General features: G+C 46.4%; 2 protein-coding genes across 3 annotated transcripts; one reads left to right on the top strand and one right to left on the bottom strand.

The window, feature by feature from the left end:
• Nucleotides 1-36961: 36961 nt before the first annotated feature.
• On the top strand, nt 36962-59772 carry MMEL1 (membrane metalloendopeptidase like 1). Of its 2 annotated transcripts, none has more exons than XM_082295924.1 (23): nt 36962-37456; nt 37634-37797; nt 44158-44217; nt 44824-44985; nt 45392-45472; nt 45950-46045; nt 46293-46411; nt 47063-47128; nt 49317-49451; nt 50039-50128; nt 50377-50513; nt 50969-51062; nt 51326-51454; nt 51729-51827; nt 52204-52287; nt 52546-52649; nt 53261-53319; nt 55270-55389; nt 56383-56516; nt 56947-57012; nt 57996-58091; nt 58377-58453; nt 58817-59772. In XM_082295924.1, the coding sequence occupies exons 1-23, from the start codon at nt 37452-37454 to the stop codon at nt 58914-58916; spliced, it is 2277 nt and encodes a 758-aa protein (XP_082152050.1). In that variant the 5' UTR covers nt 36962-37451; the 3' UTR covers nt 58917-59772. The 2 variants fall into 2 exon arrangements, with proteins under 2 accessions (XP_082152050.1, XP_082152049.1); XM_082295923.1 differs by having other exon boundaries at nt 36962-37494.
• A 6442-nt stretch (nt 59773-66214) lies between these two features.
• Nucleotides 66215-66979, bottom strand: LOC309581352 (transcription factor HES-5-like; the record flags this gene model as incomplete). The annotated part of the gene is made up of 3 exons (XM_082295917.1): nt 66215-66456; nt 66585-66765; nt 66917-66979. The coding sequence occupies 3 exons, from the start codon at nt 66977-66979 to the stop codon at nt 66215-66217; spliced, it is 486 nt and encodes a 161-aa protein (XP_082152043.1).
• Between the last annotated feature and the right edge of the window lie 3993 nt (nt 66980-70972).

Below are 70972 nucleotides of genomic sequence, written 5' to 3'. Positions count from 1 at the left end.
TTTACCTAGTGACTCTGTTCAAACACGCTGGATAAAAAAGCTCTGACTCTCACCGTTTTTAGCCCCTCGGAACGCACTCACATAAAGCCACTCCTGCAAAAAGACACCCACAGAACCAAACCTGCACGGAAATATTTGTTTCCTGTGTTCTTTCCTCTAAGTGGATCTGAGGTTTTATGGCTTTTCTGCCACACAGATTTTTGTCCTGAGTTTCAGCACTTTGCATCAAGCCAGAGCTTTTGCCTGGCTGTGCTTACACATTAATTGAGTTTTCCTTTACAGCACATTGTGGACCACAGGATGAACATTAGAAATACAAACCTCCGAAACCCCAAATGTTAAAACAATCTTTCAACAGTAATCTTGTGGGTTGAAGCCAATCTCATCATCTGGGGGCTGATTCCCTTTTTAAGGTTCCGTGGTGAGGCTGGGCCATCTCCAGGAAGAGCGAAGCACAAGATCTTGAGAATCTCCTCTCTGGAGAAGCACAGGGAGAAAGGACACAAGGAGAAAGGTGGGAAAGTGCTTTCCCACACTTCAGAGTCCTGCATGGAGCCCCCACACTCCCCCAGGGGCTGTGGGGACAGGTAACAGCCTCGCTGCTGTGTGAGACAAAAATGTTTCCCTTTCTATTCCTCAGTTGTCTCGTTTTAGGGATGTCCAAACTTCTCCATCCTCTGCCCTGCCATGATTGAACACAGACACCTCAGTGAAAGCCTCCACAACAGCCTCTCCCTCTTGCTGTCTAAATTCCCTACACAAATGTGCTCAGAGGGAACATTTTCCAGAACAGAAATAGGAAGAGGAGACATTCCCTGCTTGCCACCTGCCAACACAATTCCCAGCACTCAAGTTTGCCTTGTATGGCAGAAACAAAAGCACCTTTGCTACCCCCAAGGGTCTGGGAAGAGTTAAATCCTCTCTTGTTCAAGCTCCCAGGGCTTTTGGAGTGATATGTCCAGAATAATATCCAGGTTGCCATTAAGTATGTTATATTAATACTGTGTATTAAATTTTAATATAGTGATTACAGAGGAGAAAAATGGTCCTTCAGATTAGGAAGGTATTAAAGAGGTTGGGGAGAAAAAATTCTTTCTTTTGAAAGAAGAATTTATCAGGCAGTTCCCAGGACATTGGTTATTCCTCAGAGCACTTCAGTGGGATGTTCAGAGCCAGGGGCAGCCTCTACTTTAATAAAAATGGGAGATTCAGCAGCATCTCTTCATTTTAGTCCACCTGACATGGACTGCAAGTGTGTTCCCAAACCTAGAAAAGCTCCTAATTCAGAGGGGCTGGTGATGGTTCCTCCCAGTTGTAATTATCAGTGAAGCACAGTGGGTTCATTGACTGGGCATTTTCTTTTCCTGACCCCATCCTTTCAGATACTGATGCAAAAGAAACAAACAAACAAAAAAACCCAACAGCCCACTTTTGGCAAGGTTGCAAATCAAACTCAAGCCAGAGCTCAGCTGGATCCCAAAATCCCAGCTCCTTGGCCTCTGTGGGGATTTTTATGGTGTCCAGTTCTCCTCCAGACTACCTGGAAGGCTTCATATTTTCCAAAGGGAGGAAAATGCTTGTGCTGGGACAGCACTGGAACCATTGATCCCAGAGGCCCAGATCCTCCAGCAGCAGAAGGAAACAAAGGAGGCAGTGTTTTCTGGGCATGAGATGGAAGAAAAATAATTTTGGCTGAACCAGCACTTAGTAATGAAAACCCTTTTTGTCAGAAAATTCCCAGCTAAATCTAATGGTGGGAAAAATATCAATATCTTGTCCCATTGCTCTGAATCATCCTGATCCAAGACACAGCTGATCAGGGAGTATCACAGGGAAGTTCCTTCCCTGGAGTGCCCCATGGCAGCAGCAGCGGAACAGTTTGTATGGAAAAGCTCTTCTCAATTGCAAACACCATTCCTTAGGAATATATGAGGAGAAGAAGAAGAGCAGATTCCAATTTTCTTTTGAAATTACTTCTTGAGTTTTGTGTTGGCAGCATGAAGATGAAACCGGAATGAAACAGATCTTTCATCCTCATGGGGTCACAGGAAGATACAGGAGGCATCTGGATACTGAGTTTAGTTTCATGGAAATCTTTCACTACATTTTCTTTATCCTATTTTCAGACAGAAAAGACTGAGCATTTCCCAAAGTGACAACTCCAAGCCCTTCTTTGGCTTTCTTATATGCACAGGCATTGATAAAAGGCACAAAATAATGTTCAGTGCTAATTGCCAAGAGTTCCCTTAACTTCTTGTTTCCTTCAGGTGCACCTCGAAGACACATCAAACACAGCCAGAGCCAGCAGAGAGCCTGAATGAGTTCAGTGTCTCTGCACTTTCATTAGCAGAAAAGCCACAGTTCATTTCCTAAAGAAAAAAAAAAAGGAAATTGAAGGGTTGGTTTTAATCTTGTCCCGGCCTGAGTGAATCCAAGAGCTGGAGCAAATGGGATCCCCGTAAATCTAACGGCAGCCCCGGTGAAACCTTATCCCAGGCCTTTTTTAGGAAGTACTTAGTGTAAGAAGTAGCAGAACTGGTTAGTGGAAACAGACCCTCTCCTCCTGCTGCAGCCGGGCCCTGCTGCTGTGACCCTGCCAGATGTGGCACCAGGGCCAGGGAGGGACCCTCGCCATGGAATTAATCAGTTCCCATTTTTTTAACCCCTCCCGTGCCCGTGCTGGGGGACTCTGCAGGGCCTGGAGGTTTCTGGGGCCATTCAAGGCTGCGAAAGGCATGGGCAAACCTTTCCTGCCCCCCAAAGAGAACAGAAATCCAAGCAACCCATGAGATTTTGGGAAATCCCTGGTGCCCTTGGAGCCTGGTCCAACGGTGCTCCCAGGAGCCCAAGGCTGGTTCTTGGAGCTGAGGGAATTTGTGACAACAAGGAAAGGAAATTCTGGGCTGTGCCTTCACCTGGGCAGTGCTTGCAGAGTTCCCAGCCCCAGGTCCCTGCTCTGACATGACTTCACACCCTGGAACTCGTCCTTGCACAGACCCACCTCCCACTCTGCCCCTGGAATAACTCCTGGAGCAGCTCTAATTCCACCTCCAAGCTGAGTTCCCTATCTGGCTTCTCCCTGACTCACACACGGTGATTTCAGGGCTTGGGCAGCACAGTCCTGCCCTGCCCTGGGCCGTTCCCCACATCCCACCCCCTGCTCACATCCCACCCCTGCCTGCTGATTCCAGTGATCCCAGTGCCTGAACTGGCCAGGAATCTTTGGGATACAGGCAAAGACTGCTGCCATCCATGGGGGGAGAGGGGAAATCTAACCCTGCAAAAGGGCTGAGCTTACACGGTCAGTGTGGTGGAGGGAAAACTGGAAAACAAAGGGATGTCCTGGAAGGGGAAAGGGGAAGCTGGAAGGAAAGCTTAGGGAGCAAAAATGCACTTTTTGGGTGTAAGAGGAAGCTCTGGTATCTGCACTAATAACGAGCAGGAAAACTGCTGTGCTCCCTCTTCCCACCTGTGCCTGAGCAGCATTATTTCAAGCTTGCTCATGTTGTGTTTTTTATTTAATTTTCCAGCGAACGCACTCTTTTATCATCCAGAACCGTGAAAGTAAATTAAGAAGAAATGGTTTTCTTTCAATTAGACTCACAGTTGCTTTGAGTAACTGCCTATAATTCTATTTAATGAAAAAATAAAATCATTATTCCAGCTCTCCCTGTGCCCTGACAAGCACACAGACGGGCCCCATTAGCAAGCACTGTAGATTTACTTAATTAGAAAAATATTTTGTTTTCTTCAATTTTTAAAAAAGGAGAGAGAGAAGGGAAAAAAAAAAAGAAACAAAAAAGAAACCTCCAGGCACAATATTAATCTAACCTGTTACCTGGTGCTTAATAACTTATAAACTAAAGGCATCTATCAATCCATAATTTAGTTTTCCCTTTGATCTACTCCAGCCCTTGGCTCCCAGTCTGGCAGCTGCTGCTGTCTTATCCTTCCTGCTTCGCTTCCAAGCATGAGGTCCAACACCCTGCCTGGGCTTTAATGGGATTTTTGGACACAGGACTCTGAGGTTGCAGGATGTAGAAGAGCAGAACTTACACCTTGAGCTTAAGGAAATAACAGAACAGGAGGAAGCCCGGTGCCCAGCCTGGAAAAACCACCCACCCTCCATCCCTTCCTCCAGGGTGATGCTCCCATCCCGCTCTTGGCTGAGGCTGGGAGACTTTCAGGATGTGATCTGCAGCTGTCAGTGACTGCCTGGACTGGTTTCAACAGTTTGAGAACAAATATTCTGCTCTCCAATTGTTTTGCTGAGCATTTCCACAGCAGAAAAGCCAAATGTCAGCAGGACAATGAAAAGACACGACCACGACACGGGCCTGGCTGTCCCCAGCTCTGGTGCTCCCCATGCAGTGGCAGTGCAAATGAGGACATTCCCCTGGGAAAAAAAGACCAAACCCCACATTTCTGACAACAAATCTCATGGAGCTATGGAGCTTCTACTGCAGTGCTGGTAAAATCCAACAGAAATTCCAGTGGGGATCCTTGAGCACGGCCATGGCACCGGGTGCCAGAGTTCCCCTGGCACATATGGCTTCCTGGGAACAATGCCCTCTCATTTTATCTGCATCTCCTTCTCTTTCCTGATGATTATTATTCCTCTGCAGAGGAATGAATGCCTCCAAGAAGGGGAAGTTTCAATTAGGACGCCGAAACCTTAAGCTGTAGTTTTATGGCTTTAAATTAACATATAGAGATTCGCTCCAGGTACCGTAACAAAATCAACATCCAGCCACACTCTCTGATTACAGAGCTGATAAAGAATTTATGGAACATAGCACAGGAAGCTCTCTCTTTGCTGGCTGCCATTCCAGGGGCAGTGCCCCTCGCTAGGAAATGATGGGGGCAGTGGCAAAGCAGATAAAACAAACGGGGCTGACCCTCAGCTGCTGTAAATCACCCACTTCACCCCCTTCCCGAGCCATGCAGGGCTCTGGAGCTCACTGGAGCACTCCACCCTTGTCTCATGCAACAATTCCTTCCCCTTTCAGCATTCACTGTCTTTTCTTTGCCAAAATTACACATTAACCCCCAAGAACTGCAGTTTTTCACTGTAGCCTTTATAGCCACTCAGCCTGTCTGGGCTGGGAACTTCCAGATTTTCACCCATCCTTACAAACTCTTGAATTTATAAGGGCCAGTGATGTGGCAGCAGATAAATTCAAATGTCAAAACCAAAAATCTGTCTGTCCGTGAGGCAAAAAAGGCAAGAAGAGAAGATACTTAAGACATTCTAGCATCCCAAATTAACTCCTTCATCCTGGATAGAAAAGTCATGATTTTGCAAGCAGCCTTTTGGGGCAGGTTCTGTGCGCTGAACCCACAAGGCAGCGGCAGCTTCCTGCTTCTGTGCTCATCACGCCAGATGAAAATAAATAATAATTTCGGGGAATATTCCCAAACGGGCCCATTCCTGCCCTTTCCTGCGGTGCGCTGGCCCCCCCTGCTGGCGAGGGCCCGGCATGGCAGGGGTGGCGCTGCGGGGTGACAATCGAGGCTGCGCCGCCTTCTCGGCCGAATTTGGGAACGAACTCCTATTTCTTTACGCATCGTAACCACGGGAATCGTCATCTTGATGGAGAGAATCCCTGGGTTCCTGTGGAATGGGGAATTCAGCCCTGGTTTTGGGCCAAAGCTGCGGTGGAAGGAGTTTTGTGCGATCCCGCATCTCCCAAGGGAGCACCAGGGATGTTCTGCAGCCGCATCCCAGGAAGTGCCTGGTTCCAGGCTTTAGGTGGGCCCCGCTGTCCTGAATCAGCATCAACAATACCCAAACCCTCTCTTACAGATGTTTATCTGAGCCATTCCCAAAATCCCTGGTGACAGATTCCACAACCTCCTCAGCCAGTGTGTTCCCATCTTCTGACAAAATTCCTGCTGCTTTCCATCAAATGATTGACTCCCGTTCCAATGAGGAGCTCTCTCGGCAGGCTAATGTGGAATAATTCCCAGAATGACATTTTATCCATGGGATAAGAACCGGGTGAGCCTCATTTGGAGATTTTACCCATCCAGGATCTTGGAAAAATCTCCTAAGTCCAAATCCACCCAGGCCACTGCACCTGCCAGCAGGCAGAGTGGGCAGCACCACCTACAAACCACAGCTTGCATTTCTCCTTCTTATTTGGATTTGCCTTCCTTTAATTATTATGTCCTTTACACCCAGTTCCAGCTCTCCATTTAACTTCTGAGTGTTATTAAAAAAACCTTTAAAAAATTCTTCAAAATGCATGGGAGCTGGCCATTATTTATATTATAATATAAATAATTTAATTATTATTTATAGTGTGGTTGGGAATGGAAGTATAACCACCTGAAAAAAAAAAAAAAACAAAAAAAAAACCAAGAAAGTACAGCCAAATATTCAATTTATATCTAAATAATCAAACTATATTTAAATTTTCCATTGAATTAACAGAAAAATTCTGCCAAAAAGGAAACAAAATGGGGGAAAAAATGAAGTAAATTAGTTTTTATTAAGAAATTCAGAATTTCTTAAGTAGATACCTATCAGGAAGGCTGAGACAGCCTTGTGCGAGGGTGCCCAGAGCCTGTGTGTGCACAGGGGTGTGCAAGGGCACATCTGGGGGCCCCCAATTGCCCAAAACAAACCCAAAACAAGCCCAGCACTGCAGCAGGACCAGCACAGGGAGAACTCCCTCGTCTGACTTCATTAATCCAACTCTTGCTCGTGTATCAAAGTGCAGCACGTTTTCTTGTAAAAATGATTAAGCTGCTAATTAAGCTGTTTATAACTTGTTTCCCTGGTTGCTAATGATAATTAACATGCAAATTAGCTGAGGGAAGAGAGGCACAGGGGTCCTCAGTTCATTACCAAGTTAATTACTGTTTGCATACTTAAACATAACAGTTATAAATGGTGGCATTTAATGTAATGGCCGAGATGATAATTATACCAACGACATTTTGAAAAGTCATTTCACTCTGTGCTATTTTTCTGGGTGATTGATGTTGCCACGGCTGGTTGATAAACTCGCTGCAGACCCAGGTGACTTGGAAACAGCAGAACCAAACAAGTTATCCCCTAACAACCTCCCCTTATCCCTGTTTGTTCGGAAAGCAGGGAAGGAATGAGGGGAAATAAGAGCAGAAAGCTTCAATATTAGCAGAGGAGGGATAAAGTGGGCTGGTTAAGAGTGTTTCATTTGAGCTGGCGATATTACCGGCTTCCCTTTTTTATCCCTCATGGTCTGTTATTCCAACTTTCAGCAGTGCTGGGAGTCCCTTCTGAGGCTCAGCCCATCGAACTCATCACTATCCTCAGCCTCAAATGCTTGTATCTTAAATAAACATGGCAAATAACACATCACACCACAGAAACGTCATGACCTTGTCACTTAGTGCTGGCAAGAACAGAAGCAGAGGGCACGGCTATTTTATTGGAATGCCACTTGCTTGGCATATTGAGGAATTTGTTCAAGCAAACCTGTTCCAGTGTCCCTCACTGGACACAGAGGTGCTGAGCCAGATGGAAAATCAGCCTCATTATGAGGGTGGGAAGTCTGGGGTGTTGGAGTGTTTGGATATCCAGAGGTTGGTCTTGGACCCCAATCACACACGGCCCAACTGCTCCTGATTTCAGCACTTTCCATCTCGAAAATCTTGCAGGGCCAGGCTGGGAAATGCCAGTAGAATAACTCAGAGCAGGAAAGGACAAGATTACAGGGATGAATTTTGTAATACTCAGCCAGATCCTGACTGACTGGGTCAGATGCTAAAATGACCAGGCTAAAACTTCTCTGGCCTGGGCCACCTTCCACCCACACATTTGAGAAATCTCCTAAACCCCAGTTTAATACTGGACGTGGCACTCAGAGCTCTGGTCTGGATGACAAGGTGGTGATCGGTCCCAGGCTGGATTTGATGATCTTGGAAGCCTTTTCCAACCTCATAATTTTGTGCTTTCAGCTGGAAATTTCTACCTTTGATCCTTTGTATCAGAGGATGCAGTATCAGAGGGGTGGGCAGGTGTGTGAACATCCTAAGGGAACATCATAGGGGAACCTCCTTCATTCACCCCACAGATTTTTATTCCAAGTCAGGCACACCCATCTGCCTGTGGAATAGGCAGATCCACTTCCCTGCCTCACTGGGAGCCACTGCAGGACTCCCAGCACAAGGAGAACTGATTAAATTCTGCAACTGTGCAGCTGAACCCCAGAGCCACAGCCCAGACAGCCACGGAGACAGCAAAGTCTGCGTGTGGTGACCTCCAGGTGCTTTCTGCTGTCACTGCTTTCATCTCCAGAACATAAACAAAGGGATTATTCCTTTTGCTAATGGAACAACCATGCTTTTCTTGTAGCCTCACTCAAGTGCATCCTAATCCTGCTCCTTATCGAGGATCCCTGCGATCCTTTGCGTTGTCATTCTTACTGGGTGAGCACAGATGAAAATAGTCCAGTACATGGAGAGACCATCTTGGCTTTCTGTGCCCTTCTTGTGCCCAGGGAGTACCAGGAGGTTGTGATTATCTGGTGAGCAGAAAAGTTTGACCCCAGAACTGTCTAACATATTCTATAATAGGATTTTAAGTCCTGGAGAAAAGGAGACTTAGAGGGGGACCTTCTTTCTCCACAACTCCCTGATAGGAGGGTGCAACTGGGGGCAGGGGTTGGGCTCTGCTCCCAGGGAAGAGGGACTGGATGAGGATAGACAGCCTCAAGCTGTGCCAGGGGAGGGTCAGGTTGGACAGCAGCAGGAATTTCTCCATGGAAAGGGTGGTCAGGCTTTGGAAAGGGCTGCCCAGGGAGTTTTGGAGTCCCCATCTCTGGAGGTGCCCAGGGAAGGGCTGGAGGTGGCACTCAGGGCTCTGAGCTGGTGATAAGGTGGGAATTGGGCACAGGTTGGACTCTGATCCTGGAGATCTTTTCCAGCCTCAATGATTCTGTGATAAAAACAGCACATAAAAGACTGAGAACACCCTGAAAATGGGTATTTCCTACCAGACTGCATTAGGAAGCAGATCTGTCACCAACAACCCTTAGAGGTCTCCATTTGAACTCTGCTTGGACCCAAAGGAACAGCAGCAGCTGTGGGGACATGGGGACATGGGGACACAGTGCTAGGGCTGCAAATTCCCTCCACGGGAGAAGGAGATCCTGCCTCAGGCTGACAACAGAGCTCCCAGCAGCCCAGCTCTCCCAACAGACCGAGGGTGGGGAACGAAAGGTGCCCTGGGATGAAATTTCATCGTGTGGCTTCACACACCAGCAGCGCTCCTCAGCTTCAGCGGGGAGGGCACTCGGTCACCCAGCCTGCATCATTTAGGATCTTCATTCCCCAGCCTGAATGTTTACACTGGCCTAAAGAGAGTGGAATTTGGTATTATTTACACCAGCCTAAAGAGAGCAGAACTCAGTGTCTGCTCTCCAGCCCAGGTATGGCTCAGAGTGAAAAACAGTCGTCAAATAAATCAAAGATTTTTTTACATTATTAATACCCCACTCCAGTGCACTTCTTTCTGTTGAAGAAACATCATCCTCCTCTTCTTTTAAGCCAAATTTTTGACCCCAAATTGCTTGTTTCTCAGCTCCAGCTACACGTGGCATTTAAAAGCCATAAGGGAAGGGACTTGCTACTCTGCAGGCACTGAGTGCCTTTAAAAGAAACAAATGCAAGATTTCTCAGCCCTGTCTCTGTCATGCTGTTGCAGGCAAGTGTTTGTGCACCTCCTGTTCTGCAAAGCAGGAAAAAACAAAGTTTGCAAACTTGGGCTGTGTTTACTCCCTCCCCACCTACCTCCCTTAAAAAATTTATCAGTAATCAGAGCCATCCCGAGGAGCTGTAGTAGTAGAGTTACTACTTAATGAGTGTGTAGCAGACTTAATATTTAATGTTTAGATAAACATCTCCCCACTTCCTCCCCCCGTGTTTTTATGATCCTTTTAGGAAAGGAGCTGCTTTTCTCTACCCCACAGGACACAGAGCAAATTGTCTTAAGAACCTTAAGTGACACTGCTGGTTCCACCTCTTACCACAACGGGTTTAAACACTGGGATCTACTCACACACTCAGGGATCGCACCAGGGCACAGAGAAATATTCTCTTTTTCCACTGAGCTCCTTAGATGTTGCTCCTCTTATTCCTTCAAGGTCCAAAGTTAGGAACCTAAGCTGATGTAAGTTTGATACACAATGTAAAATTGGTTGTGTTTTTATCAACCGAAGACAACAAAATGATGTTCCATGAGGCTGCTGCCTTTCTGGCCAAGCACAGCATCCCCTAAACCACCCAAGTACAGCAGGGAGCACACGGGATCCTTATCCAAACCGGACCTTTCCAGCTGGAAATGATGGATGGAGGACACTGCCATCCTCACGTTCTCGGCATCTACGGGGCAAGATGTGGCTGGAAGCAACTTCCAGCCCACTCAGTCATGCAGCAAAGTCAGATGATGGGTAATGATTTTTGCAGCCTGGCCCAGGCTCCGGCGGAGGCTCCGGTCCCGGTTTTATTCCCACAAGCTCTGCCTGAGCCTCCGAGGAGGGGCAGAGGCGTTTGATCAACCCAGCTCCCCTTAATGTGATTTCTATTTCAGAACTGCTTCCTTCGTGCCCTTGAGTCTTTCCTGGCAATATCACCTGTGGCCTGATGTGACAGCCATGCTAAATTATATCTTGATGGCTAATTAGGGTAATTAAAGTGAAAGTAATCAAATCAACGTAATGGGCAAACTCTTAATAAAATGTCAAAAAATCTCCATCCATCATAGAGGGGTTTTTTTACTCTTTTGAATGTCAAAGAATGTGGAGAAAGAAAGAGTTGGACTTCAGAGTGGCCCTGGCTTAAAGGGACATCATCAGGCTAAACACTTCTAAAACCAGAGTTGATCTACTGCTAAAAACACTTTCATCGTTAAAAAATAAGGGTTATGATTTAAAAATAAGGGTTATTATTTAAAAATAAGGGTTATGATTTAAAAGATAAGGGTCATTATTTAAAAATAAAGGTTATTATTTAGGAAGTAAGAGTTGTTATCCAAAAATAAGGGTTACTATTTAAAATAACATTTTATAATTTAAAAATAAGGCTTATTTATAAATAAATAAGGCTAAAAGTGTAGACTGCACCACAGAGTTTGCTGGTTTGTGTAAGTAATTCTCTGTATCTTGTCCTGCTGAGGGTCATGGCCTGGGTTCGTTTCCTGAAGGTGATAGGGATCCTTTCCCTGAGGTGAGGGGGATTCTCTCCCCAGGGTGAGGGGGATCCTTTCCCCAGGGTGAGGGGGATCCTTTCCCCGAGGTGAGGGGGATCCTTTCCCCGAGGTGAGGGGGATCCTTTCCCCGAGGTGAGGGGGATCCTCTCCCCGAGGTAAGGGGGATTCTCTCCCCGAGGTGAGGGGGCTCCTTTCCCCTGGGTGAGGGATCATTTCTCTCAGATGAGGGGGATCCTTTCCCCAAGGTGAGGGGGATCCTTTCCCCAGGTTGAGGGATCATTTCTCTCAGATGAGGGGGATCCTTTCCCCAGGTTGAGGGATCATTTCTCTCAGATGAGGGGGATCCTTTCCCCAAGGTGAGGGGGATCCTTTCCCTGGCCGTGCCCTGCGCATCCCGCCCGCTCCCTCGGGATAAGGAGGGAGAAGCGCAGGCACGGTCCCCGCCCCGCAGGACACCCGGGCCGGGCAGTGTTTGCGGTCTCCAGGCAACACAGCGCCCGCTCCTGCCCTCCCTCCTTCCCTCCTTCCCTTCCCCCCTCCATCCCCCCCGTCCCGTCCCCCCCAGCCCCGCCGCAGCCCCGGGCTCGTCCCCTCTCAGGTATCCGCGCTCCCCTCTCACCGGCAGGGCCGGGCCCAGGTGTGCGGGATGAGGGGCAGGAGCCTCGTCCTTCCCGCTGGGTGGAAAAGAGCGGATTTTCTCCTCCTTCCTCCAGGCCAAGGGAAAAGGTAAGGGGCGGGCGAGGCATCAAGGTGTGGCTCTGTCTCCTCCGTGTCCCCCACCAGCGGCGACATTGGTGATTAAAGATTTATCAAATGCATGTCTGAGCCTCGTTCCATGGGCAGGGAATGCTGACCGGGGGGGGTGGGTGCTTTCCTACCTGCCTGGGGACTGAGAACCTCTGTGATGTTTCCCCTCATGGCTTTACTCCCCAGGAAACCTGGCAGTGACCAAACCTTGGCTTTTCACAGCACCTGGGCTTGCTGACATCTGGCATCTGTAAAGCTTCCCCCCCTCCCCCTCCAAGCAGAAAAATTTGTGTTCCAGAGCCACTCATTGCTGATTTTCTGTAAAACCTGTGCTCTGCAGCCCCTCATGGCTGATCTTCTGTTAAACCCTGCTCCACAGTCCCTCATTGTCGATTTTCTCTCAAACCTGTACTCCAAAGCCCCTCACTGCTGATTTTCTGTTAAACTCAGCTCCACAGCCCCTCACTGATGGTTTTCTGCTAAATCCCTGCTCCACAGCCCTTCATTGATGATTTGCTGTTGAAACTCTTCTCCGCAGCCCCTCACTGACTATTTTATATTATACCTGTACTCCACAGCCCCTCACGGCTGATTTTCTCTCAAACCTGTGCTCCACAGCCCCTCACTGCCAATTTTCTGCTGAAACTCTTCTCCACAGCCCCTCATTGCTGATTTTCTGCTAAAACTCCTCTCCACAGCCGCTCATTTCTGTTTTACAGCCCCCAGCCACGTTCTACCCGTGATGCCGCTTGGTGAAGGCCCAAGCACAGAAAATGTCCCCCGAGGACCTCGCCGCCCTGCTCTGTGGGGAAGGGGACGAGCACCTCTCCCAGCAGGAATTTCCAGTAGCCACTGCTTTTTATCTGGCTGCCTTCAGCTGCTGTGCCCCCACAGCAGTGCAGAGAGTGAAATCCTTGGGCCACGGGCTCTGGGAGCGAGTGGTGGCCACCCTGGAGGCCTGGTGCAGAGGCAAGGGTCAGATCCCCAAGATCCAGAGCAGGAACTTGGCCGTGGTGTCCCTCAGTGTGGGAATAGCTGCGATTTTCCTCTCCACCCTGATTCCCGAGAACGTGGTGGCCTCGGTGTACAAGCTGGAGGCCCTGCTCCGGCGAGGGTGCTCGGAGGAGGTGGTGAGCAAATGCAATCTCCTGCTCGAGGCTAACCCGAGGGATTCCATGGAGCTGCTGCTGCTGAGGGCGCTGGCCCGGGTGCTCTCGGGGACACAGGCTGGGAAGGGAGTCGTGGATTACGTCCAGGCCTTTGTGCTGCATCAAACTGAGGCAGTGGCCTACGTGTGCAGCAGGCAAAGGGAGCACCTGCCCCAGGTCGTCCAGGCCTTCTCTGATCACCTCTCCACGTGCCAGGAGGAAAGCCCAGGCTGCAGGTCCTTGCAGCAGTGGCTGGGTGATTGCTACAGCTTCCTGGCTGCAGTGGCACCAGGGCACACCTGGGTGTGCAGGGCGCGGGCAGCCCACCTCCTAAAAACAGGCAAATTTCAGGAGTGTGTGGCTGTTTGCACCAAGGCCCTTGAGGGCTTCTCAGCTGAGAATCTCGGAGCTGAGGACGTTCTGGCTCTGCTCCTGGAACGAGCTGCTGGGTATTTCTTCCTGGGCGGATGGACACAGGAAATGATGCAGGATTTAGCAGCAGCCTTTGCAGCAGACCCTGCCCGGGCAATGAAATGCTTTGAAGAGCTTTTCTCACCCCATGATGCTGAGAAGATTGAGGAGCAGGCCAGAGCTGCCCTGGAGGGGAGGTTTGCAGCGTACAGGGAGGCTGTGCGTGCTCGGGCTGAGCTCAGGGGCAATCGTGGCACTGAGCTGCTCCCTCCTGTCATCCAGACAATCCAGCTGCTCCTGCACATCTGCCCAGGGTCCAGCCGGGAGCTCAGTGTCCGGCTGGCAGACTGTCACCTCCTGCAGGGACACCCCGGGGCCGCCCTGGACATCTGTGAGCAGCTGCTGGCAGCAGAGCAGAGCACTTACCACAACACCCTGCTGGCACTGCGAGGCTTCTGCTCCCTCCATGCCCAGGACCACCATGGAGCCTTGCAGGACTTCCAGAGGGTCATTGAGCACAATTCCCCACATCCCAACAGCTGCATCAAAGCCCTGTGTGGGCGTGGGCTGATCCGGATTTCTGGTGGCAGCAATTACTTGACAGCCCTGGATTATATCACAGCCTGCCAGTTAAAGCTGGAAGAAACCATCTTCACCATCAAGTCCTATGTGCCATGGAACCAGAGGGGATTGCTGCTGAAGGTCCTCCAGGAGGAAGGACAGATGATGCTCCAGAGGAAGAGGTACCCAGGAGGCAGCTCAGTTTCCTTTCAAAGAAAGCAAACAGGGCTGTGCACATTCCTAACCTTGAAGGTGCTTTGTTTTGTTGGCTTTTTTCCCCTCCAGAGATGCCCCTGGGGTTTTCCAGCTGGCTTCTCTCTTGGTGGAGCTGGACAGCTCAGACGAGGCATCCCGGATCCTGTGTGCTGATGCTCTGTACCAGATGGGCCGTGGGGAAGAAGCCCACAGGCTGCTGACACTGGCCCTCTCCAGAAACCCCCAGAGAGCTCCTGTGCTGGCCAGGCTGGCCCTGCTGCAGCTGAAGAGAGGTTTTGTGTACGATGGCAACCAGGTAAGGAGCACCTGGAAAGCCTCATCCTCAGGGTCATTCCCTCCTGCTTGTCCCAGCCTGCAGTGAAATTACAGATTAACCCTCGTCCTTTGGGTGCATTTCCCCTTTGTTAACTAAACTTTGCTGTTCAGAGCTCCCTGAATAGCAACAGGGAGAGCTGTGACACACGGAAACTTGGAGCCCACGTGCAGAACCTCCAGCAGAATTTTGAAGGTGTAAATACAGGGCTGACATTGCCATAAAATCACAGGAATTTGTGTCCAAAAGGCCACACAAGGACTCCCAGCTAAATCCAGCTCATTCCTCAGGTCCTATTTAATGGCATTTTTCAGCACTTTAACCAGGCAGAGCATCCTGGTCCTGGGGACAACATTATGGGATTGGGAATGTTCCCTTGGAGAAAAAAAGGCACGAGTGCCACTTCTCTGATTATCCTAATGAAGCACTGGAGAGGAAAGACACAAACCCAGGAGCTCCAATATCAGTCTGCAGTTTTCTTTCTCCAATGCTGATAAACTGTGCTTGAAACCCTGAATCCTACCCAGGATCACAATGCTGAATTCCCAGGCTCTGCCATCAGAGGGAACTATTGTATTTTTTTTTAATGCCACATAAATTCTGCCAACCCATAAAGAGAAAGGTTTTACTGTCAGCACTTCGCTACTCCCTGTGAAAAATGAAAGTTTGCTGTAATTTGCTGCCTTTGGGAAGGCTCTTAATGAAGGGTGTGGCTTTATTAGAGTGCTGCCCTTGGAAGTTGGATTTCCATCTGCAGCTTCTGCTGCAAGTTCCACTTGGAACATCTAAAAATTTCTCTTCAAAATGTTTTTATCCCGCCTGCCTCTCAGATGCCAATCACTTTTATCTATTAATAAAATAGAGAAAGTAATGAGTTCGGGGGATGTGTCTGGTATGTCAGGATAAAATTGTTCTTGTCCAGGCTTCTCTGGCTCAGATTTGAATATCCAGTACCTGTAAAAAACATCTTTTCATGCATTTTCATTGGAAATGCAGTAAAAAAGATGCTTGTTGAGGCAAAGATACCAAAGGTCAGGCAGGATTTTTTTCCAGGAGCACAGTAATTTGGGGGTTTGAATCCATGCTTTTCCCAGATTCCTAATAACAATATTAAATATACATAAATTAATATATTCCTAAGAACAATACTAAAAATAAGGCACAGCACTTCCCTGACTTTCCATTAATTTACTGGTTTTGATTTTTCAGTCAAAAGGGCCACTGGAATCCTTGTGTTCCACATATTCTCTTTTTTGGGCAATCATCCTGTATTTACACAAACACTCCACTGCCAATGTGGAGCAGATGCTGCCCTAACCAAGCAGTGCCAGGTATTTGCCCAGAATTATTTCCACAGCTGCAGTGGTGGTGAGGAAAGATAAGAATTCCCATTTTCTCCGACCTGCATTCACAGCAGGGAAGATAAATCAGGGAGATTTGTGGTCCTTGGCTGGCTGAAGCCCCTGGGAGAGGTGGGGAAGCTGGGAAAGGGCACAATGGTCTCACACACAACCTCACATTTCCTCATGCAACTCTTTCTCTGCTGCCTTTTCCTCTCCCATCCTTAAGCTGCTGAAGAGAGTGATCAGAACTGGAGACTCCTCCTGCCTCCTGCCAATCCTGGACATTTTCCAGGATGAGGACCGAAAGCTGCTGCAGAGCCACTGCCGCTGGCGAGCCCTGGCCATCCTGAAGGGCAAACAGGAGGGTGCTGCCATCAAAGAGGCCATTGCCCACCTCTCCTTTGCCATCCTTGCTGCAGGTAGGACACCAGGATGCCAGTGGGATTTGCTCCTAAGGGAAATCACGTGGGTGGGACAGGATGTCCAGCCAGATCTCCTCTGTCACCTCAAACAGCAGATTCATCTAGGCCACGAAGTGGTGTAATTAAACAATAACTAAATTAATAGTTAATTCCTTGAAATGGGTTCCGCTCAGTTCTACAGGTACATCAGCCCCTTTTCCTCATGCAGCTTGGGTAGCTCCAGTGCAAAGGAGTGAATGCAGCCCCTCCCACGTTTCACCATCCCAGCTTTCCCTAAGGAGAGAGACCAGGCTGACATGGAAATGCTTCTGGCGTGTTCCAAGTAAAACCATGTTTGTATGGAAATCTGCCTTTCACTCTGAGCAAATGTTATGACAGCAGCACTGAGAAGAAGAGAGACTGGCTCGTGGAAGTGGAATAAAAGCCCTGGTAATTGCTTGGAGATGGTTCCATTTCACAGCCCGTGCATTCCAGCTTATCAGCTCCCCACCTGCTAGAACAGATGCTTGTTAAGAAATAGATATTGTCTTTAGAGGAGCCAACTGGTAGAGCTCCAGAGTGATAATAACCTTTGGTACAGAAGTTTTGGAGCAAGTCAGGAGGGTGAAAAGCCTCATTCCTGCAGAGCAATTGCTTGGAGCCTGTCTGCTGGCTGATCCCTGCAGGCAGCTGCATTCGCTGACCTCCCAGTGAAAACATATTTCTAGTGGCACTGATGATTTATCATCCAATATTGGATGCCACAGTTATTGATTGCAACCCTGGGCATGTTAAGATCCTTATCGAAATTGCCTTGGAAGGAAGGGATATGTGGATGGCAGGGAGAGAAATGCTCTGCAGGCAGGGAGTGGAGGGAGCAGGATTTTCACTGACAACTCTATGTGTTTATTTGGGCAGCACTTGCATGAAAGCAGAGGAAAAAAAGCAGCTCAGTATCACAACTCCCAGTGCATATTAATTCTGGCAGGGAATTAGCCAGTCCCATCTGGATAACTCATTTATCCAAAACAATGTGTTCCTTCCCTGCCCGTGGCAGGGGGTTGTGCACTCTTTAAGGTCCCTTCCAACCCAAACTATTCCGTGATTCTGACTCCACTTTATTAAAACAGCCAAGTGGCTTCATGCCTCCACCCTCACATAGTCACAGATCTCCCTCTTAGAGCTTTCTCCTCTCATTTGTGCTGCTCCCACTCCAACCTGACACGGATTCTTTTTTCCTTTCAACTCTCGACTGATAACATGTGGTAGGAATTCCACTTGCAACCAAAATAAAGGAAACTTCCACTCCAGCAAACTCTCACTGTGCTTCATCCTGCGGTATCCTCAGGCCAAGTGGAGTTTTTCCATAGCTTCCTGTGGGTATCCTTGCAGTAACCATGGCTGCATCCCTGTACTCCAGGTGGCTATGCCGAGGATTGCCTTCTCACCAGGGCCCGATGCTATGGGCGCCTTGGGCAGATGAAAACTGCCATTTTTGACTTCAACACTGTCCTGAAGGAAGACCCCAGGAATGTGCAAGCTCTGAGCGGCCGAGGGTTCGTTCACCTCGCTCTGAGGCAGCAGAAGGTACTGTCCTTGTGGGGCTTCGCTGATTTTTCTGAGGGAATTGAACAATATGAGTGTAAGTATTACAGGATTTGTTATGGAATCACTGGACTCAGGAGTTTCTCCCAGAATTTGGGCAGTGAAAGGCTCTGGGTTTGGCTGGGTGTATGAACAGCCCACCTGACGTTACTGATTTCTTTCCCAAGGCTAGAGAGAGGAAGACTAAACCTTAGTTATGATTTTCAGTGATAACCCAAGGAGTTTCAAACACTTTGCAAACACTCATTCAAACCCGCCTTTATGATTTCATGTCATCTTTGCAAATGGAAAAGAAGCAGCACAAGGGACAGGGAAGAGAAAAGTGTTTCCATGGTTCAGCAGAGAACAGAAAGCAGCTGAAAGAACGAATGATCAATACTTAATTATTGCTTCCATTTCTTTCCTTGGTGTTATTTTTCCACAGGAGGCAGTGCAAGATCTGATCTCAGCACTGAAGGTGGAGGCAGGGGCAGTGATCCCAGCAGTCCTGTCCTTGAAGCCTGAAGCCCAAGGGTTGGTCACTGGGTGGCTCCTCCAGCACGGCAGGGCCACTCTCACCGAGCTCGTGGCCACCAAAGACCTCCCAGGAGAAGAAACCCTCAGGGACCTTCTCACGATGGCAAAAGCACTGACCAAAATCTGCAAGGCTGCACAACATCACATCTTCTACGCCGATGTTTTGATGGCGAATGGTGAGTTCCTGTCCTTCAGCACAGCTGGGCAGGCCTGGTGGATGAGGCCTCATTTTCTTGGTGAAATGAAACTGAAGATTTCAATTCAGTGACATTAAACGCTTCCATCCTTCTTCCTCTTTTGTGCAACATTTAGGATTTCTCATATGTTCACATTTTTATCACATGGAAGGCTTTGAGGCTGGTTTTCTTAGCTAAAACTGTCTGACACAACAATGTCACTGTCCACATGTCAATGGATAGAAGTGAATGTTAAATAGTGAGTGCAGTGCTGGATAATGCTGGATAATGCTGGATGGTGCTGGAGAATGCTGGATGATGCTGGATAATGCTGGATGGTGCTGGATGGTGCTTCTCAAGAGAAGTTTGAAACCATTTTGGGACAGGGTATAATGTAATTAACACCTTCAGATGTGGACTGGCTGCCTGAACCCTGCCTCACTGAGTTTTCTCGGTGCCTTTCTCCCCATGGGATGGGTTATGGAGCTTGTGCTGGTGTTTCCCAACAGGAAGGCACCAAGAGGCCCTCAAGCACCTGCAGGAAGCCTTTGGCCACTGTCCTGCTGAGGACTTTGCCAGGGCTCGCCTGGCTGTGCTGCAGCTGCAGAACAGCAACATGGCAGAGGCAGCAGCCCAGCTCAGCACCCTGGCCAGGAGAGATGAAAAGGATTTGGCCTTTCTCCTGAACTTTGTAGACACCAAGCAACAGCAGCATCTCGCTCAGGTACAACCCTTTTTTTTGATCACACATCCGTGGATTCAGTAGGGAAAGAATTGGGAGGCAAAACGGGGCTTGCAGGGATTTCTCCCTGCCTTGAGAAGTGTGTGGGCAGAGGTTTATCAGATGGTCAGGGCATAAATTGCCTTTTCCTCCAGCTGGGTCAGGGAGTTGGAGCCAAACTTCTTCCATTGCAGTGACCTTGATCAGTCTCTAAGAATCCATCACTGCCACACCTGAGCACTTGGAATTCCTTGTTGGTTTCCCTGGCATGAGACCTGGTGATGCCCACACTGAAATTCAGGGGATGTGAGGGGCAGGATGCAGGAATTTAACGAGAGCATTGCAAATTGTTGAACTCTGAGGGATACATGGAGCTCATGGATGGATCCTGGTGAAGGGGGATCCATGTTTTGTTCATTTTCTTGGTGAAATGAAACTGAAGATTTCAATTCAGTGACATTAAATGCTTCCATCCTTCTTGCTCTTTTGTGCAACATTTAGGATTTCTAATATGTTCTTTCTAATATGTTCACATTTTCATAAAATGAAAGGCTTTGAGGCCAGGCTTTTTTTAGCTAAAACTGGCACAACAATGTCACATTACTCTAGTCCCCCCCCAAGTATTTATTATTCAGCATTTTTTCAAGTTTCTCCCCCAAAGTACACCCAGAAAGTATCTCCAATAATAAGGCAGGACAAGGTCAGATTGATGGCAAAGAGTTTTAACACTCAGTCAAGCATCTGCAATTCTGATTACCCAGAAGCTCTGTGTTCTGAGAATCAGTTTGCTTCCTTTTATTCAATTTGTTGCTGGTGTGCACCCTGGTGAGAAGCTATATTGTTATGCTCTCTCCCAGGTTATAAAGCAAACAACATGCTGATATCCTTAATGCAGCAAGAGGAGCCCTTGGAATGTATTTTAACAGAACAGCAGGAGGATATAAGTAAACAAGTATTAATTTACCAGTCCCCAGACATGCCCCATTACAGAGAAAAAAGCCCCTCTCTTCTAAATAATGTAAAAAGTTCAGTCTTAGGGGGAACAGTTGGAAGATTTCAGAGGCAATTTGCAATCTTCCACTTTAGAAAGCTGATAAAGGAACAATTGAGACTGTGACTAGGGAGGCCCTAAGGAGGTGTCTGAAAATGAAGACACATTTTCCAGCTGAATTTCCCCTGCTGCCACATCCCTCCTTCTGTGGGGAAGCCTCACAGCCCAGTCCATCCGTGCTGCTTCCTGAGGCGACACAGGAGGGATGTTCTTTGCTGTCAATAAGAAAAGAAAAACGAGAAGAAAAAACAAAGCAACTTTTGTATGGCTCTCACTGCGCCCATGTGTGAGAACCCACTGGTGCCACAGGTGAGTGAAGCCTTTAAAATGGGAGAGGAACTTATTTCTGTCTCTTTTTGGCAGCTCTGTCTGAAATAAAACCCCTCACTGTGCCTTATTTATCGTGAGAGGTTATTTATCTGCTTATTTATCTGCTTGAGACAAGAGGTGTGACCAGGCTGATTTCAAAACTGGAGCCCAATACCAGTGCTGGAAGTTCAAAAAGAAAACATTGGTCTCTTTCATCTTGTGCTTTTGTTCAGCTAGTAAATGTTTGAACTCGAGCACCTGGGGGTTTTTAGATGTGTTTTGTGACCAGGGGATGAGTGTGTGCTCTCTGGGGTGGGGAAGGAATTGTTTCATCCACCTGCCCCGTGTCTCAAAGGATTTACCAGCAGCACTTCCTTTTGCCTGCAAGGTTATTCCAGTTTGTGAAAGGAAGATCTCGGTAAAAGCAAAGTTAAAAAAGCTTAGAGACAGAATTAGTGCTAAAATTCCCAATGATGCCCAAATTTTGCCATGGTTCCTACCCTGGAAAAGGGAGTTTACTCCGTTACCTTCATTTCCCAGGTAGGAAGAGGAGAGTTCAGAGTTTACACCCAGTCTCAGCACCCCAGCACAAAAGCATTTCTGCCACGTTGGTTTTTGAGTATTTGGAATTACAGGCATTTAAAAAACGTGTCATCGTTATCCTGGAGCCAGGTCTGAAGAGCTAAAAATAGTTCTGCATAAGTTGAATAGGAAAGGGTGGAGGAAGGAGAGAGCTCCTTGATGTACTCTATTTATTTTTTTCATGGAAAACAAAGCAATAAAATTCTCCCGTTATTTATAGTCAAAGGGGTCCCACGCTGAGAAATTTGTAAACAACTGGGAGAGCCCCATGGGAATAGGAATCTGAAAGATTTATTAAGCTGCAAAAGGTCAGAGGAAGGGAGTTTGCTTGCTGCTAGTGCAGCTTCAACCCTTGGGTTTCCTAAGTCAGGGGGTAAATGCACGACTGATTCCCAACCCCTCACACGGATCCTCAGGGCTGCAGCTTCTTTGGATGTCCAGATTCCTACAAAAAGGCTCTCCAAACCTGCATGGTCTGTGCCAGAACTAGGTGAAGTTGCCATTCCACATGCCCTTCACAGCATGTGCAGGTGGAGGTGGAGAAGGAAAGGCTTGCTCCAAACTCTTCTGAAAACATCCAACCCTCTCCCAAAGCTCAGAGTTCATCAGTCCATCTGCTGGGATTTACTGCTCAGGGCCTAACCCTTGGCCATAATTCCATGTCCAGTCAGCTCCTTACTCTTTTTTTTCTAAGGAATCGAACCTTGGTCACATCATAAGGCTGGTCCCTAGGGACTGGAACCAAAAATGCCACAAAAATGTGTGTATTTATCTCTCAGTGAGGTGAATAGATGGAAGAAAGAGACACAGAGACCTAATCCAGGGATCCAGGGATCCACTCATGGACCTTTCCAGATGGTACCAGAATTATTTCAGTCTGGAAGCCAAAATCAAACCTTTAGTGACAAGCTGGACTCGAGTTCCCCTGGAAAGGACTCCACAGATTTTCCTGCCCTTCCAGGTCACCTGCAATGAGGCTGATGACAAAAATGCTTCTCCAAGGCCACGTGCAGGGAGCAGCTGAACTCAGCTGTGCCATGTCCTTCCAAACCTTCTTTCCATAAGCCAGATTTTCATCTTTATCTTTGTTAGGAGATAATGTCCAAGCTGTTGATTAATCCTTTCCTGTTGCACAGCAAAAAATGTCCCAGCTCGGGTCCCTGAAGTCAGGCAGAGCCAGAAGAGAATCCAGAATCCAACTGCCCAACCTTTCTCCATCAGCAAGGGTGAAAGGGAATCCTTTATTTTCAGGTGGGATTTTTCCTCCAAGTGTGGCAGGGGATGCAGAATCTCATGCCTTGATTTGGGGACCCTCAGGGAAATGTGAAAGAGTCAAAGCAGTGGCTCAGTGAATAGATGCTATATTGCCTGTGGTGCAATAACCCCAAATGCCCCAGGTCAGAGCACTGAAACCTCCAGCATCAGATTCATCATTCAGCACAATCACACCAATTGTGTTTTCTTCTGCCTCTGAGACAACAAATGCACCTTAAAGGCTGAAAATGACAATTTAACTACACAAACACAAGGAATTTTGAGGAACTGCGCTGAGTTCCTCGGAAAAACATGATCCAGAACTTCGGAATTTCTAGGGGGAAAAAAAACACCTTCTCTTGCCAGGATGCTCCTCACACAGCTGCAATTCCACCTTGAACCCTGTTAAATTCCTTCCACTGAGGGGACACTTGCATTGAGTGGTTGCCTTAAAAACATTTCAAAGGACAAAGTAATTGTGCTGCTCTTTAAATGCACACAAGACATCTGAGATGGGTTTGGACAGGCTGCCTGAAAATTTATGGCCAGAATTGTTAAAGCCAGGGGTTGGCACTATTCGGGGAGAGGTCCCATTGCTCTTTGTGAGAGACTTCTTAATAAATACGACTATGTCAAGCAAAATAGCAAAAAATATATATATTATATGCATTATAACAAAATAACCGGGGCAGAATTCCTCATAAACCATGAGGAGAGGCTAAATTATTTCATGCCACTGCTCTCAGATGAGGTGCCAGGACTTGCCCTGCAGTATTGATCCCTTTCCTGCAGAACCTGCTTTCCTCAGTTCTGGCAGACAGCAATCAATCCTAAACACAGGCAGCCAAAATAAAAGGGGCACACAAAGAGACTGGAGGACCTCACCTGGCTGCCAAGTGTGGCTACTGAGAGAGTGGCTGGGCTACCTGGATTTCTGCATCCAGTTCAGGAGTTACCCTGTGAAAAGAGGAGGATGGAAACATTTATCCTTTGCTTGAAGCCTCAGCTTGTTTGGCTCAGCCTTTTGTACGCCCTCAGCTGCTGATGGCAGCCTTGTTTATAACCTGAATATTCGCTCTGCTGCCGCACGTTAAAAGCTGTATTCATTACCAATAAAGGGAAATAATGAGAAATCCATCTGAGGCAAATAGTTCTAATGGAGTTTTCTTTATTGACCTCCACGAACCTAAAAATTATGTGGTTCTTCCTGCCTTCTCTATTTTCTTGTTGTTGTTTTTCCCTTCAGATGAGGGCAGAGAGTTCAAATTGCACTCGAGATTAACAATTAGCAAAGCCACCAGTTGGCCTTTTTTTCCCTACAGCTTGGGTAAGCTCCAGCAGAGACAAAAAACTTCATTTTTTAGCACTGGCATTTGTGGGTCAGTACCTGAGGAGGTTGGCCCAGACAGCTTTTTGCTCATCATTCCTAAGGAATGTAAATGAATTCAGAAGAAATTCTGGCAGACAAAAAAAAGGAGAGGAGTTTAGAAGCTCCTGAGATAACGAGTACCCAGCGATCCAGGAGTTTTATATCCTATCTATATGCAAAAACACACCAACTATGAGTTCTCCAGCTAGATGGAATTTCAACATTTGACAAAGTAACTAAGATTTCTTAGTGTCTGTGTCTATGGCCAGTCCAGACCAGATACTCTCCTATTTTTTTCCCTTTACTAACTAACACAGATTAACTCTGTCCCCACAGGCAGCAGCCCAGGAAGGGAAGGTGCTGATGAGAGGCCATCACTATGAGAAGGCTCTGGGCTATCTCAGCCTGGCAGTGCTGGCCAGCAGAGACAGCCCCAGGTACCTGCGCCGCAGAGCCGCCTGCCTGATGCACCTGAAAAAATATGAGAGAGCTCTGAAAGACATGGAAAAAGTGATCCAGGGGCACGGCTGTAACAGCCCAAAAACACAGGCTGGGGACCACTGCTGCCAGGGCTTCCTGCTGCTGGCCCTGGCTGAGGAGGAGGCAGCAGTGCAGCACTACACGGAGGCCCTGCAGCTGGACGAGCCCCTGGCCCTGGGCACCATCACAAACTGTCCTGGCAGGGAAACTTTAACCAAAACATTTCACAAAGTAGCACAAAATAACTTTGAAAAGCAGCGTTACGAAGAGGCCTGGAAAATCACAGACTATGGGCTCAAAATTGATAAAAGCACTGAGCTCCAGAAGCTGAGAGCAAGACTCAAAAGAGAGGCATCGAGCTGTAGCATACATTGATTTCTCTGTTTGGGGATTTTCTGCTGTCTGATTGCTTTCTGGTTTGTTTGGGAGGCTGCAAGAATGAGGGAAAGATGAGAAAGATAAGAAAGATGAGAAGCTCATGATAAATATGCAACAGACATGACACCGAACGTGGGACAGCAGAATTGAGAGTAGAAAGTTTCAGGCAGAGAAACAAAACAAGAGAGCAATGAGGAAAAAAAGCAAATTGCAGCATTCAGGACTCCTTAAAATTATTGTGGATTCTGTAAACTCCCCATTGTGAAAAAAGTCTCTTTTTCTGGCTAAACTGAATGAATTCTAACACAGGAGTTCCAGTCCTCCTGAAGGAAAACATTCAAATCACCTGCAGCTCGTGAATAATAATCGTGTGTTCCCTTGCCAGTATTTGATGAGCTCTAACATGTACAGTTCAATAAATTGGCCTTATTTTTATGGGCCAGTCAAAAGGATCAGTCAAAAGTAACTCCAGTAAGGTGTTTGTGAAGGACCATTTGTGTTACACCCCTCTCCTGCCCCGCTCCAGGAGGGAAGGATCTGCCCTTGTGGGAATGCAGTGGATTTGCCACAATCAGCACCAATATCGCGGATGGGGCAGCACAAATGCCAAATAAACTCTTTTACTGCCCCAGGGAACAGTGAAATAACAGATAAGGTGAAGGGTGAGACTCAACAGAGATCAAACATCCACTCCAGGGACTCCTGCCCTGATATCCAAGGCATACAGGCAGCTCCACTCCGGGCTTCACCTTGCATTCTCAGATCCCGTGTGTCCATTTAGCCACGGCAGATAACAGGGATCATCTCTCCTTGGGGTGTCTGCCAGAGCTGCTGAATTCCATCCCTCACACTCCTGGGTGTTCAAACCCCAGAGCCAGCCCTGGAGCTCATCCAGAAGTGGCGATGCACAAGCAGGAGGTCGGAGGCAGCATCCAAGATGGGATTGTTCCCAGTGCTGCAGCATTCCTTCCTCCTCACCCCTGCTGGACAGCACGCACTCAGCCCCTGGCATGGTCAGGAGGGCTGTTTCTGCTGTCATGGCTCTGTTTTCCTGCTTTCAGGTGGACTTGGGGGCACCCCAGAGGCAGGGCTGGTCCATCCCTGGGGATTCACCTGTGAGATGGGAGCCCTCAGCTCAGTCCAGGTGGGGCCCAGGGCAGCAGCTCCTCTCTTTGTTCTGGCTGCTCCAAGGGAGTTGTCCCCGTGGAATGTGATAATATAACCAGGGAGAAAAACAAAAACTGCTGCTGAAAACAGAGATGAAAGCAGTGCTGAGGACTGCTCTGCTGCTTTGATTAGGATGAAAGGGAAGAGGGAGCATTTTCTTTTTTGTTGTATTGTTGTCTCAAAGGCAACATTCCAGGGTGGAACTTCATTCAGCAGCCATGGGATCAACCCCCAGCGCTGACACCACCTGGAACCTTCCACCTTTTCCTCTTCTCTGCATGCTCCTTTCTTCTGCCCTAACAGCACAGGTAAGACTGGGCTTCTTGCCCTTCAAATTTGATTTTAATCCTAGTGACGCTGATGAGGATTTTTCCCCCTAATGAGCATCAAGATACTGTGGGATAGCTTCTTCCCAAGCATGAAATTATATCCCTAAAAACCTGTTGGCTCCATTTGCAAGCCTAATGAAATAATTTTGCTCGTTTTTTCCTTCAAATGGTAACTAACAGACAGGAACTTCTCTGTGGCTCGAGAAATTTTTGAGAAGTGGTTGTTTAGGGCTTTGGAATTTTTTTTTAAGCCTTTCCATTATGTAAAAACTTTTTTCAGACATGGAAAGCACTGGGAATATAATCCAGTTGTCCTGTCTCCCAGGGTAATATTCCCTTCGTTAGTCTGGAAGTTTGGGGGATTTTGGCCTGTTCTTATTGTTAAGCAATGTATTATTCTGATATAATGCATTTATTGCTCCCAAAGAAATATTTCTTTAAGAATAAGAACCACAGGCATCCCTGCAAGATTGCCAGAGAGTTATCCTGAGGAAAAATTCCTTTTCAGGTGCCTGCCTGTTCCTCATGGCCTTGAGGAACGGCTGCTTCTCCCAGCAGCTCCTGACTCCTCTCATCAGCATTTTTATTGGTTTCTTTTATTTTCCTTGTCCTCTGTGCCCACTGAAGTCCTTTGCCTGTGCCTAAGCTTCTGACTGGTTCTTTATTTCTCTGTTGTGTTCTTACTCTTCCAAACAATTTCTAGGAGAGGGCTTGGAGCAACGTGGGATAGTGGGAGGTGTCCCATGGCAGGGGTGGAACTGGATGGGCTTTAAGGTCCCTCCCAACCCAAACCAGCCCATGATTCTATGATTAGAGACAAGCCATTTTCTAAAAGAAAAAAATAAATAAAAATTTGGTTCTAGTTCTGGCTTGAAGAATCTGCCTGGTAAACCTGCAGTGGTCATTTCTGTACATTTCTGTAACCTTAAGCTGCAGTTCGTGGGGACTGTGGAGCTGTCTCCCACTGCTTTGAAGCCCTTCCCTCACTCTGTTCGAGCAGCCCATGGTTGAATGCTCAGAAAAGGAACTTTACTGCTCCTTGTACAATGTGCTTTAGGACATACCCTCAAGGAATTCTGCTGTAAATGTCACACAACTGTGAAAAATTCAAATATATTTATATTAATCAAGACTAATGTAATCAAGAAGAAAATACAACCTAATAAAAGGTGAAACTGGATACCTGTTTGTAATCCAGCTTGAAGCTGCAGTCATTCATTAATTACAGCTTAAACAGCTGTCGTTTATCCAGCTCTGAGCTCCATACAGACACTTCCAACTATTTCTTTGCTCTGCATGAATTTTGCTCCTCTAAAGCATTCTGCAACCTCAATAACCGCGTTGCACATCATCACCAGGTAATGAACAGTGAAAGTAAACTGTGAAATCGTGGTTGAGAATGTTCCTGCACAAACAGTGCCCTGCCAGGCTCGCCCCTCTGAAGCACTCCGAATTCCTTCTAAGCATGTGAAAGGAAAATCAGATGTGAGAATATTTGCATCACAATTAGAGTTAGACAAGGGAGGTTTCCTGACCTCGTGCTCTGCAGTCCAGCAGGCAAAGAACAGCTTAGAAATGATGGCAAAGTGTTTGGAATTAAATATTCCACTGGAAGCTTTTCCTCAGAGTTCAGACAGAGTTAGCTTTGAGCTTTTGTGATCTCAGAAGGTTTAATTTCCTTTAAAACCCCATCACTCCTATTAATTTTTCCTATTTCACTTCACTGCGTGCTTCCAGGTACTAAGGGAGTCCAAACACTTGAACCAACTTCTGCAGCTGCTTTGGAAGCTGACACATCTCCAGGGAATTCATCTTCCTGCCTTTCAGCCCAAGTCATTGTGCTTCCCAGCCTTAGAGCGTGGTGGAAGTGTGGCTCTGGACCAGAGCCATGCAAACCCAGGAACTTAATGAGCTTCCCGTGTGCCCAAGTGAGGACAGTCCCCTTGGCTGGCAGGGGCAGATGTTTCACTCTAATGACAGCTAATCTAAAAGCCATTTCTTTTACCACCATGCCCCTGCAGAAGATTAACTGTGTTATCATGGTGCTGCTGCTGCATCCAGCAGTTTCCAATTTGCCAGGGCTCCGAGGAGTCGCTGTCAGCAGGAATTTAATGTGTTACATGAAATTATCACTGCCTTTGGAGCCTGCCTTTGGAGCCTTGGCTGCTTCAGTTGGATGTCAGCCACACTGGTCTGTGCTGGGATCTGCTGGTTCACTCAACCATTACTCAGTGGCACCTTAAGAAAAGCAGTTCATTATTTAGGAGGCACGGCATTCCAAAGCTGTGGGATTCAGAAGTCTCTTTCCCCTCCTGCTCCTGCTGTGGGTTTCAGGAATGACTTTTCCATATCCATTTGTTCTGTCAATGCTGCAGAGACTGCACCTGCCCACAGGTGAGTACAGGCAGCCCTGAGCACAGGAGCAGTGGTTTCTTGGCTCCCAGAAGTGCCTGGAGGACAGAAAACAAACACAACTGATATTGCTGGTTGTAGCTCTCAGCAGCTGGGGGTGTTTGAGGGTGGGTGGGGAACAAATTTCCACCCCAAATGGAAGGCTGGAGAACATGAGCCAGTCCCAAAGATGTCAGCAGAGAGTAGAAACCACTCATGATCAGAGTGATGCTGGTTTTAGTTTCTCATTAATGAACCAGCAATTGAGAAAGTGAGAAAACAGCTTCTGTTCTGACCCTCCCTGATGTCACAGCCTGGTGCCACTGACCCTTCTGCATCCCACACCTCAATACAGGTGTGGAACCTACACCTCTAAGACATGTGCAACCAGGTAATTTTCAATCAATTCACTTCCAAAGTCTATCCTGGGCATGGGATGCATGGCCAAGACCTCCTGGAGACCCTGGCAAGCCTCCCTTGTGTCCCTGAGAGCCACTGGGGACTTGTTCTGAGCCAGAGCACTGTGGCTTTAGGTGTGTCACCACCCAACCTGATCATTGCTGTGTTTGTATGTTCCCTACACAATCCCAAAAAGTCAGGAGTGGCAGAGAATGAACGAGAATAAGAATTTCCCCCTGGACTGTAAAGGAAATTAAGAGCAGTATCTGATAATCAGTTTGCATGTCTCATTCCTGAACTGCACCAGTAAATGAGAGAATTCAGCTGTAAAGCCACAGGAGGGTTGTAGGAGGGAGCAGGAAGCACAGGAGGATGTTAATGATTCAATTCCACCCTGTTTTGCATTTTGTTCTGCCCCTCAGTTGTGCTTTCATCTCCAGGTGGGTGCTGCACACACCAAAAACACTTCCTGGGCATCACCCAGAGTGAGGGACCTGGAATCCCCACGGAGCCCCAGCCTCAGATCCAGATCAGTAGTGGATGAAATGGAAAACTGACAGGGATTAGCATTTCCCCACTTGAAATGACCATCTCAGAGAGCTTCTTGATTGCTTAGAAACCCCAGATGTGCCATTATAAGACATTCCGGCGCTGGTAATGTGCTCAGTCTGTTCTCTGGAAGTCACATTCAAATCTGAAATTCTTGGGAACACCTCTGAGTGCCTGTCACGGTGTAGGGTTTGTGCTCTCACTGTAGACTTTAACAAAGGGAACAATTACACCTTGCCATGTGCTCATTTTTGCAGCCTTGCCAATAGGATTTTTGCAATGTTGTTTCTTTTCTTCTCGTGCATCATTTGGCCATTCTTGATCTGCTTCCTGAAGTAAGCAGGTAATTAGCCATCTACATAAATTGCCCTGTGTCCACACCATTAATGTGCTTGGATGTTTTAATTGATTGCATTCTCAACTGGTTTGGACGCCTTAAATGCCAGCTAATGCAATCCAATTAAGTCTCCTAATAAACCTGCCTGATGAACTGCAGTATAATCACACATCAAGCAGAGATGTAGAGGAAAATGCCACAGAACTGACAGTTCAGAAGAGACTGTGTCATTTGGAAAGATCCAAATCACTTCTCAGCAGGGAAACTGGGAACATTGGCTCTAACTCGTGCTGGATTTGGACCCCAAGACCTGATTCAACACAACTTTTAAGCACACACTTAAATCAATTCCTATCCACAAAACCTTTTACACAGAATCATGGAACAGCCCAGGTTGGAAGGGACATCAAAAGGTCATGAGAGCCAACCTCCCATGGCAAAGGGATCCCAGATAAGATTATCCAGCACCCTGCCCAGCCTGGGAAATCTTGTAAGCTTCCAGTGATGGGGACCTTATCACATCCCTGGGGAGGCTCCTCCTGTGATTGATTATTCTCACTGGAAGAAAAAAAAAATCTTTTATCAAGATTAAACTTTTCCCACTCCAACATCCTTTTGCCCCTTGTCTCCCACATGAAAAGTATCAGCTCAAGAATTATCTTGAGCGAGCACAAATGCAAAGGGGATTTCAGGTGATATGGGGGGCTCTTAAAAATATTATTCAAACAAAATTAGCTGAGGCAGCAGGAAGTGAAATAAACTCCTACTGGGACAGGATGTGAACTTTCAGTAGTGCCCCACAAGCAAATTACTTGAAGGTGGTGCAGTGTCTTTGTGTCAGCTCTGGAGGTCTTTTCCTAAGCCCAAACAGAGATTAGGGATTTAGTGGAGCAATCTCTATGAAATTCTCCGCTCTGTTCTGCCAGATGCCAGACAAGACCGAATAGCTCCTCTGGCATCAGTGTCTATTAATCTAATCTTGACTTTGATTCTCTGTGTGACTGCCTTTCATCTGTAAAATGGGGATAATTCTCTCTTTCAGATGCTTGTCAGTACCTCTTAGTTCCGGGTACGCGGCACTTTGAAGATGACATTATCTGTGCATTTTCTATTATTGTAAAAGAGCTGCATGTTGTCCCCAGCCCCTGTCCCCAGCCAGTGCTGCTGCTGCTGGAGGTCACCCCCTGCTCTGTGCCCGACACCCACCTGGGTATTGGCACAGCTGCCCCTGGCACAGACCCTCAGCGGGGACGAGGAAACCTCCCGGGCATCCCTCGGGATCCAGCCCCAGTGCAGGCTCTGTGTTTGCCTGGCTGACAAAAGCAAGGGCTGACAAATAATAAAGACATTCAGATCCCTGGTGCAGGCCTGACCCTGCCTGACTGAGCCCCAGAGACTTTGCTGCACGAGGAACCACCCAGAGATGGCCATTCCAAAGGGAACCACAGGCTGTGTCTAACGGGAAATTCCAACCACAGAGCTGCACCTGGGATCCAAACCCTCCTCTGAGGGCACTCAGGTACCTCTCTGCACCCCCAGACCAGCTCCCATTCCTAATCCTAAATTCAAGGAGTGATGGCCACAAACTAAAACACAAGTTCCACCTCAGCCTGAGGAAGAACCTTTTTCCATGGAGGGTGGCAGAGCACTGGAACAGCTGCCCAAGGGAAGGTGTGGAGTCTCCCTCTCTGGAGACATTCCAAACCCACCTGGATGTGTCCCTGTGTCACCGGCTCCAGCTGACCCTGCCTTGGCAGGGGGTTGGACTAGGTGATCTCCAGAGGGCCCTTCTAACCCAAACCATCCTGGGATTCTGGGATTTGAGGCCACTTCAGCAGCTGTTTCATGAAAAACTGACCCAACTCTCAGCCTCCTCCTGTCCTGCAGCTCCTGCTCCTGCCACAAGCACCCACCACGCTCCAGTTGTCCATTCAGGGTGCATGTTCAGCCCTCAGGCTGAAGGATGCCAGGCTCCTGATTTCCACCACAGCATCCTAATTGCCAGTGGGAAAGCAAGAAAAGGGTAAGGGCTGGGTGAAAATGGGAAGTTTGCTGAAAGTTAAGCATATTTATAAGGATTTTGATAATCTAGAAATTCACAGTCTTGCTGAAACTGAGTGTAATAATTTATTGAAGAGGATTTTATGGCTCGGACTTCTGTGTTGCATTAAATAACATGTGCCTGGTGTTTAAATACAGGACTGGGCTTATATACTCTAATTTTTCAACTGGTCTGAACAGCTTTCCTTGGAAACAGGAATTATCTCCTTGTCATTTTTAAAAGCAGTACATTTAATGGAACAGCTGAAACTTGCATGTGCTCTGTAACCAAAAATAATTTAAGGTAAAATATCTGAGATTTATTTTCTTTGGTATCTGTCCTATACAGCAAAGCAATGCAAAAATATACCTTCCAAGCCATGTGCATGTAGTTTTGAAGTGCTTTTATCATTAAGAATATAATTGCAGCACTGAAATAATTACAATACTGAAATTAAATGTAAAAATGAGACACTGCATTCCAGAAGTCTTGAAAACCCTCTTGGGGAAAAAGGTAGAGCACCTCATGGAAAATGAGAACTTTCCTAAGAATTAATTACTGTAATAGAAGAGAATTCTCCAAATGCTAAGAAGCCAGGAAATCACCTTGTCCTCTTAAAGGCATCCCTGCTACACAACCTATTTTCCAGTCTAGACATAAAACCCAGTGATTTCTGACATGTTGGAAGGGGTTAAATCTCCCTGAGAAGTCTCAGAGCAGAGCATTTAATTCATTGGGCACTGGGAGCCACCTGCGTGTGAGTGAGGGGGAGAGGGAGATTTGGGCACAGCACTTTGCAAGCCCATTCCTGGAGAGAGCCTGGAAGGGGATCAGAGCTGGTAACATGAATAAATATTTATTTCTGACTGTCAGAAAACACAAACAGTGCAGTTCCATCCCAGAAACTGCTCGAGGCACCTCTGCAGCTGAAAAACCTCCTCCACAAGAGCCAGGTAAGACACCTTCACCTTTTTACCTGCTTCTCTCTGCAGTGAATGCATCCAGAAACTCAGGGCAGCAGCCACAGCACCTTTCCTGCATAACAGCACTGATGGCTGGGAGTTTTTAATTCTGAGGGTGCTCCAAAGATGCTCATCTCTAACGGGAGAGCAAGAGAAGAGTTTTGAAACATCGTCTCAACTTCGAGGTTTTCCCAATTCTAAACTGTTTCAGATGTGCCTCCACCAGGACTTATTTCCACCCCACACAGCTGGCAGCCAACCTGCTCCAAGAAGATATTTCAATGTTGAGCTCTATTTCTTTTATGCTGGCTGACAGATGACAGGGTTCTGCTGGCTCTCAGAGACAAACCCATTATTTCTGAGCACAATGAGTTCTCCTCTGTAGGCAGCATCCCTGCCACAATAAATCACAGGGTACATCCAGCCATTGTCCTGGAGCCAGGCATCTGCTGATTCACTGGGGTGAGGCTGTGGGGTTGGGCTTTTTTTTGTTTTAATGTTGCCCTACAGCTTCAGATTTTCTTCTGTATTTAAGTTAAAAGTGTATGCGAATCTCATTTATGGACATTTTGACTGGAATGATGCACATTGTTCTGGTTACTAAACTGACCATTTTACACATGCATTATAAATCTTGGTTCAGGTGAGTTTTCCTGTTTAGATTAATTTATATACACAGAAGAAATAGATCTTTATATCCGTGTAACCTGAACATTGATACCCAGATGACAACAGGTAACAGCTCTCTTTCCAGACTCATGGCTCTTTATTGCACTAAAACCAAAAAGGTAAATAACAGAAGAGATTTTAAGCAGTCTTTGAGGAGTTTTGGAGCTGCTCCCCACACCTCTGCCCCTCACACACCCAGGAGTTGGTCATTTCTAACCTGCAGTTCACATGCAGGTGATTCCACATCTGGAATTGCACTTCCACTGACACAGGACTGCCTCAAATCAATTTTTTTTTTTTTTTTTTTTTTGGCATAGGCAAAGGATTCAGGGCAAACTACAAACCCTGACATCCAGAGGTAAGAGAATTTCCCTCACATCTCACTATGGATCAGTCTATAAGGATGTAACAGATAGAGATGGAGACCTTGTTTCCATGGCAACAACTCTTAAGACAAATCACACTAAAGATGCTGCCACGTCCTGCTTGGCTTGGATTGCTTTAGGACATGGAGTTCTTTTTACATTTGGTGGAGCTGTTTAATTCCTGCAGGAGAACCCCAGAGCTCCAGCTGGGAAATCACTGCCCTACTGCACATCCAGTCCCTGGTTTGCTGGGAGCATACAGGGAGCAGCAACCATGGGATCATCCATTCAGGTGACCCAGAGCATTCAATCACATCAATACTCAGATTAAAAACCGTGTGAAAATCGGGCAGGCACCTAAAGTAGGTAATATATTCTCATATAATAATACTGGGTGCATATATATATAATTTTAGGTTATATATTCTCATATATTCTCCTAACCACAAAGCTTTTGAGGTTCACAACACCAGTGGCGAAACAAACACAGGGAGAGGGGAAGAAGAAATGCACAATTCCTGACAATTTCTATCTTCAGGATCAATTCCTCCTAAAGGAGGAGTTGAAGGTCAAGTCGACATTGTGGCAATTACAACACAGCAACCAAACTTCTGAGCAAGGTAAAAATACCCTTGAGTAATCTCATCCCAGCTCAGTGTCCCAGGCACAGCTGTGGTTATTCCAGATTCTCCAGGGGAAATATGAAAGCAAAAATATTCAAGTGCAGTCTCCCAGACAAGTGAGGCACCAGCTCAAATATTTGCTGCCCAGGGCTGGAGCCCTCTGACCATAAATTCCTCACAGACCTGAGAATTTTTCCCCAGAAGAAAAGACCTGCAGAAAACCCCAGAGCTGCTCCCTCTCTATATTCAGTAGTTCCGTGCAGCTGGGGATGCCTTGTGCCTGGGGAAGCACCTTTTGAGTGAATATTCATATGTGGGGTCTCCGAGTTCCCAGTAAACACATCCCACAAAGAGGCAGTCATCCAGCTTGGCTGCTCAAGCCCCATCCCTGCAGGATCCAAGGGTAAAAATCCCTGATTTGAGGCTTTTTCAAGCTGTAACCCTGCCACTGCGAGCTCTTTACACTTCCAAATTCCAGTAACAGGAGAACCTCCTCTGCAAAGTTACAATGTAAGCAAAAAGGGAAAAATCCTTTCAAAGTGGCCCAACCCAAACAGCAAATGCCTCGTTGCTTCATGTGTTTTGTGTCCACATTGCTTTGGGGAGAAAGGATGTTTTCCAAGAACTGAAAACCCCCACTGTTCCTCAATTTCTGGAAGAAGAAATCCCCAGGCCGGTGTTCACCTTCCCAGGATTGCAAAGAGGGATTAACCTTTTAAAAGCTCTTTTGTAAAATAAGGGGAAAAGCAGAAGAGAATTTCTGCAGGCAGTGATTAAATCATGAATAATTTAATTGAATGTGAGATTTAGGGGAAAATAAATAACGAAGCAACCCAATTCCACCTCGCAGCATCGAGTTGCCTTTGCCACAGAGGCTCCAAGGTGATCCTGAGACTGTCAGAAATCAAAGCAGGTCTGTCCCCTTCGAAGCAGTGACCAGAACGGGGACCTTGCTGCACTGTCAGGATGATGGATTGCTCCATTCCAGTGACCACACAAAGCTGCTCAAGACAATCAAAATTAAAGATTCTGCAAATATGTCCTTTACAGTTGCTGCTGCTCCTCACACAGAAAATTAGGGGGCTTTTGAGTTTTGTTGGGTTGTTTGTTTGAGTTGGGTTGGTTTTTTTTACTTAGCACAGCAGAAGGAATAAAGCTCTTGGATTCTTGGCATCTTGATTCTCCCCCTCCAATATGGGCAAAATAATACCCTGCAGTGTCTTAGAGCCACGGTGCAGGAATAAATACATTAAATCTATGAGAATAACTACATTAAATCTACAAAAATAACCACATCAAATCTACAAAAATAACTACATTCAATCTACAAAAGTTGCCACATTAAGTCCTGTGAGGCACCTGCCTACTGCAGTGTTACAGACCTCAACCAGGCAGATCCTACTCAGAGCCAGCTACGTTGTAAGGTAGGAGTAAAACTGCTCAGCAACCAGAAAGATTCCCATAAACACAGGAAACTCAGCTTTCTTAGCTGTAGAAATTTCTGCAAACAGAAATGAGAGATCACTTAAATCCTAATTAAATGTATAGCTTTGTCCTTAGAAGCGACCCTGCCTTCTGCAGCTCTTTTTCCCATATGGACAGCCAGGATCTGCACGAGCACGCGTGCATCTCACATCCCTGTGCTCTCCTACTCCTCCTCAGCCGGCGGGATGAGAATTGCTGCCTTCACACTTGCCAGAAGCCTGAGATAACATGACTCTGGGAAAAAAAAAAAAAAAAAAAAAAAAAAAAAAAAAAAAAAAAAAAAAAAAGGAAATTCTCCCAGGGATTTTGAGGCAGAGTGCTGACTGGGAGAGGAGACTCGGGCTCCTGGCAGAAGGAACTGGTGTTCATTGTTCCCTATTCTTGGAACACTGTGTGTCCATTCCCAGCAAAGAGCCACAGAGGAATCCCTGCTCTGCCCCCAGCACCTCCTCCTGAACTCACACAAAACTCGGAGTGCAGAGGCACAACCTGAACATTTCTACGGTGTGAATGAACTGCGGCAGCTCAGGGGAAAACACCCCCGAACCAACCTGCTTCTCCCTCCTCCCGAGAGTCGGTTCTGGAGCAGAGTGAAACAAAACACCAGGGAAATCACCCTGCCCTTGCTCTTGCTGCCTTTCCCGGTTGCTCCCAGCCAGATTTCCATAAAGGAATTCTGTGCATTGCTTGCAACAACCCACAAATCAGCCTGTTTGCAAACATCCGATTCATCCCACCCCAAAGCTGCCGGCGCTCTGGGAAGCCAGAGAGCTTCAGCAGGTTCCCACCTCTCCTGCGAGCGCAGAGGCCGAATAAGCGAGCGGCATTCCAGGGATGACAGAATCCCGGGAAGAAGCCGCAGCGGCACGGGGCTCCTCCAGCCCATCCCGCCCTCTCCTCCCCCGGAGCATCTCCCTGGAGCTGGGAAGGGCTCGGGGCTGAGCTCCCAACCCTGAGCATGGCTCGGAGAAGCCTCGGGGAGTCCCAGCCTCGCAGCCCCGGCAGCTGCCCCGCTGCCCCCATCCTGCATCGCCGCTGGCCACCGAGCCGCTCCAGGGCGCTCGCACCTGGAAGGATCCCAGCTTGGATTCCTCGGCTGTTAACAGAGCCCTGCAGACCTGCCCAGCGCCACGGAGGGAATTCTTCACAGCGGCGTGAATATTTTGGAAGTGGGGAGTGGAAGGCGGCAGTTTGCCCCCCTCCTCCGCTGCTCGGGCGAAAGGAGTTGCCCAACCTGGTCATGAGACTTTTCCACACTTCCCAAAGAGGCTCCTGAAGTTCTGGCACTGCACCACGGAGAGCCCGGGGCAGCACAGCCCCCCCCGAGAGCAGACACGCAGGCACAGGAGATGGAGAATGAGGTTGGCAAATCTGTGGACAATCAAATGGACAAATACATGTAATAATTTGGAAGTTTTCTTTCTCTCCTTGCTTTTATTCTGCTTCCTTTATTTTCCTCCCTGATTTCTCATGCATTTCTCCCTGTCCTGATGTAGCCGTGCTGTTAACCCTTTCTCGCCCTCCCCTCCCCGATTTAGAGTTACAATAATGGGGAAATCAGAAAGTCAAATGGATATTGTGGAAAAATCGACCAAATCTGGGAAGAAGCCCTGGAGCTTTGTGGCCATCGGGCTGGCTGTCCTGCTGCTCCTCATGACTTGTGCCGCCGTCGCCCTGGTGATCCTCTATGCCAGCAGCAGAGGTAAGAACCTGGGAATAATCCTGCCCTTCCCTCTGCAAACAGCAGAAAAAGTCCTTTTTTCGCAGAGCTAAGTGAAAATATAAATACAGGGAGACCATGAGGTCACCTCTGTGAGGGACTGGGCTCTCTCTGCCTTGCTCCCAGCTCAGAGATTATGTTGGCTTTTACTTAAATGTTGAATTATGCTGTGTAAGATTCTATGCTTTTGTTTAATTTCATGCAATTTCTTGAATTCAGAGCTGTTTTGACAAAGCTGCTGCACTGTTTTGGAGGGAAGGTGTGTGTCTGTGTGTGAGGACTGACATTCCCTTATTATATACAAGCACAAGCCAAGATTCATTATTGTCAGGGTTTTTAAAGCAACAGCTGCTTTAAAACACTTCGAAAAACAATCTCCCTGAAGGGGAAATTGCTTATTACAATGTGAAAGCTTAAAAAAAAAAAAAAAAAGCCACTTGGTGGTGAGGAAAAGGAGACTTTTAAAATATTCCATCAGGCAGTTGGATCTCTAAGTGTGATTTGCTTCAGTGACTTGAATGCAAATGTCTTGCCAGAAACCTGACATCGAGGCACGTTATTTTGAAGTGTTTTGCCTAAATATTTTAACTGCAGAGCACACTTGGTAAAGCCAAAGTTTTCCCACTGGCACACCAAGTGCAAAGTCCCACTTTAAAACCCTGTGAAGCATCGAATGCTTGGGAGCAGCCCTGCCTCATGTTTGTCACTTCCATTAAAGCCTCTTGGATTGGGAGCTTTGTTAAGACACTGGAGAATTAAATTAAAGTAGGAATAGCAAAAGTGGAGCAAGGCTGTGCTGTCTCCTCACACTCTCTCTGCCTCCCCTGCTGCAGGGAGCTGCATTTTCAGCACTTGTGAGTGAAACACTGCACAATTCTGAGCAGTAATTCATGAAAAAAGCCTTGTTATTGTTCACTCCTTTTGCTACCAGCAGTTGAAGACAAAATCTGAGTATTTGGTATTCATAAAGTTCATCAGAAAGTTTATTCTATTAGCTCAGGAGATGAGAGGAAAAAAATTCCCCAGAGCCAGATCCTAGAGGAATAGTTTCTGTATCAAACATTGAGCTAGGCAGGGTTTTGCTGCCTGCATGCATTAAGGATTTGAGAAATCTGCCCTACATCATTTGCTGGGTCCAGAAAATCCAGAAGTCAGCTATTAATAATATTTGCCCAAGTGTTGGTCTCATCCAAATCCAGAGGCAGAGTCTGTGCTCACTACATGTGTTTAAGGAAGGCTTCTCTGTGAGAAAACAAGTCTAAAACCTAATTTTTGCAGGCTTATATCTGCAATTAAACTTTCCCTGGAAGTGTTTCCAGGGCTGAGCCCTGAGTGCAGGGCTGATGTTCTGCTGCCCTGCGCTCCTCTCACCCCACCAGGGGTGTTCAGCTCTGCCCTGGAGCCACTTTGTGCCTCTGCCCCCAGCCGAGCTCACAGCTGGAGCAGCTTTAGGGAATTCCAGGTGGGAAATGAGCAGCAGGAGCTTCATCCTTACAGAGCAGTGTCAACAAGCTGGGTCTAGAACTGAGACAAAAGGAGCTCTGCAGACTCTTCCTGCAGCAGAAATATCTTTTTTTTTGTCTTGAAAAGTTTTGTCCCAATGTCTCCCTTGGATCTGTGTTGCTGTCACACTTCAGCCCATTCCCAATGCTCAGCCAAAGCCTCAAATCCCAGACTCCCCAAGGGAAAAGCAGCTCTGGTTCAAAGCTGTGCCACATAAATGCCACAGAACAACAAGAAAAAACAGTGTGGCTGAGCACCATTCAACCAACAACGTTATCCTGGGATTCTTCTATTTCTAATTTCACTGAAATTCTGATTTTGGAATGTCTATGGGACACTGGATTGTTCACTAAGAGCAGATTCAGATTTCTCATTTCACCTTGATACATCCTTGATCAGAATGACACTACCCAGGCTTCGAAAGATAATTTTGTTTAGCTTGTAATTAGGAATTAAATTAGAAAATTAAAGCATGGCCTGTCCTGCTTTGCATTCACTTCTTTTTTATTTATTTATAAAGGCATGTTTAGGCTTTGTGGTCCAGGGAGAATATTTTTCTGCTCATATATATCCTGTAGAAGAGCACTGTGGTGCATGAAATAGGCCTGTGGGTACAGGAACAATTCCTGGAGTTCTGTTAATGCTGACTGGGATTTTTATCTCTATTCCCAGCCAACAAAAATACTCAAGCTCTCACAGCAGTGCAGTTACAGAGTTCTGGACACAATTTGGGGATTTTTGACATCCAAGGAAGTTTTCAGACCCAAAAAACTCCTCATCTAAACAAGCTGAAAGAAAACGTGGGAAGAATAAAGTAATATTTGGGTGATCCTAACAAGGGAAGCAGGATCCCGACGGGTTTGGATCTGAACACACCACGCTCTCCATCCTTCCCTCACACCCACACCCTCATCTTAGCAGCCTTTTCACAGCTCCTTCTCAGTATTTATTAAACTCCAAAGCTCATCCCTTGCTGGAAAGGTCACAGTGGCCTGAGGAACATCTCAACCCTCACTGTAGCTCACACATCAAATCGCTCAGCAGCTCCTCCAGGCAACTTAGCTCCAAACAGCCTCCAGCCTCACCTCATTGCTGCTCCTGTAATTCTGGCTATTTCTTTGACTTTCTGGCTCCCAAGTTGCCTTCTCAGGAGGAAGATCCACAGATATTTTTGTGTCTGCAGCCCCACAGGTTGTCACTGTTGGCTGTTAGGAAGCTCAAGGTCACGGCCTTCTGTCCTCCTCCTAGGCAGGCTCCAAACAAACAGAAATACAAACTAAGCAGCACCTCGTTCTGGGGGTGGATTTTCAAAAAAAAAAATCTTTTTTTTCCCTGCATTTCCTATGCTGAATGTGATTGTTGGGCACTTGAATAACAGATTTACACGAGCCTGCTGAGCAGGAGCAGTATCTAAACTGAGACAAGGTTGTGGCTGAGCTCTGGCTCCTCTCCTTGACTGCTGCCCAATTGTCCTTTGACGTCAGGAGCCTTCATTAACGAGGCAGCTATTCAGGGGAGATGCAGAATTTCAAGAAGTGGCAGCTAACACACGAGTCATGATGACATTCAGGTGGCAAGGCTCTCCTCAGTCATAGTCAGATGGATCTACATGAATGCAGAGCTTTAATGGGGAGTGACAGGCCATGCAGGGCTGCAAAACGGGCAAACACACACACAATTTACTGATTCTCACACAGAACTCTGGCTCAGCCATGCTCATGGGTAAGAAATCCTAGGAAAGGAGGAATAAAACGGAACATTCGTGTTCTGCGCTCCTTTTGAAGATGCTGACACCTGGCACTGGCAGCCCTCTCTGACAAAGAAAACCTGAATTTGGCAATTCTGTTGTTTGTTGTGAGCAAATCCCTGTTTTAATAGCAACAAGGGCAGCTTGCAGTGCCAACAGCACTTCTGCAGAGGAGATCTGAGAACAGGGAAGGTGCTGAGAGGTAAAAGCTCCCACGTGAGCGCCTAGTGACAACTGTGGCTCTAATTGTCTCCATGTGTGCCATCCCCAGCCATCTGTGCTCCTCCAAAAGCACAGTGGGGACACACTAAACACAAGCTGTGTCCTCCAGAGCCCTGCAGAAGGCTTGGCTTGGGTTTTGTTCCCTAATAAAGGAGCCTCAATAAGGCTGTGGAAAAGCAACTTGGGTTTGAAAAGGATTGTCAGTCCAAAGGTGAGCTGCTGAACGGGACTGCAGCCATCCAGAGATCCCACAAGTCATTCCTGGCTCCTGCTGCTGGCCAGGAAATGTGACAGGCTTCAGTGGCTCCTTGTGAGGCCAAATTAAGACAATGAAAATCTCTACAGTGACCCCAGGGGGTCTGAAGTATGTCCCAGCTCTGCTATATCTCAGGTGAGCAGCTCACCTCTGAAGCAGCATCTGGAGTGCCTAATTTCCCTCATTTTCTTCCATTTGGAGCTGTCCCACAGCTCAGGTCATTTCATTTATCTCCATTAAAGCTTCTCTTCCCTGATCAATTCTCTGCTGCTGCTGTATCAGACTGAAATGGATGTCAAAGCAGGAGCCTCTCTGTCACTGTAACTCAACCTGTCGGCAATGTTTAACCGGGGAGGAAAATAAACAGAGAAATACTGGTATTTCTACCAAAAACTTGGGCTGTTGTTTCAGAGAAGTAGTTTGAGGAAAGAAAGGGCAGAGCTGCCAAGCTGAGAATTCAGAAGGTGCATTTTAAGTTCATTTCTAGTTTTTGGAAGATGCAGGTAACAAAGCTGCAGTCAAGTGAGCAAAGATCTGACATTGTAAAGCCAAAGAGGGCAGAGTTGGTCATACCCAGAGCCAGGAAAGGTACTGAGGAATAAAGGAGAGAATTGATAGAAAAACAAAGGAGACACTTTCCAAGGTAAACTGAGATCTCTTCCCCAGCCATTTCCCATGATCTGGTTTTGGGGCAGAGTTTCAGAGCCCTGAGTGTGCCCTCAAATTCCAAACCAGCTCTGGCTCCCCTGCTCATCCTGCTCAGTTACAGCATCACAATCACAGGGCATGGGGAAGGGAGGGGAGTTCAAGCCTCATTCAAAGCAGCTGTGTTCCAGAAATTGAAGTTATATTAAAGAGAGAAGCTTTGATTTTAAAATAAATAAATAAATGAAAGAAGAAAGGTTTCATTTCAGTCCTGCCTGGTCCCTGCAAAAGAGTAAGAGACACACAAAATTCTTGTAGTACAATTATTTCTTCCTCACCTTGCTCTTTGCTATTGCTCCTTTCCTTTTGCTCTTGAACTACTCATTTCTTTCCCTCAAAGTATTTTATTTTTCCCCTTGGAGATACCCTGGGCTTTTTAAAATGTTTTAAAATTATGAGACAGTTTAAGAAACTCCAAAGTTTGGGCTTAGCTTCATCCAGCACACAAAAAAATCCCAACGAATGCTGAAACAAACACAAAAAAGAAAAGAAAAAGAAAAAGATAACTATCTCTGTGAAGCTTCCCATTGTTCCACATCTTTTGCTCCTCCCCTGTTCAGGTTGCCAGACACCAGCCAGGGCAGGACACAGAGTTTTTCTCATGCAGATGTGCTCCCACCCAGCACGGCCACGCTCAGCTGAACCCTGAACATTCCCCAGCACAGTGGGGGCTTTTTATGTCGCTTCCACTGATGAACTTCAAAGCCCTCTTTTCTCCCCCACGGTTTTATTTCTCTCTGAATTACTGTATCTTGTTTGCTCTCATACAAAGCACTTACTTGCATTGAAAGGGATTGTTTCTAGTAACTCTTCTCTGCAAACAAGGATCAAAAATAAAGCTTAAAAATGGCTAAATCTGCTGGAAAGTACCAAGATTTTGTTATTCAGTGTGGAACCACACAGTTGTCTACTTGATATAAGTGGATACCAAAGTAGTAAACCAAGACATCCAGTTTCTCAAATGGGAAATTAAACCAGCAAAATGAATTTCCTCCTCCCAGGGCCAAGGACCTCAGGCTGGGGCACTCAGATCCCTCCCAGTGCAGCTCTGCAGGGAACAGCACACGGGAGGGACCTGACACCTGCCCAGCATCACAAGAACACTCCCTTGAATACTCAGCCGCAGAAATGATGTGTGCACTGGCTTTTTGGGGATCTTCTGCACTGGGAGAATTGCACAAACCAAGACTAAGCACTCAAAAATAGAAAATGAATAGCCAAGATCAGGACTCCACTGGCCTTTTCCATGCTTAACTCAAGGCCAAATAAATTCGAACACAGGTTCACAGTCTCCTTATTTCTGCATCAGCCCTGAAAATTCCAGATTAGGGACAACCTCTCTGATGAGCAGCAAGGACCAACCTTAGAGGCCACACGAAATTGTGGCCAAACAAGTCTGTGACAGGCTCCCCCTCCCCAACACACAAATACTTGGAGAAATAAAAGCAATTTTTTTCCTAAATTTGATCTTGGTGGCTCAAAGCAGTGTGGGAGCAGTAACCCAGCTCTGGGCTTTTTGCCCCCTGTTTAAACCTCTCAGTCTCAGTGACTTTGAAGATGCTCAGAGCATCTTAATAGATTGTCTAAAAAAGGATTCTGTACTTTCAGCTTGTGTCAGGAAGACTGCGGAGGCAGCTAGCAGGTAGAAAAGATGGTCTTATTCTCCTTCCAGGAGAGATAAAACTCACTGTCAAGACTGCTGTAAGGGTGCTGCCAATACATTTCCCTCAAAAATCCCCAGATTTCTTCACGGTTGTCATTTGATGTCTGTGACTGGCACCAACATTCACTCGCCTGCTCTCAAACCAAGCAGAGCTGTCACTGAGATTGGGCTCTGGTGAGTGACTTTGGGAACAGTTTCCTTCCAAAACAACTCATTCCATCTGTTTTCCTCCTCTTCTCCCTGCAGAATCCCACTATGGCACCAACTCGGGCAACATCTGTACCACCCCTGGGTGTGTGACAGCAGGTAATGGGGTTATTATGAATTACTGCTGCAGAGGGGAGGCTTTATGTGTTGGTACTGAGCCTGAATAAGAGATAATTCAGAGTTTAAGGCTGAAGTAGATGAAAAGGAATGAGGTTTCCCCTTGGGTAAGAAATATCATTCATAAGGGAGCAGCACAGGAAAATTGTCAGTGTGGCAATTTTCAGCTCTGGCTCTGAGCCACCAGGACACGGATTGACCAACACAATCTGTATTTATAAGCATAACAGAATTCCCTTTAGACTTAATTTTCTCTCTCTTGGAGCATTCACCTTCTTATTTTTGGCATCTACGCCCCAAGAGAGGTGAGACTCCAGTACAGATGTTCCCAACAGCCCCAGGAAACACTGGTTTCTTGGGCAGTCCCTAAACTGGTGCCCTGGGGAGCACTGGGCACTCCTCCCTGCAAGGCCTTGTGCTCTGGGACAACTTTTCTGCCATTCAGATCAATTTTTAAGCAGCAAATAGGATTCTTCAAGTCATAATTTGTGGGAATGAGTCTTGCCAGGCAGCTCCTTGACAGTCTCCAGTAGTCCCAGAGACTCCTGGGCAGTCTGTGGAATTCAGCTCTCCAATTCTGATGCCCAGCTGCCAGAATAATCCAGAACATGGACCCCACAGCTGACCCATGCAAGGATTTCTACCAGTACGCCTGCGGGGGCTGGCTGAACCGGCACGTGATCCCAGAGACCAGCTCCAGATACAGCATCTTTGACATCCTGAGAGACGAGCTGGAGATCATCCTGAAAGGTAGGGATGAGGCTGCTCCATCCTTAGGCACCTGTGTTTAGTTTCAGAGGTTGCTGACTGCACATCAGACAGAGAAATAAACTCTCAGAGAAGGGTGGATTGGGATTTTTTTTTTCTCTGGTCCTTTAATCTCTACATCTCTTACTACACCCATTTTATGGGAACATCCTGTTCCCAACTAAAAATTAGCCATAGGTGATTGGGTACTGACTCCAAAAGGAGCAGGACAAGCTGTCTGCAAGTCCTTCCTCCTGACACTTTTTCCATTAATAGCATGAAGAGCTCTCAAGTTTCACAGTAATTGCAGCCTACAAGTGCTTCTCACAGCCCTGAATCCTCAGGGAGTTCTGTAAAATGATCAAAGCTCTCCAGGGCAAAAATCTCATGGCAATGGTTCCTTCCCCAGGTGTGCTGGAGACTTCAGATCAAGGGGACAGAGAAGCATTTCAGAAAGCTAAAATCCTTTACAAGTCCTGCATGAATGAGAGTGAGTCTCTTGTTCCACTGATTCCCTTGTTCAACACCAGGTGTACAAAAGCACCAATGTTCTGTTAAGCAAAATCCAGTCAATATCAGTCTAATCCATGTAGCCTTGCCTGGAAAACTCATCTTCAGATGGATGAAGATGCCTTGGTACTTCATTAAACCTCAGTATACCCATTTGGGATGTGGAAGGGGTGGATGCTGGGTACCCACCCCTGGTATGGGTGCAAAGCCTTCCCTTCAGAAGGCACAAACCTGTCCCAGCTCATGCTTCCCAAACCAATTCACTCCAAATCACTACTGGAGCCACAGAAGTATTTTCATTCCTTTTCTGAAGACTAATGTAGGATGGTGTCATGATATCTCTTATTTTTTGCTATGACGCATTCAGTTGCAAATTTAAGCTGTTAGGCCCATTACTTATTTTTCTTGATTTTACTTTTTTGTGAAAACAATACAGAATTTGTCCTTCCTTCCTCAGCCCTTATAGAGCAACGAGATTCCCTGCCTCTGCTGGAGGCCTTGAGGATGGTTGGAGATTGGCCAGTGGCTTCTGCAGACTGGAATAAGACCAAAGGTAATGCTGGGCTTGGAAGGACTCAGTCAGAATTATTTACTGAATTAGGGAGGCCACTGTCACCAACTTAAATGCCCTGATTGCAGTTTCTCTTCACAAACAGAAGTCAGGGTATCACACATTTAACACTCATTGATCCATTTAAATAGATCTCAAAAATTTCAGCAGCCAGCTCGTGAACTGTACAGTTTCAATGAGTCTGACACAGATTGATAAATTAAGTCTGTTTTCCCCTTTTATCTCCCAGAGCCAAGCTGGAGCATGGAGGAAAACCTTTCCATAATGAACTCCAGGTTTAACAAACGTGTCCTCATCGACATGTTCGTGTGGAATGATGACCGGGATTCCAGCAGACACATCATTTATGTAAGAAAAAAAATTACAGGGAATTATTTCTATGCCAGAATCATAATGGATAATTATTTACACTACAGACACATGAGTTTCCCACAGAATAATGCCAGCAAAATGTAGGCAGCAGTTCTGTACCCCAAGTGTCCGCTCTGTCTGAAAGACATATTGGGAAATGTTTTATGGCAGCGTAATTTTTGTTACAGCAAAAGAAACCAAAATCAATGGAACTTTGCTGATTTACAGCATTTAAGAGCTGCAAATTCTTGTGACTTACAAAAATGATGGTGAGATTTAATATATAGCAGGAAACCATGGGTTTAAAATACATAAAGAGTATTTCAGAGTTTGTTCATGAATGGTTGTGCAAGGAAGCCCAGCCCTCAAGTCAAGCAACCTAGAAAAGTTACTTAAATTTATTCTTGAATCTCAGTGATTACTTGAAGATTTTGCTTTATAACCCACACTAAGATCCTTCCTGTCCTCACCCTGTACCTTCCACCTCATCCCAGACCCAGGAGAGCCCAAACTCTCTGAGTGCTTGGCAGCAGTGCCATTCCAACTGACAGGGTGGCTCACACAGCATTTCCTGCTGCCTTTCAAGGATTCCTTTGGCCAACCCCAGTTCCTGTTCACCACTAACCAGAGAAATGTGTTTTCCTTCAGATTGACCAGCCAAGCTTGGGAATGCCATCCAGGGACTACTACTTTAATGGGGGCAACTATCAAAGAGTAAGTATTCCTTGTACTGATGTACTCTGAGCCACTAAAACAACTTCATTGTTGATCCCCGTGCTTTGGAAAACCCCAATATATGAATCTCCATGGGATGTAACAATCAGAATGGAACTGTGACATTCATTGCTACATTTTTTCCTAATTAAGCCAACATTTTGTGAAGTTTACAAAAGGACTAAACAACTGTATAAATATCAAGCCTCCCCAGAACTGGCCAACTCATGAAGGAGGTTATGGGGAAATAAAATCATATTTTGTGGCTTAGGCAGTCTCTCATTTTGAAGACCAAGTTCACATTTTCAGTGCAGGGGATTTGCTTGTATCTTCCTCTGAATCACTGATGCTCAGCAAGTAAGAATCTGCTGCCACTTACTCTCCCCTTCCCCCAAAATTACATGAAATTGTGAGAGATTATTTTCTAGCTGCTTTTCCCTGCCAATGCTCAGGGCAAAAACACTGATTCTGCAAAAACACTGTTTCTGTAAATACACAGAAAGCTGTTGCAAACAGAGCCAGATAATTTGTCTGTTTCCAAGATGAAAATACCGCTTTAGTACATTTTATTTTCCTCAATTATGCCTTGCTAACAAAGAGTATTTGCAGGCCAGCATCAAACCAATCTTCCTAACAAGAATGGAAGGGAATACAGAGGGACAACAATCAGCATCTGAGACTCTTTTGTCTCATGGTTGTAAAGGCAGATGAAAACATCAGTGGGAAGAGTTTTCTTCTCACTTCAGTGTATTTGACTACACTTTATATATAATATAGCTAAAATACAGCCCTGGGAGGTTTATAGAGGATTGTCCCCACACCTCCTGGGCACCTTTAGGAGCTGCCAGCTCCTGCGACAAAACAATCTCCAGGAAGCTGTGCTGGGAAATGTGGGGAGCTGCTGACCCAGGAATCTCCCCTGCAAGTGTCACCTCCACAGCAGCACTCACAGCAGAAAAGAGGAGTATTTATGCATTGGGGCATGAAGGTCAGACATAGATTGACTTGGAGGAGGTAGGAAATCAGGTACAGTGCAGAGACAATCCAAATTAGCGAAAGAAAACCAGTTCTGCTCAATACAGCTTTAATTTGAAGGCACAAAGCAGGGGGGCTGAGGCTGTGCTTTTAATCCTAATGACCAAGGAGGAGACACAACCCCTTTTTATTTGTATTTACCAGCTCACTGCCCCCAGACAATGAGCCCAGCTCTGATGACCCAAACTCCCCCTGTGCCTAGTCCAGCATCTTTTGGCAAAACTCCTCCTGAGGCCTGGGGGAGTCTGGCCTGATTAAGGCTCAGCATTCAGCCTAAAACCACAAATCATCATCTGTAAGTGCCCAGACTCAATTTCACCACAGTCACTGTGTTTATCTGGCTTCCAAGGTCTACAGAGGAAGAAAAGTATGTGAGAAGAAGAGGTAGCATCAAGTTTTCCTGCATCAGGGATCAGCACTCCCTCAGCACCAAGGTCCCTTCTGAGGCAAAAATCAGTCAGAGCCTCCCATCAGGAATAAAGCAAAGGTGTCATTGGGAGCTGTCTGAAACACAGCTTTTCTTTCAGACACTAAAACCAGACTTGAGAAGATTTATGGTATTACTTTCAGAGAACTCAAACCTTCCCTGTTTGCCCTGGAATTTTGGCTAGTAGGGATCGCTGTTCTATAGAGTAACTCAAAGCACAGAGCCTCCTCTTTGCCCAAGCAGTAATTCTAACTCAGAATACCAAGGCTGGATGGCACAGGGAAGCAGAAAGTGTGTTTTGAGGCTGGCAAGTGCCTTGTAAGGTATTCATGACAAAGAGAATGGTTTGCTGAGAAATGTGTAGATGGACTACAGAAATAGTGAAGAGAGACTGTTTACAAGGGCCTGGAGTGACAGGACAAGGGGGAATGGGTTCAAACTGACAGAGAGGAGATTTAGATTGGATATTGGGAAGAAATCCCTCCCTCTGAGGGGGGGGAGGCCCTGGCACAGGGTGCCCAGAGAAGCTGTGGCTGCTCCATCCCTGGAAGTGTCCAAGGCCAGGTTGGGCAGGGCTTGGAGCAGCCTGGGACAGTGGGAGGTGTCCCTGCCCATGGCAGGGGCTGCCACTGGATGGGCTTAAAGTCCTTCCAATCCCAACCATTCTGGGATTCTATGAAATGATGGACAGCAAACCTTTTCTACACGGTCTGTGTCTGCATGCAGGTGAGAGAAGCTTATCTGCAGTTCATGATCACCATCGCCAAAATGATCCGAGAAGACAAGAACGTGTCCAAAGATGATTCCTTTGTCCAAGAGGAAATGGCAAAGGTCATGGAGCTTGAAACAGAGATTGCAAATGTGAGTTGAGAGATCAAGAACTCCTCAGGAAGCTGTGGGGGGCAAGGGGTGAGGGGGAAGAGTCTCTTGCTGGTTTGTGCAGCAGTTTTCAGAAGAAAGTGGGGGAAGAAGACATTTGTGCCACGAGCAGCCCAAAAATCAGAGCCTCTGTGTCTCTAATTCTGCCTGCTGTGTACACTGCTGCTGTGCTGCTCCAGTCCCAGCCTTATTTCTATTTGGAGCTGTTCTAAAGCAGGATCATGTACCTTCTGCTATCCAGGCACTGGGATAACACCAGGACAGGCTCCCTTGCATCCTTAGTAATCTACAGCACCCTAAAAATCCCCCAGAGCAGCTTCCATTCTAAAGGGGACAGAGGGCACCACTTGGCTCAACTTATCCCTAAAACATTATTGAACAGGGGGGACTCAAGTTCCTGCCCTGAATTTTTGCAAGCAGCACTGGGCACAACCAAATGATTTTCCTTTTCCCAAACAAACTGGTTTATTTGCACATTATTTGAATGTATACAAATGCACCTGCATGTGATTTCAGCCATTGATATTTCTGTCAGTTGAGTCCAGTAATAACCTTGTGAATGTCTTCAGGCCACCACCCCAGCAGAGGAAAGGCACGATGTGACCTTGTTGTACAACAAAATGACCTTAGCAGAGCTGCAGGAAAAGTTTGCATTCAACGTAAGTGTTTCATGAGCAGTCTCATACTTCAAGTCTCTTAGTTCCATGCCAGTTGGAAATGGCTTTGTGAACTTATCAGTGCTTCAACAAAGAGGTATAAAATCATTCCCATTCCTAATCTTGTCTTCAGAGTCTCTTAAAAAGCTTGGTCCTACTGAACAGCTACGTTCAAGGTCATAAGACTGTCAAAAGTCCAGTTACTGAGGCACTTCAACATCCAACATTGGAATGTCTCTCTGTCTGCCTAGGAATTTAACTGGACCTTCTTCATCCAAGGTGTCATGTCTTCAGTAAGTGTTCAGGTGGACCCGGAGGAAGAGGTGGTTGTGTATGGGATGCCTTATCTACAAGAGCTGAAAGCAATTATCTCCAAGTACTCAGCCAGGTAAAGAAACTGGAGGATATGCAGGACAAAAGTCACAGGATTGCTGAAATGTCAATTGTTGGACCCCCCTGCTAGTTCTGAGCTTCTGAGGAAAAATGACACTCCTGTAAAATACAGGAAATGCCTTTGGAGGTTTCAAAGTCCAAGTACTGCAGTACAAGGTGTCTCACCTGCTGCTTGCTTAGAAAAGGTTAAATGGGAAGAAAAAAATACATGACAGGCTTAGTTCTTGCTACATTCTAGAAGGAAGAAAAACAAGAAATTAATCCCAGAACAGATATGACAGCCCAGTCCTCAGGCTGGATGACTGCAGTTAACTGAGGTGCTGTGAAACCCAGGACTGGTAGCAAGGGTTTCCCTCTTTAACTCCATTCAAAATTGAGATTCCCCTCTGGCTGCCTGCACCAGCGTTGGTTTTTACAGGGGATTCAGCTCCGCTTTGCTTCCTCACACAGCACCATCCAGAACTACCTCATCTGGCGGCTGGTGATCGACCGGGTCAGCAGCTTGAGCCGGCGCTTCAAGGACGCTCGGGCCAGCTACAGGAAGGTATTTCCTCTCTTCCTAAAGAGGAGAGCACAACTGCCACCAAATCCAGCCTGGTCAACACAATAACCATGTCAGGGGTTTTTGGAGAGAGATGAACTTTAAGCTCCCTCCCAAGCCAAACCATTCTGTGATTCCATGATTACATCATGGAATCCCCAAACAAACCCAATCACAGCAGTGGAAACCTTTGGGTTAACCTGCCCTCTAGACAATGGTTTGGAAGAGCTGCAGGGGCAGGGTTAATGCTGGGCTTTGTGCTGCAGGCCCTGTACGGGACGACGCTGGAGGAGGCGCGCTGGAGGGAGTGCGTGAGTTACGTCAACAACAACATGGAGAACGCGGTGGGAGCAATGTATGTCCGGGAGACTTTTGCTGGTGAGAGCAAGAGGATGGTATGTAGTTTACCCTTCATACTACTGTACATCCACAATGCCCACAGTGCCCATTCCCTCTGGTATGAGCTCCCTATTTCTTGCCTGGGAGACTTATCCGCCAGTCAAGAAGGTGCAAGAACTCATTTGTGATGCTCTTTTAGATGCTCAGTACCATGGTTTAGAGCACAGAATTCGGGGACGTCACCTTCCAGCAGGAAGCTTTTCACCCCTCCTTAGCTGTGCCTGGGAATAGGGCATGTGAATGATGAATGTCTCCCTGGATCTCTTTCAGGTCCGAGATTTAATAGAGAAGATCCGCGAAGCGTTCGTGGAGACTTTGGATGAGTTACAGTGGATGGACGAGGCATCCAAGGAGAAAGCTCGTGAGAAGGTCAGAGATAACCAGCAACTTCAGTATTCCCTTGTGAACATGAAATATTTGGAATTTTGTAGTATCACCATTTCCAGTTTCTCTACAAACAAGAGGAAAAGACTTAGATGTTCATTATTATCCTGATACATTGTCGTTTTCTTTCAATCTTCCGTTAGCCCACATTAATAAAAATGCCAACTGGATACAATGCAATTCCCCAAAAAAACCCATTTCCAACTTTTAATTGAACTCAAGACCATCAGCACCATTCCAATAAGAAGAAAAACCCCCAAACATTTAACTATTATTTGCATTGAAATTTTAGTAAAAATAACCCAACAACACCCCAACAAAAATCACAATTAAGAGGAAACATTCAACTCTTTTCTTCCAGGCAATGGCAATCAAAGAACAAATTGGCTACCCAGATTATATTTTGGAAGATCAGAATGAGAAACTGGACCTGGAATATGCTAATGTGAGTATTCTGTGCATATCTCACTGCATAGCTCAAAATCAACACCTGCATTTGCTTTCTTGCCACTGGAATATTTGTACCTGTGCAACTGCCTTTTCCAAGGACATTAAAATGAACATATTAATAAATAATTGGTGCAAAGAGCCAACTATTCAGTAAAACCATGCAACCAAAACATTCTTTAGAGGACATTCAGGGGGACGAGGAGTTCCTCTTCCTGCTCAGCTGACTAATGTACTTGGACCCCTGTTTCTGTAGTTAAACTTCAGTGAACACAACTACTTTGAAAACATCCTGGAAAACCTGCGAGCTGGAGCCCAAAAGGGCCTGAAAAAACTTCGAGAGAGAGTTGACCAAGACATGTGAGTCTCCAGAAAGAGTTGCAGACACAACCTAAATTCTGGGTTAATGGTGGGACTGTTAAACTCATGCTGTGGGTATCTAGGAATGCCTGTGGCTGAGTTAATCAAGGAACTAAACAATTCTAAGGTAAAGTGAAAAATGCTTTTCCCCTTGAATGTTGTGTGTTTTGGATGAAAGGCAACCATAAGCAAGCCACCAGGTATTTCCTGGTATCAGGAATTCTTTACAGCTGTGTTCAATGCACCCTTTTTCCTACATCAATCCTTTTCTTATATAATCTCCTTAGAAGGATTTTCCTTCTTTTTATAAGGTTCTTCCTTCTCCTAATACAGAAATTATATTTCTTTATATATCCATATATACATTCCTGATTACATATGTATTACATATATATACATATATGTACATCTATATATATATTAAAAAAACACATATTACTTATATATATATATATATATATATATATATATATAAATAATCCCTGAAAGGATTATTTCCTTACAATCCTTTCCTACATACCTTGCATTTTTTAACCAGAATTAAATTTCGAAAATGTCGGGGGGAGAAAAAAAACCAGTCATGACTAACTGTGTGCAACATTTATTTTTAGATGGATAATTGGAGCTGCAGTGGTCAATGCATTCTATTCCCCCAACAGGAACCAGATAGGTAGGTTTAAACCCTTTTAACTAACTAATTTTATCCACACAACAGTGTAGGTCTGCATCCAGAGGCAAAGCTGCCTGTGCCCATCTGGGAATTCTGGGCAAGGCTGTTCAGCTCAAGCACTTTGTTGATGAATACTCAGCTCCCCCTCCTTGGCAGGTGTAGTTTATACCCTGTCACTTGGGTTTGAAAGCTGGGACAGCACCAGTGCCAGCACCCAGAGAATGCTCCCAGTGTGTCCTGGGCTGCTCCTGCTCCTGCTCCCACATTCTGATAGCACACGGGCAGCTCTGCAGTTTGCTCTGTGCACATGACACTGGAATTACACTGCTTGGAGCCATCCCAGACTGCAGAAACCTGCCTCTGCTCCCAGAGCATCAGCTGTGTGGGCTCTGCAGAGCTGCTGGGCTGCCCTTCCTTGTTCTTAGCACAGGAGATCTTCAGACCCTGCCTGGCTCCCTGTACTCCCTGAGCTCACACCTCATGCAGGAGCTCAGGTTAAAACTGACGAGTCTCTGCTGAATTCTGAGCACCCCAAACAGGAGAGACAATAGATAATTGCCCCTAGGAGTGCTTCTTCAAATTCCCCGACTGCCAGGAAGAACTGCTACTCAACTACTGATAACACAGAAGGACGAATCCATGGGGTTTTAAGCCAGACAGTAATTGCATCCTGCTCACAGAGCAAAGGCCAGGAGTGGAAACAGCCCAATCTACCAACAGTCACAACAGAAAACTTCTATGATTGCTAAAAGCAGAAACACCAAATTGCTGATAACTTAGCCCTCTGACCTCACCCAAAATCTGTTTTCCTGTGTGCAGCTTCCACTCACCTCCATCCTGCAGGTACAGCAGCACCAGGACCTTCAGCTACAGCAGGGCCCTCCTGGGGGCTTAACTGGTGGCCAATCTCAGCTCCCAGTTTATCCCCAGTGGTTTTACACAGATTGTAATCAGCTTTCCAGGCAGGGAACTCAGGTCCTGAAGCCACCTGGTTCCTCTTCAGCTTTGTCCTTTTAAGTCATACAAAAGTAACTCATTTAAGCAACTTGGAGATGAGTATGCCTGTGAAAAAATCCAAGCACAACCACCCACAATAGTGTGCGTGCCAGTTAAATTCTGTTTATTCATGTCTCTAGCTTGAGAAAACAATTTTCCACACTGCTCTGTCTTACTGCAGTCTGGTTTATGTATTTCTCCACAAAATTGTATGGATAAAACCTGTGCAGCCAAAAAGGGCTTTGTCTCTGAATTAACTACTTGCAATAGAATTTCAATATCTCCCTTCACAGAAAGTATCTCACTAAACTGAATTACTGGCCGTCTGAATTCCTCTAGAAGCACTTCTGCTTTCAGCTTCTGTAGAAGGGATGAAAAGCAAATCCTATGGTTCTGGATAAGGTTTTTGCCAGCAGGATGTAGCAGGACAAATCTCTTACTGCCCCCACTCCCCAGGTGACATTGAGTGCCCTTGGTGGTCTACAGGAATCACTCATGAGCATGTTTTACCCTCCAAGTGTTGTTGGTATCAGCAGATGATTTCCGACCTCTCCTTAACCCAAATGAAGCAATAAAGCCTCCATTCTTTCCCCTGTAAAACAGCTCTAACACACAAACTCTGCCTGTCTCCAAAGGACAGCTCCTAAACATTCTGTTCTTGACTCATTGCAGCAAACATTATGGACCAAGTTAGGCTAAGCTTAATGTAAATGCTCCTTGGGTCTCAAACAGGGAGATACTGTAGCTGCAGATGTGCTAAATTAAACTTTTATTAACTTGTCATTTTCCATTTATCAAGAGAGAAACAATTTCACATGAGGCATGAGCTTGTTTCTAATGATTTTATATTTTATGTTCCTTCCTGACCCTTACACCAAGCAAACAATCTGTGTGCCAAGGATGAGAAAACAAAGCCACCTCACGGTATTCCCCTCTTTCTCCCTGTCTTTGCAGTTTTTCCTGCTGGGATTCTCCAGCCCCCCTTCTTCAGCAAACACCAGCCCCAGGCCCTGAACTTTGGAGGGATTGGGATGGTTATTGGGCATGAGATCACTCACGGGTTCGATGACAATGGTGAGGAGATGACTGAGAAAATGTTACTGTTCCAGCTAAAACTCGTGGCATGGCAGGAATTAAAGTGACAGACTGCTGGGACTGAAGATCCCTGCACAGTCACATCCAGCTCAGGAGCAATAGGAGCACACTGGGAACACTCTGTGGAAGGTTCTTCAGGGAATGTTTCCTGAACGGAGCACAAGAAATAAGCAGATGTTAAAAATAAAGTGAGGCAATGACAATTCTCAGGAAAAAAAATGTTCCTTTTACAGCATCATCAGATCAGAAACACAAAGCAAGCAAATCCATGGGCTCCTGAATACAGTGAAATCTGTGAACAATGTTTTTGGGGATAGAAGAACTGTCAGTAGTGTCTTGAAATCCCAGGAGACTTTGTTTTTCAACACAAATGCTTGAAATAATTTGACTTTTTTAACTTTGTCAAATGTCATGTAAAAGAATTTGGGGAAAAAATTCATTTCTGACTCTACAAGTCAATAATTTCTTATACGTGGGCTTTCTTCAAGCTGTTTTTTTATGCTCATTAAGTTTGTGCAGATGACCCATAAACACACAACACAGCCTCAGAAACGGCGTTCTAGAGCAAAGAAAAACCTTGTTCTAGCCAGGGAGCCAAGAACACAAACTCCAGAACTGCAATTCCAGCTTTTAATTCTCTATAAACCTCATTTCTGTCACATGGACACACAGAACCAGCACCTCAGACACCTCAGAGGTGAGGGAAGGTTTTGTTACATGGAAACCAGGCCTTGGTGCTATACCTGGAGTCAGGGCTGCTGAGTGAACAGGAAATCAGGGAATAACAGAGACCACAATTCCATTCCCTTGTGACAATGAGAATAAACTGTGCCCAAAACATTTCTGAGCATCTTAATCCAAGGAGGAAAGAGGAAGGGAGTGCAGCTCCAACATCCCAGGTGCTACACTGGAAGAAGGGTGGCTTTAAAATCTTGCTCACCACTTCGCTTTTTTCCCTGGGTTTTCCTGCAGGTAGGAATTTTGACAAAGATGGGAACATGCTGGACTGGTGGAGCAACTTCTCAGCGCTGCATTTCAAGGAGCAGTCCCTCTGCATGGTACACCAGTACGGGAACTACACCTGGGAGCTGGCAGGGGGACAGAACGTGAGTAACAACCACAATCACCAGGGCCACAGCTCTGGGTTTGTGCAAAGAATGACTTGACAGGGAATGCCCAGGGAGGATAAGCACAAACCCCAGCTCCTACAGGTAACTGTTCTGGGAACAAGGCACAAGGGTTGTGATAAACTGGGGACACTGGTGTGGCCCAGAAAGCCCAGGGTCTGTGTGCAGTGATGTTCTGCCCAGCAGCAGCCCAAGTTCTGTCCATGTTATATTTGTGTGTGCTCTCTCTGTTCCAATCTACAGCTCTTAGCCTGTGATCTGTTTAATTTCATTCTCTCTTTTCTTGTCCCAGCACAAGGTCACAGCTTCCCTTTGCTCCAGGCATGTCAGGCTGTTGTATGACTGACCTGTGGTTCTTAGAGTTGCTGATTTTACTGACAATAGAGCAAATAAATGATTATTTTTACAGGTCAGTGGCATAAGCACATTAGGAGAAAATATTGCAGATAACGGAGGAGTCCGACAGGCTTATAAGGTAACCCTCAAACACCCTGTGAGTTAAATTTACCTGGCATCCAGCAATGGGGGGGGGGGGCCTATTCTGTGCTTAAAAAAATTGACAATTAACATGTTATTACCATATTCCAAAAGCTAAAGCCTCAATTGTACACCTAGAAGCTCATGTGCCCATGGCTTGCTGCTGTTCTTGCACCCAGGAGCAGCCTAAAGGTGCAGCTCAGGTGTGAGCAGGGAATGTTCTTCCCTGCAAAGAACCCAAGCAGATGTCACAGTAAAACCTTTTATCTTTGGTGTTTTGAGTACGGTGTTAAGGGGGTTTATAGAACATCCTGAATTTTCAGAAATCTAAATTTCAACCGTAAGGGACACCATTCCAATTAATCACTTCGTTAGCGTTGTTCTAAAAGCCATCACAGCCGTGGAGGAGCCGTGTGGGATGACACAAAATGCCTGCACACAGAATCCATGGATGTTCTGTGGTGCTGGATCTATTTTTACCCTCAGCTCTCCCTTTTGTTTCATGCTTTGGGACTGTCTCAGCAGCTGAGAGGCTGCAGAAACAGAATGTTGGGAATTAACCAGCGTGAGGACACATTAACTTGTCTCCATCATGTCAATATACCTTAAAAATACAAATTGGCCAATTAATGTGTAACAATAACAGGTAATGGATTTAACATTGAGCAAGGTTGTTATCTGCTATTTAATGAGCAGTTACCTGAAGAGAGAAGAATCATCACTACAGAGAAGCAGAGGAGACTTAACACTTTATTTCCAGATACAAATACCTGTAGAAAGAGTTTATGAAGTCAACAGTGCTTATGCTGACAGCTTTTTCATAAAATTCTCTGTACTGTTTGTATTAGAGAGAAAAAATTTATACAAATACAAAAGGGAACCACTTTGGTTCATTCACGTGGTGACTAAAATCCCTCCCCACAAAATAACATTCAAAATCCACCTCCTACTGCTCCTGAGTCAATCTGTGATCATTTCCAGGCCTACTTGAAGTGGCTGGAACGGGAAGGGAAGGAGCCAAAGCTGCCTGGACTGAACCTGTCCCACAAACAGCTCTTCTTCCTCAACTTTGCCCAGGTGAGAACACTCAGGGTTGTGCCTCAGGCCCTTAGACTGTTGGGAGGAAACACCTGGGTGAAAGCCAGCACTGATAGATCTGTCCCATAGCACCAGATCTTGATCCAAGACCTTGGTAAAACAAAAGCTAATTAGTAAATAATTGCATCTATTCTGCCTCTCTATAAAGCGTATTCCAATGACATCATAGCAAACTGGGATGGCTCTTAGGAAAGCCAGTGAGAAGCTTCCCAACTTGCATTCCCTTTAATACTGACCCACTAATGATGAATCCTCCTTTTCCAGGTTTGGTGTGGTTCCTACAGACCAGAATATGCCAGTCAGTCCATAAAGACAGACGTTCACAGCCCTCTGAAGTACAGGTGGGTTTTACTCATTTACTAACTCACAACTCACTCCTTTCAACCCCCCTTGCACCACAGCAGCACAGGAGAGTCTGATAACACACGAGATAACTCCAGATTTCCTCCCATGGCTTGTAGGACATTGCTGGAGAGCACATACCTATACCTGACCTGGTGAATTTGCCAATCCATAGGGGACGGAAGAGGACCAAACCCACTCTGTTCTGGGATTTCATTGCTCATATTACCTCTATTTCCTAAAGTATCCCATATTCTGAACTGTGATCAAGTTCTGAGGCTCCAAACCACTTTCTGGACATGGCTCTCTCTGTTTCCCAGAACAGCAATTCCCATGTAAATTAGTCCCTTCTCTTTGTTTAGGGTGATGGGCTCGTTGCAGAACTTTGAAGCCTTCTCTGAGGTGTTCCACTGCAAGAAGGGCACAGCCATGCATCCCGCAGGGAAATGCCGGGTGTGGTAAGCAAGGATGAGACACTCTGGTGACACCACCAACAGCTTGAGGCAGGGATGTGCCTGGTGTTCTGCTGCTCAGTCACAGCCAGGGCTGCCGGGGCAGCTGCTGCAGTGAGAGCCAAGGAAGCACTCGGGTCTCCCAGTGCCACTGGGAAGCACACGGGGATCACAGGGATGGATCCCAGGACTGACGGGCTGCGCCGGAGGCCACAGTGTGTTCCTGGGCAGAACGACTGTTTCCAACGACATCCTGACTGTTACTAAGACACTGCATCAGGGTTACAAGGACTAATTCTTACACGAAAACAAAACCAACAAGCCACCACAAATCTATTTTTCAGAAAGGAATAATAATTTTAATATGTAAGCTCCACCTTCTGAGGCTCAGCAATGCTGTCTGAGATGTCCCACTGCTCCGTTTCCAGTGTTCTGGTTCAGTTTCTGGTGCATTCCTCCCCAGATCAGGTTAGAGCTGGTGTAAACTCTCGTGCTGTCTGTGCCCCTGTGCTTTGATCGCTGCTTTGTTGTCAGAGATTGCTATTTGTCGTGACATGTCACACAGTGAGCTCTATGTCGAGACGCCTGTCGTACTCTCCTCCTGCACTTGAGTTCCTCTGCCCCAAAGAACCACCTTCAAGTGAGGCATCACTACAATTGTCACATTTTAGGAGTACAAATTCTGTCTTTATGGTTAAATTACAGGGTCCCACCCTTCAGAGATATATTGAAAATTATGCTTATTCTTGTAGAAAGTGTATAAAATACCTTTTGCCAAACAGCAGACATGTATCCATGGAAATAATTAAGCTGGTTTTAATCCTGTGCCTTTTTATTTTGCCATAGGCTATTTTTCAGTATTTACACTTGAAAATGTAACATGTATTAATTTTTAATAAAATTTAAAGGAACAAATCACGGTGGCCAATTCAGCAAGGATTTCCCTATGGAGAGGTTTGGGGGGCTTTCCTTGGTAAGCATCCTACTATAACGAGAATATTTTAAACTTCCAACATTTAATAGTGAGTTTTGACTATTAGTCCAGCAAATGCTTTTCTTTCTAGCACAGGAATCACTTGGCAGCAAGGCAGTAACTGCCTGTGTGACTATGCAAAATCAGTGAGCCCTGGAAATGGACCATTTTATAGGTTCTGGCACATGCAACTGTTAAAGGGACAATTAAAATGTGCCAGGGAGGGTTTATTCCAAGTGACCACCACAGCTCCCAGAAGTTACTCTATTTTTTCATGTAAATTTATCCCATCTCCCACCTGCAGAACACTTCCCATCTGCCAGTTTGTGTCAGTGCCAAGTGCATGAGTTCCAACCTCCCCTTACAGCCCCCACACAAACTGGAGATAAGAGACTGGCTCCAAATCCCCAGGAAACGGCCCTGAATTCTGACTGACCACTGTGTTACCTTTCCACAATCGTAAAATGTTTCAGCTCTGTGGGAAGTTCTGTGCCCAGAGGCGTTTTGCTGCGTTTTGGACTCGTAGAGAGTGAAGACTCAGAGAAGCTTTATTACATACTTAGGAAAAGAGGGAAGATCCCGATGTTTCCCAGGAGGAATCCGAAGCCTTTCCTTCTCCCATGCTGCCACCTGGTGACAAATCCCGCTCCAGCTCCTAGAACACCTAAACTCCCATCCCACAGGAGCAACTTTCAGACTCCATCGAACCACAGTTGGTGCAGACATCAAACACTGCAAAAAAATTCATTTTTAGTTGGGAGATTGCTGATCCTTGTTGATGCTGCACCTCTTTCCCTGGCTGAGCAGAGCTCCCGACTCACCTACAACAGCTTCCACCTGCAAGTGAACCCACTGGAAGTCATAATGACGGGGCTGGAGGACAGATATGTCTTTGCAAAAATGCCTTTGGAGAAACTGCTACCAAAAAATTCATAAATCCCTCCTCCTAAATGACAACACTTGCTGAACAACAGTAACACAACTCCTTTCCCTCCTGATGAGCTGCTTTCACTGCTGTTTATTTAAAAGTTCACCTCAGTAAAAAAGTAACACCGAATACCTCAAGATCCAGTCACCTTCAGCAACAAGAATAAGCCATCAGTAAATTAAAAAAATAAAAAAACCCAGAACTTACCAGAAAGGTGATTGTAGCACAGAGATGGCTGAAGGTGCCTTGTCACTGTTCTCTGAATTTTCTCCATTTGGGGGTTTGGTTTTATCTTGAAAGTTTTTCACTCAACAATGGCAGTGACCCCTCATGAGTGTTGTGGAGGGATGAGCAGTGGTTAACAATTAGCAGCTTCCACAGCTGGAAGTGCTGGAAAACATCCAACCCCCCCAGTGAAACATTAACCAAAGAAAGAAAAAGGTCAGAAAAAAATACTGTATTTTCCCAATTTCTGTCTTTACTGCTCACTGTCACACAGTCAGGACACCCAACCAGCCACAAAATCAGCAAGCACAAAACCGGCAGTGGATTTGCTGGGTGCTCCTGGTATTTTCAGAAAGAAACGTTAGAAAACACTTTACAGACTTGTCACTTATTTGACCACCAAAAGCAAACCCAAGTCTCAGCAGACACACGAGAATCAGCCTCTTTTCAGGTTCAGTTACTTCCCAAACTTTGGAATTGTGGCACCCCTTTTCAGAATCAGTCTCTTTTTATGTTCAGGTACTTCCCAAACTAGAAAATTTGTGGAATTTTGGCACTCCTTTTTGTACAAAAAGAGCTGGGGGTGACAGCAGCTGGGGGCAGTTTGCCCTTCCATGATTACTACAATGCACAGGTTTTCAGAACATGAGAATGGGACCAGTGTTTGCACTTGAAAACCAAATCCCACCCTAAGAATCACCATGTTTTTATTCTTAGAACTGTAACAGAAAGTGTTTCTTCATGGACAGATCTGCCTGTGTACAGCAGAGATTTTTTTAAGGAGTTTTAAAGCATTCCCTAAACCTTTCCATTTTCCATTGCCTGCAGCTTTTCCCATCAGAGCTGTGATTTTGCACAGCCGTTCCTATAAACCACTGAGTTTCTGAAACATCACCTTATTCTGCAAAAACACCCAGAACCAATTCTGCTGAACAAACTAACAGTTTTAAAAAAGGAAAAAAAAAATTAAGGAGTTGTCTATCATATTTTCCCTGTGCAAAAGGCCACAATTTCCCATTTTTTCCATTCCTCGTGGTCATGTGGATGCCACCTCCCAGATCCAGATGGGTCCCAGCACACCCATCCCAAGCCTTCTCTGTGCTTCTCCAGATTCTTCCACATCTCATTTTAAAGATCATCCTGATAACTAAAGCATTTCTATCCTCACCAAATCCTTCCTTAAAAAACATCCACCAGGATGCTCTTCCAGAATAATCCTTTTCCTTAAGGTAAAGCAAACAGCCACACAACTCAGAGTCTTCCCTTCTGCAGACACCAGGAAAGTTCTTTCACAGGAAGAATGTGTTTTCTTTAATAAAACTTTATTTTTAGACACAGTCGACTCAGAGGATATTAACTTCCTTTACTAAAAACTACCTGGTTCTTGCTGGGCACAATTCCTTTTCCTAGCAGTGTCTTCTTTACTCCTAAAAACTGAAAAATCTGTACAAAAATGCATTGGAAACTGCGTTGTGTATTATGTGGAATGTTTAAAATGGAAAAAAAAAAAGCCATTTTTTTCCCACCAACAAGCAATAGTGGAATAATTAATGCATACCAAGTGTCAACTGTCCATGGGGGAAGAAGAAAAGTCCAGGCATTCCACACAGCCCACTGCTCCTGAAGGGGATGTAAGAGGGAAGAGCTTTCCAGCCCCTGATGACACTCCCAGCGCCTTGATCACTCAGCTATTTCAGACTTTGATGCTTCAGAAGATGCCACTGGGCTATTTCATTAACTCCTTTGCAAACCCTCCTTTTCATTTTCAAGTTGCCTTTCTCTTCATGATCATTTAGGGGAAAAAAGGGTTGTGCTTGGGTTTTTTAACCATCTCCATTGTCTGCCACAGTTCAAACAATGTCCAATTCAGGCCTGGTTCCTTCGGGGTCGGCACCAACTTCCTGCACAGGAGCAGTTGTTTGATCCCTTTTCTCCTCATGAACATCAAAGCCTGGCCGTGCTGCTCATGCTTTATGACACGTCAAAGGAAAACACAGAGTATGAACAGTCAGCTTTTATCAGCTTTTATCAGAAAATCCTACTCTTTCCACTGCTAATAGCCAGGCTTTTACTTCTCTCTTGAAAGCAAGAACCACTGTGGGCCACTCTCAAATCAGATTTTAATGTATTACCCAAAAAAAGAGATACCACTGACACTGCTGCAGAGGAAACAGTCCCACCAACAAGCAGCGAGGGGGATTTCCAGCTGAAGAACTGAGACCATTCTTCAGGATATTATTATAAAACTACCCCTTTACAGTCATGTTCTTCATACTTATGGGGCACCTAACTTTTCCTCATTTGCCAGATATCTGGGAGGGCAGCTGCACCAGCCAGCAGGACCACAGAGACGGGGATTGCCATGACTGCTATCAGAGGGAGAGCTGTGGAAGTGTCCTGCTCCTCAGGTGTGATGTGAGAAAAGAAGTAATTGTGGTGTTAGAACCTGCCAGTGGCACTGCCGCCCTGTTTTCCACATCACACCTCCCAAAGGTCTTCCTGACTTGGTGGGTAATCCGAGTGGGAGCTGGCTCTTACCTCTTTGCTTTAATGCTTGTAAGTGCAAAATGATTCTCCTCAGAAGCAAACTGTCAGCTGTTCTACTCTAGATAAGGGATGTGTCACCTGAAACCCAGGTACCACAATTGTTCTGCTCTCCCAGGCTCCATAGCCAGCTCTGCTGGAACCACCAGAGAGCCTCCCATGCAGTGATAAGTTTGGACAAGAGGCTGAACGCTACATCTGTCATGTCAATGAGCTTATAAAGAGAGGAGTTAAGCTGCTCCCAAGAAGAATAGGAACAGGATTCCACACTTGGAGCCTTACTGGAAGGAAGATGGTGCTGTTTGGAAGAGACTAAAATGCAGATCCAACAGCCTCACTCACCCAAAAGGAGTCCAAGCTGCTTCCCTGGGCAGTGGGGTGCAGGTCTCAGACATGCAGGCTGTGGTGGAGGTGCCAGGAGGGCAAACTTCACACACATTGTCCTTGGATTTTGTGCCTAGAAGAGAGAAACCCACAGGATTCCTCTCTGCACCTCTGGCTAAGGACAGCCCAGCACAGTCTTTGTGACCCGGTGATTCCTGCAGAGACCCTTAACCACAGGCAGCAGCTCACACAGTTCTGCCTTTGCGCGAAGGGAAGAAGCATAAAGCGCTCTTGGCCACATCACACTCGGTGCCCACGGGGCACTCGCCCAGTTCACAGCCAGCGCTCCGACTGTGTGACCAACACCACGGCGAGGACCTCGGGGCAACACAAGGACCGGGTTATACCGCAAGAACCGGGTCCCACACGACCCCTGAGGTGGTTTCCCGTCACGGCCCCTCAGGCGGTTCCCTCAGGCGGTTCCCCCACGGCCCCTGAGGCCGTTCCTTCGTGGTGTCTGGTCTCCCCCCAGCCCCACTCGCCATCCTCATGGTGCCCCGGCAGGGGTCCCCGCAGGACACCAAAGCAAAAGCGAAAGAAGGCGTGGAGGAAGGGGACGGAAAGGGAAGGAATGGGAAAGGAATGGGAAGCCGCCGGGCTGTGCGGCTCGGGTTCCCTCAGCGCTTCCCGCCCTCCCGGCCGGGCACAGCGGGGAAGGCTTTGGTAGGGAGAGAGCTGTGCCCAAAGTCAGCAAAATACCTCAAGTTATGCCAAAGCAGCCCTTCAAAGCCTGAGAAACCCCTCAGATCCTGGCAAACTAACCCCTCAAAGCCTGACAAACTCCTCAAATCGTGTCAAACCCCTCAAAACCTGACAAATCCTTCAAAACCTGACAAACTCCTCAAATCGTGTCAAACCCCTCAAAATCTGACAAACCCTTCAAAGCCTGACAAACCCCTCAAATTATGGCAAACCCCTCAAAACCTGACAAACCCCTCGAATCCTGGCAAGCCAACCCCTCAAAACCTGGCACAAACCCACCCCTCAAAACCTGGCAAACCAAGCCTTCAAATCCTGGTAAAAACCCCTCTAAACCTGGCACAAACCAACCCCCCAAAACCCAGTTTAGGGGGCCAAGTTTGTGAAGAAATGGTGTGGAAGGAGGACTCGGGTTCTAGACAGGGGCAGGACATTGCTGCTCAGGTGAGGGGTTTTGGGACAGGAGGGGCAGTGAGTGAGGAAATGCTCAGTAGGATTCAGCTGAGGGAATCTGTGTGACCGGAGCATTCCTTGGGGTTCGGGGTGGCTCACACGGTGGGATTCATAAAAATATACAGAGTAAACATGAATGGGAGTTCCTCGAGCTTTCCAAAAAAATCCATTTCTTCAGAGCGCCATTAACCTTTCTCAGGGGTGCAAGCGGCTGCACATCCTTGAGATGGAGAGAACCACACAGAAGTTGCACACAAATGCATTTTATTGCTCTCTACACACACAGAGACGCATACATAGTATGCAGGTGAGCCATAGGGCAGTCCCAGCACTGGGAGAAACATCATCCACCAGGAATTCAACCACTCAATACAGATAAAAATCATTATTATAATGAAAATGCTAAAAAAGCATAGCTTACACCCAAAATGTATAACATTGACAAATCAAGCCTGTTACCTACTACTTTTCTTTAACATAAAGCAATAACATACTCTTTTTCTAAACTGAAAAAAGCATCAAATAGTAGAAATATTCCACATAGTTTCCTAACTCCTGGTCATCCCTCACACTGTATATACAGGACTATGAAAGGGCCATGAGGGAGAAATCCAAACCAAAACCAAACCCATTTTTGATGCTGAACAACTGATAAGCAAACAGAGGGAAATTGATTTTAAACAAGTGTGCATGAACCAAAGGGAATAAATTTATCCTCCGGAGTGACTGAGCCAACCAGAGTCGCCAGTCAAGCCAGAGCAAAGCTGATGGCTCTTACTGGGAATATTAGAGAAAATCTCCTACAGCAATTCCTGTCCATCACAACTGTAACATTTACAAACACCCTCCTTCATTCTGAAGACGTCACCCCTGCCCGGGCAGCACTGCAGCAGTGCCTACACAGCTTCAACACTAAAGAGAACACCTCAACTTCTGCCAGAGGATCCCAAAAAAGTCAAAAGCATGGCATTCTCTCATACATAAATAAAACACAGGGGGAAATAAAATCCCCTACAGGAGAGAGGATCAGAGCTGGACTATCAGATGCAGTCAGATCCTTCCTCTGGACTGTCACAGGTCTGTGCAGTGAGGACTGCCCCAACTACCAGGGCCTCCAGAGAGGGCTGCTGTCCTTTGGAGACACTTGCTTCAGGGCACCGGTGTTCCCAGGGGAGAAGGAGACCTCTGGAGCAGCTGACTGGCTCTTCTGGAAGTGGCTTAAAAGTTTGGTCTGTGTTTCAGTTCGGACTTTGTGGAGAGAGAGAAAATGGAAAGCTTCTTGCAGACACCTAGAATAGCCCTCTCTGAAGTCAAACTGGGAGCTTTTATGGAAGGATCCTGCAGCTACAGATGGGAAGGAAAGAGAAAGATGGAAGAAAGAATAGTTTAGAGCAGTTGTTCATGGCTCGAGATTGATACAACAGTCACAGACTGGAAGTAAAATGGAGATTGAAAGAAAACCCAATACTCACTCTTCATCTGCAGCTGGCTCTGCTGCTTCAGGTAGCTGACAGTCATCTCCAGGATGTCGGCTTTCTCCAGCTTGGAGTTGGGCTGGTGCCTCTGAAACTCCTTCTCCAGGAGCAGTTTCAGCTGCTCGATGCTGCTGTTAATCCGGTCCCGGCGCATTTTCTCCACCACCGGCTTCCTCAGCTGTAAAAAGCAAAGGAAAAGAGACCTGTTATTATAGGATGTTCCCCCTGACACTTCGCAGGGCTGTTTGCTGCCCACCACTGCTCCTAAACAGCGTGAGGCGAGGTCTCAGCTGGTGTAAACTGCTCTGCTCTGCTGTGCCTGCACTTACTTTGTTTTTCTCCTTCGGTGTCAGCAGGTTGTCAGGCTCCAAGAAAACGGTGCTGGGAGCCATCTGTCCTGAGCAGAGAGGTCTTGGAGTGGAATCCAGGAGAAACGTGTTGCTGGAAGCTGCCTGTGCCCGATATTTATACTGTCCGAGCTCGGGGCGAGTGTGTGGGTCTGCGGCTCGGTGGCGTTTCCCACACTCGCCAGCCAATCCGGGCCATGGGCAGCACAATGGGAGAAGCAGCTATTCTTGCATGCTCCAGTGCCAGTGAATAGCCCGCGGATAATGACCTTCTCCCAGATGAGCAGGTGGGGAGTGTGTGCTCCGTGAAAGGCTGGGATCAGAGTTACGTGTCAGGAGCTGGGAAAGAGCTGCCCTTCAATGGGAAAGGCTGCTGACTAATGCCGCGGATCAATAGCATTCCAGGGGCAGCCCGGGGTTCACATGCGGGAGGAAGGAGGAGGAGGAAGGAGGAGGAGGAAGGAGGAGGTCAGCTGCGGATGGCGGGAATGCTGCTCCCGGGAGCGCGCCGAGGCACACGCTGGAGCAGGCACAAGGCACACGCACATGCGAGCAGCTCCTGGCGTCCAGAAATTCCTCAAATCCACTCACCTGCTTTCCCCAGTGAGCCACTTGTGGTTCTCCCACAGGTGGCTCTGGCACCAGCTTTGCTCATGGGAAACAGAAAACGGCTTTCCCACTTTGACTTACTGCAAATAAAAACGTTTAATTTTAAGTACACACAATTATTGTAAACATTTTCTGCTTTGATCTTTGTTCCCTTCCCTCAGTACCTTATGCAGCCCTTTCGAAAACTCTCGAGTCAAGTCATAAGCACTTCATGTTTCCAAATACCTGCAAGACAAATACTTGTGGAGAAGGGTCTTGGGAGTGTTTTGGGATCAGTTCAGTATCACATGCTGCTTCTCACTTCCTCCCCAAAATGTATTTTACTCTAATTATTTTCATTTAGTCTATACACAGAGGAAAACTGGGTGCAAAAGAGATTTCTATCCTCATAAACTTACTAGAAATCAAATTCCTGATTCCTCGTTATTCTCCCCTCGGCCAGTTCCTGTGTTGGATGCACAGCCTGTGCTCAGGAGGTGCCTGCAGCTGCGAGAGCTGACAGTCTCTGATAAAAATACAGCCAGGGATTCCCGCTGGAAAACTTGAACCAGATCTGCCAGCCATTTATCCATCAAGTAATGTCAGGGCTTATGTTTGGGGAGCTCTTACTGTAATGAGTAAATACCAGTTGTATAAATACCATTAATATATGTGTAGGTGTGTTCACCTTTACATTAATGTGTGTGTGTGGTCACAGAGGGCCTTTAATGTGAACACACCCAGAGCACAGGGACACATTTCTGTCTCACTCTGCAGCTCATTATTGGAGCACCAGGTAGGGCTTCAATGACCTCTTCCAGGCTCTGCTTTTCCATCCCTATTGTGCTGCCCTGAATGGGCTCCCTTCTCTCAGCACAGAGCAGCAGCTGTTGAGCTGTTCTTTTATGTCAAGTTGTGGGAAAGCTTTTGTGACACCGTTTCACATGTTCTCCTCAAAGCCCGTGGATTATCTCTGAGCCCATGTAATGCCACCTCTGAAACCAATCTTGCCCTCTGCTCATCCCTCTCAGGGAGATTGCCTGAAACAGAAACTCTGGAGCTGGGACTCCTTTCTCCAGCTCGTTAACTGAGCACACGAAGAAGAAAAGTGCCAGTCCTGCGATGGGCAGAGCAGTTTTGCTAGAGACAATTGCTGTTTCCTCTTGCTGCTTTCCTCTTATTCTCGACTCAACACCCAGATAAAAACTACATTAATTCCATGGGAACAGCCATGCCAACCTCACCCTCCTTGCTCTTGGGAGTGGTTGTGCACTGGCACAGACAAGGGGTCAGTGCTCAGAATTTCCTCTCCACCAACATCCAAACTGATCCAGAGCCTGCACCTGAGGAGGCTGAATGCAAAATAATCTTCTGTGGCATTCCACTTTCACTAGAGAGGCTGGAGGCCCTACATATTTAAATTTGGCATGATAGTAAGAATTACAGTATTCAATGTATTACTGGGAGGTGAATGTAGCAAAATCTCCCTTGGGTGGGAAACCCATTGAGGTTCTTATGTCCTCGCTCTGTGTCACGGACAAATTTTAAAGAATCTGAAATAAAAACATGTTTTTAAAACAGCTTTTTATTTTCTCTTTGGTTGCACAAACTCTGAGGGGAAAAATTAGCCAGTTACTGACCGAGTTGGAAGAGTTACTCAGATTAGATGCTCAGTTGCCCAAAACAGATGCTCTGCTTGGGCTGGAAATCCTAAAGAAAGTGATAACAAAAATTCCTCCCTATTATAAATTTTGCAGAGTCTGTGGACTTTAAGAAGAATGTATTTGGAATTACACACCTCCTACTCCAAAAATACACACTACTGGACAGAAAGCTCATTAGGATCCCAAAATACTGGACCTGGATGTTTCAAACAGGGCATCAACAACAGCCTTGCCCCAGAATTCCTGCCAGATGTTAGCCCTTTAGAAAGCCTCAAGGATGCTGCTGCTTTCCCAAGTCTGGAGAGATGCTCCCTGCTCCCACTGCTTCCCTCCCGGTCCGTGCTGCCCAGATGGCCTTTTGGGAGCAGGGTTTCCCACTGAACACAAAGCAGAGCCAAGCACCGTTGCTAATGTGGTTTGTAGTCGGGCACACTTCCTTTGTGACAGGAGGGAATATAGTTAAGGAATGATGTGGGAAACTCTGGAGTACGCAAACTTCCACAGTCGTATGTTAGTAAGTCCTTCAGAAAGGGGAGCAGGGCAGAGATGAACTGGGAACAGGAAAGACAGCAAAATGTGGGATATTTAGTTAGTGCTGAGTCCTGAGGAGCATCCTGAGGTGGAAAATAAAATGGGTCCAATCCCAAGGGCCTTACTGGGATCCCCACTGAGGCCAACAGACAATTTGGACTCCAATATTTGCTCTGCAGATTTCATACCTCTGGAACTATTTCCTGATCTCTGTTAACTTGTAGATACAAATTACCTCTAGACCTACAGCAGAATTTATCAAAACCTAATCAAAAATTGAATTTTCTCCTTCCAGATACCAAAACGAGAATCAGGTCTGTTGTTTCCCATTTCTTTCATCCCCCTGGTATTGCTGGTATAAAACCTGACTGAGTTTTCTTAAAAGCCAGGCTCAGTTCCCATAGCTCCACATGGGCTGTACGAAACTCTCACAATACCCTCATGGTCCACAGGAATTGCTCTGTTTCCTGAGACATATTGAACAGACTGGGCAATTAAAGAGGCAAACAGGGCACGTGGCTCAGAAGTCCCAGTGCAATCTAACCCGCTTCTGCCACCTCCGGTGGGATAATTGTCTTTGGCCTGACTGGTGGAAGAGCAAGATACTGTTCTGCAGTTCCCTTCCCTGTCATTTCCTCCCAGCCCTTCCCTGTTTTTCCTCCTAATCCTTCCCTGCATTTCCTCCCTGTCCTTCCTTGTCCTGGTGCAATTTCTGTCTTCCTGCACAGCTTCCTTCCCTTTTTTTCCCTTTTCCTCATGGTTTACTTTCCCTCCATGCAGGTTTTATAATCTGATTTTTCAATCTGTCACTCCTTTCCCCCCTGCCTGTCACAGGCAGATGTGGTGTGAGGACAGGGGTGTCTCAGAGCCCCGCAGCCGTGGTGAGTGTGGAGTTCCCTCCAGTTTCCCACACCGCTCTCCCATTCAGGGCATTCAGGCACAGGATAAAGGAAGTGTGCCATGCTACAAGCTGAATTAGAAATGGTGTTTGACTTCCCTTTGTACTCAACAGAAACCTTGCTCTGGGCAGACCATCTGCATAGCCCTCACCGTGGAGAAAACCATTGATCAAGGCCTGTCAGCCCAGCTGGGGGAACTTGGGAAAGTAATTCCTTGTGCCACTTCAGTTCTTTAGGGCTTAACATCTGGCTGGAGGGGGAGGCGACAGTTGATGGTTTAACAGTCTTGCTTCCTTTCAAGTTTGGGATGCTGTTTTGATCCCAGATAAGCCTTTCTGAAATCCTGATTTTAATAA

Source organism: Coloeus monedula (genome assembly GCF_965178545.1).
Source record: "Coloeus monedula genome assembly, chromosome: 22".
Taxonomy (NCBI): domain Eukaryota; kingdom Metazoa; phylum Chordata; class Aves; order Passeriformes; family Corvidae; genus Coloeus; species Coloeus monedula.
The sequence above is the reverse complement of the archived record's forward strand: the minus strand, read 5'-3'. Positions and strand labels throughout refer to the sequence as shown.

Bases quoted from the DNA above. Each gene is read 5' to 3' on its own strand.
- MMEL1 (XM_082295923.1), top strand. From the start codon at position 37,445: ATGGAGAATGAGGTTGGCAAATCTGTGGACAATCAAATGGACAAATAC. The intron at 44,218-44,823 runs GTAATGGGGTTA...TCTGATGCCCAG, and splicing joins CCCTGGGTGTGTGACAGCAG to CTGCCAGAATAATCCAGAAC. The intron at 49,452-50,038 runs GTGAGTTGAGAG...GAATGTCTTCAG, and splicing joins TTGAAACAGAGATTGCAAAT to GCCACCACCCCAGCAGAGGA.